We start from the raw sequence: 72,089 nt of genomic DNA on the forward strand, positions 1-72,089 counted from the left end.
ATACTAAAATCAGGATTTGTTTTTCAAACAGAGGTCAAAATATGAAATTGAGTGCATGTGCTAATTCCACCAATCCTTCAAGTAGTCACTACCATCTTACACCATTGGGATTAAAAAGAGCGATAAGCCAGCCCTCTTTCTTGAGCAAAAACTGAGAAGCATAAAATTGTTGGAAGTCAATAATTACATGTATCTTTAAAATGTGTAGCCTTTTGGGATAGAAAGTATCTTCAATATTAGGAATAATCAAATCTCGTTTCATTCGTTTGTTTACTGTTTATTCACATATCGGGGAATTTAAACTCGATTTTGCATATCCGTACGTACAGTCCAATAATTTCGGCTTTGTTGATATCAGGTCTACAAAAATAACTGTTTGGTCCCGGTTACCCCACCCCACCTAACTTTTTTTATTGTCGACCCTAAACGTATTCGAGAAAAAATAATAAAATTGGAAAAATTGTTAAGTCTCACGAGAAATAACGGGACCGGTGCGGACACTGCCATAAACTTAAAAAAGACACTCTAAAACTGTTCTTCCACTCTGTAATGGCTGTACATCTGATAGAAGAAATAAACAACACAGATACCATTTGGAAAACAAGGAAAACCTGAACTAGACACTCACACAGAAAAAAAAATAAATAAAAAATCTGTCTACCCCCACCTATTCAAAAATTGAGCGTAACCGGAACCACAGAATTTTTTTTAAATTAGGCCTTGAGTTGCCTTGTCAGGAAGGCTGGATTATGAAAGCTTGTACGTGACGTGAGTTCTACGACTGCGCACCTGATGACAGTAGCGCTTTAATACATATTTATTGACTTCAACTACAACAATTTCCTGTAAGTTGTTAGACATAATATATCAATTACCAATTTCCTTATGAAGGAAAGTTAAAGCTGCACTGGCTGTAACTTGAGCACTGATTTTTTCGAGCAGACAAACAACATTATAACATGCATGAGCCAGGTTCAACAAAAAATATGGATATACACTCAGGTCGTTCTACGTCACGACAACGCGTGTCTACACACTGGTTCTACTGTATTTGAAATATGAGTAAAAACGTTCAAAATTGTTATTGTTTTCCCATTTGTTTGCTTTGATATTACTGGCGCTGGTATAATTATGTTATTTTCCAATGTATTTCTTCATTTAGTCTCATGCACTAAAGGTTGTCACTACGAGTCACTAGACGAGAAGTGACAAAGACCCCTTAGGTCACTCATATTTTCCTTGGCTGAACGAAGAAAAATATTGGGGGATAACATCTAAATATATTCCAGTTAAGATTATTCAAATATCAATAGTTAATCATTTTACATGTTAATTAGATTATGATTTCATCTCAAGTAATACAGTAACAGGTTAAAATCGTGATCACTTTGGGGTGCTTTTTGTTTTAATTTTTAGAGTGTATGCGGACCCAAACATCAATTTGATTGGAGAAAGTATAGTATGTGCAAAGCTGCGCAATACAATTGCCAACAGGTGATTCAATACTGTTCAGAGAGTACAATATCACAAGTACATCACAAGTATATCACAAGTACAATATCACATTATACATAGCTATAATTTTTTTTTTAGAAAAAATATAGTTTCAAAAAAGTTTTAGTTGTAGCTAGTACACCCCTCCTCTACGTACATTATCTTTCGTAGAAACTGATTATAGAGTAGAAATGATTTCATTTATTGTTTTACTGTTAATACTACTACTAATATATAGATTGAGCGCTGACAATCGAATGTCCGCTGGTATAACCTGCCACATCAGTATATCGAGTCTGCAAATCCAGGTCCATTTATGAGTTTGTAACTGTGAAGTCAAACGGATTCGGGTTGTTTGGCTGTTGAATGAAACACAATACAAAGAATAGTTAAACATACATTGCGTTACAATAACTTTACGAAATACAAAAGTGTTTTAAATACTATAATTATGATACCTGCATTAGCTTGATAGTAACAATTTACACTAGGCAATTGCAAGTTTAAAGTGGCCATATGGATGAGAATTTGGTATTTATTTTGGATTTTTATTTCATAAAACAGCTTCACTATGTTTTTCTATTTGAAAAAATAATGTGAAAGAACATTGACCAAGTACGTGTTCATAACTCAATATATTGCAAAAAGATGCAAAAAGTGTAAAAAGTTTGTCATTGTACGTACAATAACACACATTTTACACATTGTTTAATGTTTTGCAGTTTATTGAGTTGCGAACATGAACTTGGTATATGTTATTTCACATTATTTGTTCAAGTAGAAAAACATAGTGAAGCTGTTTTATCAAATAAAAATCCAAAATAAATACCAAATTCCCATCCATATGGCCACTTTCAAAAAATCTGGTTCATGTACGTGCAGTGTATTAAATAACATATATATTTTGATACATGCCCTTATTGGTTAGCTAACATACATTCTTAGTGGGGTCAAATGAGGGCGCACAACTATCTACAATACAAACTTACAATAACTAGATCAGCAAGATCATGAAAATATTAAAAGGGAACGGTATCTCAAAATATCTTGCACCTGAAAACAAGTGACTACATATTGGCTAAAACACAGACAAGTAAGAAACAGTGAGGATCTAGCATCTTTCACAGACTCGCTGCTTTCACTAAATTGTTAGATTACTTTGACCATTTGTTGTACGTGAATCCAATTCCAGTCTCCTTGTGTGGAACGCTCTCCACGGTAAATGGTGACATGCAACCCAGTCACTGCGATACACATGCACACAGTGATTGCTGATATGGCAATGACATTGTCGCTAGCGCTGTGTGTAGGGTTTCGCATTGAGCAAACTATTAGTCTTAATTAACCATTGAGGGCGCACAATACAAAGAGAGTGGACTTGAGAACATAGCAAATGATCAAAGCTTGGAAGAATTGAAGCTGCTGTTACATTAAACACTAACACTAACGGACAATTTAGTTAAAGCAGTAAAACTTTCTTTCTTTCTTTATATTTCTTTATTCATTTATAAGCCATCCAAAAGCCATATTGCCCAATAACAGGAGGAAACCGTAGTACTTGGTACAGTCAAACTGAACGACGCACTTCTTACTTACAACATAGTAAATTTAATCAAACCGTGGTGATTATGATACTGTCTGCATTAGCTTGATAATTAATCATTGTCATCGAACACCGCGGCGGCAGTGGTAAGAGGCAATATATTGTTTATGAATATAAAAACTTACAGTATCCTTTGTTTTAGCAGGAGCTGTATCGACATCAAACTCAAAATGCTGTGAATATCTTGAAGATCGAAGGATTGTTGCCATCTCAGTTGTCACAGCAACCACTTCATCTTTCTGTTAGAATAGATATGAGCATATATTAAGGTATTATATTAGAGGTCAACAGAAATAGTGTTAATATATGTTTTTGACAATTATAAATGGCGATGTGATTACGCTGCCACTCTCTTTATAACTACCGATCGTGTCGTTCTCGACGTTTACACGGTAGGAGTCCAAGTCTTCAGTAATTACAGAGGGGGAGGAAGGGGGAATGAGGGGAGAGGTCATATTTTGTAAATCGGTTCTTGGGGAGGGCCACATTTAAGCACTTGCATCTTCATCATTTGATCGAATGTCTGAACGAATAAAAGTATAATATCGAGGACTAAAAGTACAACTTCTGTTTTAAAGTTATTTGCTTGTACAAACCTTAAAGCTGTTGTTAGCATCTATGACAAGTGATTCGCTGTTATCAAGGATAGTTCCTTTGTAAACTACGCTTGATCCAGTAGTCATCTTTTCAGGCAACTTGAAAAGGCGATAGGTTCCGGATGCGTATTGGGTCTCTCCTGGATTAAGAAGATTACTTTGTATTTGGGAAAATAACGGGACAGAGGACTGGTGAGTGAATTATAACATCATGAATCAACAAGTCAGGTTTTGTTTCAAATTTATTGATCGACCCAATTCACCATTAAGCAAATCAAACACCATCAATGCAACCAACAGTTTCTTTAATCAATCAATCAATCAATCAATCAATCAATCAATCAATCAATCAATCAATCAATCAATCAGTCAGTCAGTCAGTCAGTCAGTCAGTCAAGCAAGCAATCGATCAATAGCCAACCAGCCAGCCAGCCATCTAACCAATCAAGCAATATATTACTCAACCAACAAACCAACCAACCAACCAACCAACCAATCAATCAACCAATCAATCAATCAATCAATCAATCAATCAATCAATCAGGCACTTATAAGGTAAATCAAATTTATATTTTACATATATAAGCTGAGCTGCTGTACAAATAAAATCGCAATTGAAGGAGGTACGTTGTTCTATCGAGTCATATATAGCCTTGAGGGCACCCAGGTAAAGATTCAATAGTCGTACTTTTACTAACCTACTATTTTACGCAATTCCTCATTTACTTTTACAACTGCGGACGTCACAAGGCGTGGAGGACTGAAACCAACTTCTTTTGCAATTACCGCCAAGTCTTTCCAATACAAAGCACCAGACAAACCTTCTCCTTTAGTTATAAAAAAGAAGTTAAACGGTTAACTCGAAATCCCATGGCCAAGGAATAATATATGTAACTAGAATTGACGAAACGAATGGAACCGTCCGTGGATTATCGAAATAGATACATGGAAGGATAGATAATATAACAGCTGGCCAGTTTTACAACAAGTGTACGTGGTCGTCATTTTGCAGGGGTCGCGAAATCCAACAACATGCATATTCACCGTGGTGTCTGGTATTTGTGCCAGATTTAGTTGAAATTGAGTTGCGGCCATGGGTGTATAATTATGGCTGTCAATTGATGGACGGGAAGTATAGACAGACATTTTTGACAGAAATGTTTTATGAAATATTGTTGAATTTTGACAAAAATTAAAATGAGCTTGTTTAACTTTGCACATATGTATAATGCACCAGTGCCTCTTCATAATTATACAACAAAAATCATTGTGTGTATGCTAACGTTAAAATGCCAGTAAAAAATGGGACACCACCCCCCACCCCATCAAAAGCTAACCTGATGACCTTTTCATCATGTACGAGTTAAAACGTATGTATGAAGATGTACACGAACGTCCCGTTCGAAATATTCCTGATAAACCTGACTTTATCACGGTTACTACAAAAGATTTTGTAGTAATCGTAACTTTATCGATCAGAGCTGACTGCGCCCTCAGCCTACCTCAGAGCGGAAGAATATTTGCTCAGAGCAAAGTAGTGCGCTATATTTATGCTTATTACATTTACTTGTGACCACGTCTACGTAATTCCCTACTGAAAACGTATTTACAAATACATTTTAGACTTATTAGCACATCATGTATATTTAAGTTTGTTAAACAAGACAGACGACGACAGAGTTTGACTTGCAGTGATACATTCAAAAAAGAGTGTTCGGTCTTGCCATCATGTGGGACGACATAGTTGAGTGTGTACGCAGTAATGATGGCGAGTTGCGGACTATTTTCATGGATACAACGTAGCATCCTAGTTCCTACGCATGCTACAAATCTTCTAGCAGTTATACGGGGATGCCAGTGCTTTACCTACTTTATAAATATAAGAGTCACTTGGTGTCTGTGTTTAAAGACAGGTCGTTTGTCGTTTATTTGTTTCAGTATTAGCGTAACCTTGAATTGTCCGCCATTTTCGGCATTGCATATCTGTATGTGCACTTCACACAGAGATATGTTTAATATCTGACTACATGTTCACTAAGAATGAAATACCATCAAGATTGCGATCGGTTCAGATTGTAAAATGAAACATTTGGGTGAAATCATCTGAGGTAGTATCTGAGCGCTGTGCGCGACCTCTGTAACAGAGGCCTCTGACCTCTGTCTGAGAAGTCAACTCTACCAGATCAGTACTACTATACATGTTGATCCACTGAACAAAGCATGCAGTATACGTACCTCGCCACATGATAAATGGCACTGCACGCACTGTGAGGCCTAAAAGCTATGCTACTAGATGTTTTTATTGATTGTAGGTACAATAATAGAACCCCTCATTGAAATCGTATAATGATACCATGAATACTTCTTTCATGGGGAGACAATGTAGATAGTTTTTATACAACTTGTATAATTTATTGCAATTTGGCAGGACGCTACTATACTGATACAGGGATGTATAATGGCCGGGGGTTCCATTGGGAATGAATACATGTGTCGGAAACTCCTAGACCCCTAGTCGATAGTCCTGCTTGCAAATTGTGCACCATTTTGCTCGCATATGGCAACAATGTGTATCATGCAAACCAGTGAATTCGAAGGCAAAAGGGGTTCATATCCCAAGCTGAAAGATGGTGATATTGAATAACAGAACCTTTGAAAAGGTCTTCCGTGACATACCGAGCACTAAAGGAAAAAATAGCGGAGTATGGTGATATTACCAAAGATGTTTCTATCGGTACATTCGGATGAATGTTGAGAACTTGATTATAAGGTATACTAGGAGGTGGTATGTCGTACGGTCATGTCCCATTGAAGAAGTATTTTTTTCACTGTCTATTGTCCACGACCAGTCGCACAATCACGGCCCAGTGAAGAAGAAGTATTTTTTTTCACTGTCGATTCTTCACAACTGGTCATAAGTTTGTAGCCCCATTTTTAAATACGAGAAGTAGCTTTTTCACTTTTTCCCCCCACGATCGGTCGTACGGTTTGTAGTAAGTATCATTGTTGTTTTTCTTGTATTATAAATGCCAAAAATGGTTGAGCATCGATGAGCAAATGATTGACCTAGTGCTTTGACCCCATCAATCACCCTCTAGCTCTGGTGACACTGCTGACCTATCGAGTGATATGCTTCCAAAACGACATAGAATCAATTTGTACAGCAGATATGGTTACCATAGTAACAAAGCAAAAACCCAAACAAAGTACTTCATTTAATGGCCATAGTTTTGAAATAGTGCAATTAAAGTTTCCAAGTGTCATGTCAGTTTGATTTCGAGCAGTCGAAATCAAAGCAACTTAGGAGAAAATGAAAGAAATTATTTTTGCTTGTTTGTGCGTGTGTGTGGGGGGGGGGGGAGGGGCGGGCGTATTCAACTTGGATGATTTGTGTAGAAGCAGACATTTATGACCCGGGGGTATCTCAGGTAGAAAGTCGTGGATGTATTCAGACGTTACGGTTAATCGTGCAATAGTTCGCAAACTCGTGTATTCGGCCTTTTTTATGGCCTCGATGTAGTTTAGAAGTTTCGAATCAATGTTTTAAAAGGTTTTTCCCTTGTTGGTGTTCTATTCTGGTAACTCCTTAGAATCGCCACCATGCACCATGCTACCTCAATCCGCCTTAAACGATGACATTTACTAGACTGAGAGATGAAATTCTAGCTTCAGACACTAGGCGTGTTGTTATCTTTTTGATATGGCCGACTCCAACTTTTCTGTTTCACACGTCAATGTTTTTGCTTGACCAGCAATATAGGGAGTGTGGTTGTTGATACATTTCATCAAGTCTAAAATTTATAAGACAGTTCATGGTAGTAAAGCTAATTTTCTTCGCAAGGACGAAATTATCTTCCGTTCACCCTAAATATCCAATTCAAGAGTATGTACAGCGATCGAAAAACATAACACTTCACTTCACTTCACTTCACTTCCAAACACGGGTTTGTTTCGCGTTCGAATGTTGACAAGAGCGTTTCAGTCTGCGCCGACAGTTGTGTCATTGACGTAATTTGAATTTGACACCTCCTACCTAAATGAAACAGGACATGGAATGGAGTAGAATTGGCTGCCGAGGGACACTGATACATGTATGGGCAGACAGTGTCCCCTTCCACCCTCCCTGGCGTGTCCCTTTCAAAATGTGTGATCTTACACACCAGTATAAAGTACAAGACATTTCTAGTAGGTTTATATCCACTGAGTTTTGGACTTTTCTCTTAACACAAAGAGAAGAATTGCATACCCCACAGGACTTCATCTTCTGAGTTTCTTATTTCATCAGGTAGAGGTCGGTCTGCATACATATCACTGAAGTAAAGTTCACCACCAGGCTTCAAAACACGATAGGCTTCACGTAGTACAGCTGGTTTATCAAAAGACAGGCAAATGGCACAGTTTGAGCTGTAAGAAAGCAGGAAAGGACATTCTAAGTGAAGTTTAATTAGTTCTTTAATGCTTATCTAATTTTCCTTTCAGCTTCAGGACTGAAATAGCAATACAGTATTACACCAAGGGAAGATAATTCAAATGAACACACAAACACACACACACACACACACACACACATACACACACATATGCCTATATATATATATATACATACATACATACATACATACATACACACACACACACACACACACTACTTGCTTACTAATACTTACTTCAAGCTATCTGCAGATACTTACTATGTACAAAAGAATTTGAATCACTATGATTTGTAGAGATATACAATCTAGAATTTGTTGATCAACTATAAAATATAACTAAGATATACTTATACATACATGACTATATATGTCATATCTGCTGTCGCTGATGCCAGCATCCTTCAGTTTTTCCATTTTCCCAAGAACGAAGTCAATATTGCTTTCCTCATGTCCAAACTTTTCTCTGTGGTATTCCTTGTACTTGTTGGAAAATGTAATCTTTAAAGAAAGCAAAAACACTAAGGTGTATGTAGAGAAATGGTAAATAACGTGGGTGTACTAGATTACTTGAGTTTATCTAAACTCTTCCTTTGATATGAGTGTTTCACCAAAATGGTCAATTCTGCAGTCAATGCAATATTGGACATTGGGACACTTGGTTCTTTTACATGATAGCATCCCTAAAGTGACGAAATTAGTGTTCAAATTTGAATCGTATGCATGAATCAAGAGATCGCCATAAACTATACAATAAATATATGATTACCTGTTCTTCTGTGATGTCAATTCCGGTTATATTACCATTTGGACCCACTAGCTTACTTGCAATAAAGCAATCTCTTCCGGCTCCGCTGCCGAGATCAAGAATACTACAGCCTTCCAGACAACTTGGAATGCACAAACCACATCCGTAGTTCCTGCACAAAGTAAATCTCTTGTAAGTTGTTGTCTATTAAATATGAATGTATGTTCTAGTCTTCTGTTTGTTGAGATTATTCCCTGAGTTACTCATTGCATATCAGTCGCTTTCTCTGAAAGGTATTGTCGAGTTACATATGACACCTGGCCTTTTTTTAAATGGCTGAAAAACTTGGCTCACACTTGAAGGGTCCCCACACCAGTTTCTCTATGTCAGCGCTCTTACACTTTTCATCTCCCGGCAAGTTTTAGTGAAAATCCATTGTTTTAAATTTCACATGATCATTGGTTGACGTTATTTATACTATCTTGTTGACATTCAGACCTGTGATGAATTAAAGCAGTTAGGGGATTTCGGGGGGGGGGGGGGTTTCGAGAAAAAAAATTGTCGCCGTCCCAAAGTAGGAAAAAAAATATGCTGACCAACTCAAAACAGAAAAAAAAAATTGTTACCAGGGTATGAACTTAACAAGAAAATTGTGTTGTGTTGACACTAGTTACAACTGTCAAATTCCAAGGAACATGTGTTTCTGGCGCCACCACGTACCGTGGCACCTAAACACTCAAAATTTCTTGTCAAAGGTTTATGTTAACTGTTAGCAAACTGTGTGAAATAAATAAAACGAGGCGGTTCAACTGGTCTCCGATCTTCAATCTGATCTTTATTTCTATTTAAAACACCAATGTTTCGGCGACGCACAAGTCGCCTTCCTCAAGGTAAGCACTTAGAAGGAGCAGGCGAAAGACGCTCTGTCTGGGCTGAAGTGCTGAGTTGGAGTCAAACCCTGAAACAAACCAAAACACTACCATAAATCAAATTACTACGAATACTGACCTGATTTAGTACCTTGAATTAATCTTGTAATTTTTCATAATAATACATTTTTAAAAATAATATGGCATTCAACAATATACTTTGGGATTTTTCTTAGTGTTAGTTTTCTGAATTCATATTTTAATCGTGATCAGGAAAGGGTATTCTTATCACCTTGACATGTTGAAATAACACCAGATAGCACTTTTTTAGTCCTTAATTTCAAAACCTTCTAGCTAGGGGAGGGGGAACCACACTCCTGTACCTTCCCCACTTGGCTCCCTCAGATTTCTATTCAGTTTTACTGCCTACTTCCTGTACCCACCCCCACTCTGCTCTATTGTATTTTGATTAAAAAAAGTGTTGTTTCCAACTTGACATGTTAGCCTCACAAAGCATTCTTTTAGTTCTTCAATTTCAAAAGTTTCTAGGGGTACCCATTCCCACACTGCTCCCGTGTATTGTGATTCAAATTTTAACTCGAGTCATATTGATACAACCTCAACATGTTAAAATAATACCAAAAAGCATTCTTTCTTTTAGAACTTGAATTTCAAAAATCTCCAGGGTCAAGAGGGGAACCCCTCTTCCGTACTCTCCCCCACTTGGCTCCCTCAAACTTCTATTCTCTCTCTCTATATATATATATAGTTTTGTTTTGGGGCTTGGGGGGGGGGGGGAGTAATTGCTGTACCCCTACTTGGCAAAACAAAAAATTGCTGTGTAGTTGCTCTCGGAAAAAATATTTGCTTTCATATGGTGGTTGAAAAAATAATTTGTTGTTGGTCCAAATCCCCCAGCCCCTCTCCCCGAAATCAAATAGTTTACCCCTTATATGAGATAAAAACCTGCCTCGAGTTGTACGTAGTGTAGATTAGGCGTTTCCTGTCAAGGTAATGCATGAATCAGCAGAATTACCACTTTACAGGGTCAGCACAGTGATGACCCCCCAGATAGTATCCACAGTGCCAGCATAGTATTGCGTCCCAAATAGTATCCACCGGGTCACCGGGTCGCTCACCACAGTGATGACCCTCTGACAGTATATACACGTTCATCGCTATGATGGCCCTCTACTGTATTTACAATGTCTTCACAGCGATTGCCTTCTACAATATTTACAGGCTCATAACAGTAATGAGATCCTGACATTGTGTAGAGGATATACCAGAGATGATACTACAGTAATAATTTATAGTTAGTATTTGCAGTATAGATAGTGAAAAAGTTCACTGTCATTATATAGTTAGTATTTACAGTATATATATGTTGAAAAAAGTTCACTTTCACTGTCATTATAGTTAGTATTTGCACTAGATAGTGTAGAAGTTCACTGTCATTATATAGTTAATATTTGCAGTATAGATAGTGTAGAAGTTTACTTTCACTCATAATTTATAGTTAGTATTTGCAGTATATATAGTGAAAAAATTCATTTTCACTATCATTATAGTCAGTATTTGCACTAGATAGCGTAGAAGTTCACTTTCACTGTCACATTTAAGATACTGGTATTTTTGGACCAAAACAACAAGTGCATTTCAACTCTTACGTTGATGTATTATTTCATATGTGCAATTTGAAGGATTTTGAAAATCAGACAATTGTTTGTTACATGTGTTAATTTGTTAACAACTTTGGTGTTTTTGTTGTTGTTATTGTTGAAAAAGGCTGACCAACTATTAAAAGGTTAATGTTCCCATGTATGAGGAGTCATGAAATCAATTTATTTTTCAGGTACCCCTCCTCCATGACTCACATAATTTTTTCAGATACCACCCACACTATGCATATTTTTTCGAGTACCCCTCAAATCCCCCCCCCTACAATATTTTGTGAAAGTAGCCTTATTCTAGATGTTTCACCATTGTGGGTTGATACAAGTCATTTTTCTCCCTTCTTGACCTCAATTCAATCCTTCTCTTCTGTCCCTTCTTCTTAGCAAGCCATGTAATGTATGTATTGTTGTCATGTACTGTTTTCCTTTGTAAAATAATTTCTTTAATTTTAAAAACTACCGCCAATGTCATGGTAGCACAAGTGTAAAGTTTTTTAAAATGTTTATCCATATGCTAGTCCATGCTAACATTAGGTGTTCATTTGCTGAATGACTATCCAGTTACCTATCCAACAATGTTGCTATCTTTGTGATATACGAGATCATTTGGCTGTTGTTATGGGCGTGGTCCTGTTGCTAGGCACATTTGCATACATTTTTAATGTTTATTCATTTGTCTTTCAATTCCTGTTATCTTTGCAATATACATGATTATTTGGCTGTTACTATGGGTGTGGTTTTGTTGCTAGGCAAATTTACATACATTTTGGGAATGTTTACTCAATTGTCTATTAATCCCCGTTGTTATCTTTGCATGATTATTTGGCTGTTGCTGTGGGCATGGTCTTGTTGCTAAGCAAATTTAAATACATTTTTGAATGTTTATTCAATTGTCTATTAATCCTGTTGTTATCTTTGAAGAAAATGTGATCATTTGGCTGGTGCTATGGGCGTGGTCTTGTTGCTAGGGATATTTGCATACATTTTTGAATGTTTACTCACTTGCCTACCAGACGATGTTGTTATTTGAGCAAAATATACTGCCATTCGGTTGTTGCTAAGGGCGTGGTCATGGTTGCTAGTACGAATTGTCCCAAAGTATTTTGAAAAAAATCTGCAGAATAAGACTTCTAGAAACATCTCACCAAGTTTCAGTCTCATTGACCAAGTACTTTTTGAGAAATAAATTTTTGACCCAAATTCACATTTTTACACCTAATTTGCATATTATTGTTGAGATCATTATATTCTTAATATTCCTTCATCTATACACCCACAGATGCATCCCTGTTAAATTTCAGCTCAACCTGCTGAGTAGTCGTGGAATTATAGGTTTTTGACCAAAAAGACACATTTTAGCCCTAATTTACTAAGGAAATCATCATGTCATGAACAAATCTTAATTTACTCACATCTAAGAATATTCCCATCAAATTTCTTGCTAATCTGCCCAGTAATTTTGGAGTTTAAGTTTTTTGACCAAAAGTCACATTTTTTTTACCCAAAACCCATATCTCTGATGCAATCATTTGAACAATTTCCCAACTAGACACCAAAGGTAACATGACCACCAAATATCAAAGCAATCGGTCCTACAGTTTTTGACTTTTAAACACTGTCAATTTGAACCGGTTCTTTATCTGCGCAGAATCGGCCATAAATCCCTGGTCTTGCGGCTGTTCATGAAACATATAGATAATAAGTACTTAACATGATACATATACAAAACGAGACCTATCAGTTAATGATTGAAGGCATACAGATCTTTATCGTAAGACCACACTAAATATAGTGGTCTGAGCTCTACAGTATAGTTAAGTCATTTGAAATATGACATGTTTAACTGCACTTACTTGGCGGTGACATCAGCATGGATTTCTGTCATAGCTTTGCGGATAGACGGTGTTGTCTTTGTTGTTGGTCTTGGACATGTTAAACTTGTTTTGAAATCTTCTATAGATGTGATTCTCTTGCCATAGTAATCTTGTACATTGCGGATGACTGTCTCCTCACAGTTGCTGCTCTCCATTGCCATGATTGAAATGTATCATGTGATATAGTATGCTTCCACGGTAAAGTGTGTAACATACGCCGCGTCGGGCGCCCTCAGCCGTAGGTTACCCAGACTCACGTCGTTAATCGGGCTAAACACTCGATTGTAGGAGTTAAGCAAGGCTGTAATCTTTGCCCTACACTACTCAATATTTTCATTAGTGAGAACATTTTAGATTAACTTCTTGTATAAACTATCTATGAAGATTACCATAACGAAACCTTCAAGTTCACTTTTGCCCCAAAGTGCAATACAAGTGAAGCACTGATTGTGAAACAGCAAAGCATTTACACGACATGTTCTGTAACTAGTGTGGTAGCTCGATAATAAATGTATATGTATATGTATAGCTATGTTTGAACTAATAAGTAATATTAAAGAATTCATGTAAGAAACAGGGATAAGAACAAATATTTACATGTACCACATTTCAGACAAGGCTATAAGTTATTGTAGAAAAGGATCTTTTTCTTCCATCACAATAAAAAACACATTGACCCCCTATCCACAATTTTCAAAACAGCATGACCCCCTGCCAATTTCAAAAACAGGGTGACCCCCCCCCACTACAAATCCACTGCCCCCCCCCCCCCCGGCCGAAGAAACTGCAAAATTATATACTTTAAATTTGCTAAATCGTTATAATACCATTTACCCTCCCCTCAGCAATTGTATCAATTTCTTATGTCGATGCATGTTTACCTACTCATCTCTCTCTCTCTCTCTCTCTCTCTCTCTCTCTCTCTCTCTCTCTCTCTCTCTCTCTCTCTCTCTCTCTCTCTCTCTCTCTCTCTCTCTCTCTCTGTTTTATACTTCAACTTTGAGCACTGTTTTCACTTTGGATTAATATGTTGGGCTGGAAATATTACTAAACAAGACAAAGACAGACTTGACAAAATCATCAGAAAAGCAGCTGGGGTGGTTGGTAAAAAACAGACTAACACTGACAACATATACCACAGACAAATTACAGACAGACTGGGAACAATATTAGCTGACGACACACATCCACTTAGGCCAGAACTTGACAGTCGACGTATAGAAAGAAGCGACAGACTCAGACTACCACGCACCAGAACAACACGCTATAAGCAATCATTCATTCCTGCAGCAATTAAATTACACAACCAACATACAGACAGACCTCGACTCTAGCCCTACATTCTCACATGTCTAGCTGTGGCCACTCTTTTTTAACGCCTACGACTCTTTTGGAGTTATCGTCGTTCTTTTATCCTGGTTATGTACGTGTTTTGATGGTGAAAGTCTTGTATTTATGTACTCGTTTTATTGTACACTGAAGTCTTGTAAGTCGACGTATAGATAGAAGCGGCAGACTCAGACTACCACGCACCAGAACAACACGCTATAAGCAATCATTCATTCCTGCAGCAATTAAATTACACAACCAACATACAGACAGACCTCGACTCTAGCCCTACATTCTCACATGTCTAGCTGTGGCCACTCTTTTTTAACGCCTACGACTCTTTTGGAGTTATCGTCGTTCTTTTATCCTGGTTATGTACGTGTTTTGATGGTGAAAGTCTTGTATTTATGTACTCGTTTTATTGTACACTGAAGTCTTGTAAGTCGACGTATAGATAGAAGCGGCAGACTCAGACTACCACGCACCAGAACAACACGCTATAAGCAACCATTCATTCCTGCAGCAATTAAATTACACAACCAACAGACATACATACATACATACATACATACATACATACATACATACATACATACAGACAGACAGACAGACAGACAGACAGACAGACATACCTCGACTCTAGCCCTACATTCTCACATGTCTAGCTGTGGCCACTCTATTTTAACGCCTATTCTTTTTGAGTTATCGTCGTTCTTTTATCCTGGTTATGTACGTGTTTTGACTGTGAAAGTCTTTTATTTATGTACTCGTATTATTAAACACTGTCAATTTGAACCGGCTCTTTATCTGCGCAGAATCGGCCATAACTCCCTGGTCTGGCGGCTGTTCATGAAACGTAATTTATTAAATAATAAGTACTTAACATGATACATATACAAAACGAGACCTAACATGAATGATTGAAAACATACTCTAAATATTGGTCTGAGCTCTAAAGTATAGTTTTAAGTCATTTGAACTGTGGACATGTTTAACTGCACTTACTTGGCGGTGACATCAGCATGGATTTCTGTCATTGCTTTGCAGATAGACGGTGTTGTCTTTGTTGTTGGTCTTGGACATGTTGCACTTGTTTTGAAATCTTCTGTAGATGTGATTCTCTTTCCATAGTAATCTTGTACATTGCGGATGACTGTCTCCTCACAGTTGCTGCTCTCCATTGCCATGATTGAAATGTACCATGTGATATATTGTGCAGACACAGACAACTCTCAATTGTCTGTGGTGTAACATACGCCGCGCCAGGCGCCCTCACCCAAAGGTTAACGAGACTCACTACACGTCGTTAATACATTATAGGGCTAAACACTCGATTGTAGGGCAAGGCTGTAACCTTATCGTCTATAAGCCCTACACTATTCAATATTTTCATTTGTGACTTGCCACAAATTTTAGACTCAAACCTTTGTGACGCTCCTAATATCAATAATAAGTCAGTCAGCTGCCTACTTTATGCTGATGACATCAAAGCAAGGTTTACAAGTGTCTTGACAAACTATCAAGCTACACACAAAAATGAAAACTCAAAGTTAACACTATGAAAACAAAAATTATAATATTCAATAAACCACAGGCTTAAAATTGAAAAAGGCCGTTACAATAAAATACCAGCAAAAAGTAGATTATTTTATGCAATTTCACACAAATAGAAGACGAAAAACACTTTGTTCTACAATGTCCCATTTATGATTTACACAGGCAAGACCTATTTAATGAAGCTGATATATATATTGGTAATTATAGAAACTTACCAGAAGAACAAAAATTTAAAGAAACAATATGAACAACACAAATCTGACTATTGCACTTGGCAAAGATAGCAAATAATATACAAAGAGACCACCATCTACAAAATAATTGTAATACGTAATAGAATATACATCTCCATAAATCTGTCTAATTACCATACATCATTTTTCTCTTTCTTTACACTGAATAGCTTTTGTAGTTCATTAGTTTTATTATGTAATGTAATGGTTCTTTGAAATAGTTTATTAGTTTTGTTATTATTTTCCTTTTATGTTTTGTACCATTAACAACTCCCCAGGGTTTTGTTATGTGTACTCAAATAAACGAGTAAATGATATACACCTACTTGCTTAGGTAGGGCGGAGATGCTGGTTAACCAAGAGTACTTTCAGGATAATCGACACAATGTATTATGTCTTACAGGTACCTGCGACTGTATACAGATGGTCACTGATGACAAGGTCAATATCACGCCTATTTCCTCGACGGACTTTGTGTCACCCCAAAACAAGGTGAACACAGACTATTTACCTTGGGATTGCACTGTTTCCCCGAGGGCTAGCCAAAGGTAAAATAGCCTGTGTTAATAATGTGTTGTGAGTGATACACATGGCGCGAAATGATTCATAAAACTGCATGTTACATAATTTCATAAACAAGTTTTTCATGACATGTGTGCTTTGTTTTGTTTGTACCAAATCATATTCAATTTGAAACTTGCATTCTTAAGATATAGCCTAGTTACTGAAAATCATTAATATAATATGTAAATAATTCATTGAAACATTAAAGCTATATTATCAACTTTATATGACACGTGCATTTTGTTATCATCAATGTATGTACCAAATTACTTAATTTTGAAGCATGCCTTCCTAAGATATAGCCTAATTACCTAAAACCATTAATTATGCAAATATATCATTAATATTCATTGTATTTACAAAACTTGGTCAGTTCTAGCAAGTACCCTAAAGAACATGTGCCCCAAATTTCGTTTGAATTGAGGCAGCCGTTTTTTAAGAAAACGGTGACATGGACAGACGGACGGACAGACACACACACACACATCCAGAAACACCTAAATTATAAGGGCCTTCCTTTACGGAAGATAAAAAGGGGGTCAAAACATTGGTACATATGTGTATACCCCTTACTGTGTGAATATCCCCTCCTCCGGGGGAGGGGCGCATTGATCGTATGACAGTGCAAGAAACTGAATAAATTATTCCAAACCCTGCTTTGCATCCAGGGACATCACAGTGGTGGTTAGGCATATTTTAAATTTGATTAATGGTATTCGCAACAACAATAGTAAAGCGTGAACAACGCGGAAACTTGGGGGTAACTTCAAGTTCGTGTCTGCTGTCTTTATGCAATTATTCAGGTACTCTTTTGGGACTACATAACGACCTACGAACAGCACTCCTAGCGGTCAATCCATAAAATCGGAATAAGCAATGATATACCAAAAACAAAAGACGATTCCACTACTCATCCAAACTTCTAGGAGGCGCAAATTGGAAGTCAAACTGGATATTCAATATAACTAATGAGGACGGGCGCTTAAGTTGCATGTATATTTCAATCAAGTGACATATATGATGTATACACGTTCGTCACATAGAACTTGAATTCGCGTCGATAAATTGTAATCATGTCATATCGTGTAACATATCAGTCACACTGTTTTCAGCGCCGATTATCAATTATTAATTTATTGACATTGAAATAAAATGTTATATCCATACATGTTATAAAATTCTAAATGTACCATCTGTTGATAATCACAACCTGCTTCATGTTAGTGTTCACTCGCTCTGATTGATATCATGTAGAAAGAATGAAATAAACAATTTAAAGGCAGTGCAACCAGACTGTAGACACAGACACGCAGAACCAATGTTTTGACGTCTATATTTGATTTGTGCATGGTGGCGTGACGAGGTAAATACATACATTCATTATAGTTCATTTCATTTAGATAAAATGTAGCAAGAAAAATGTATACATTCGACCTTGCTATTATAAATGTGCCGTTTCTTATCGGGTATATCAAACAGGGCCAATGCCAGCGAACACTAACATGAAACGGGCAGTTGATATCTAAAATTTAGTGTTACGGTATACAGACATTGATAGCGAGGCTCTCGTCTTACGGCTTCACAGTTTCATGTATTTTTCATGGAAACTCCGCATGATATTCGTAACCTCTATCAAATATAAATATGAATTTCTATTTCACGGGTGTTTGTTTAACCTCTAAATTTCGATGATCCGTGGTATTATTTTGATCAAAATGTGTTCGAAGAAATTATGTAGGACTGCTACACTACCATTGGAGAACATAGGAATTGATATATTATGCTGTATATCTAACGCTATTCACTCCCAAAGAAAAAAATATATATCCTATTCGTAATTAATGCGTGTGTAGGTTTCAGTCTCTGATATATTTTATATCACCAGATCAGAAATACTTGATGTGGGGAAAATTGGCCAGAAAACTACATCTGCTCGATTCCAACTATATTAAACCTCACAGGCCTATCTGCCGTTTATAAATATGAACAGCCACGTACGGTGCTTTTGTTTGCAGGGAAGCCAAACACAAGGTCTCAGTCTGTTAATACCCGTAGACAAGCTAAATCTCGTTCTCTATCTCACTTTTGACCTTCGCGACCTGCTTTGTTCAATCATAGATGTTGCATTCTAACCTCTTGGCATGCACATTTCATGCATATAAACTTTGTAAGTAGGTGTCATTTCTACACTTTTCGACACCTACATGTCTGTGTTGTCATGAATAAATAATGATTTTAACTCAGCCGCCAGGAAAGAAACTCGGACGCTCATTGGTTCATTTTGGGATGATACTTTTTAGGGATATCTGTGTTCGATAATAACACTGACTATTTTTAATGTTAACATATAATTCCATTGTGTGGTGACATCAAACTACTAATCTTCGAAGATTATGATTAAGATTAATGTTAATTAATGTATTACATGTATTTACTATATTAATCTTTTCCTGGACCTCGTATTCGAAAAATGTGAAATAACAACTTTCTATGTCGAAAGATTTACAATTTTACATCGATATTGTTCCCTTGTTCATATTTTACATAAGGCACGATCAGCTAGCTCGTATCCCCCCACCCCCATAAAGCGTTTATCAGACGTATACAGGATACATGCACGTGTAATTGCTGATTACGTCATTCCTTAGAGTAACAGTGACGTCATCGAACCACAGCACACATAACCAAAGAACAAGTCACGTGATTGTGCCAATGTTACACGTTTTTATTTATATTTACAAAATAATCAGACAGTAGCGGGAACTCTCTAAAAAAACAAATAAACAAAAGGAGACTAAACAAACAAAAAAAACTAAGAACATTAAAACTGTGGGGACATTACCTAGATCTTAACATTCGGCATCATGTGTAATCATCCCAATAACCATGATATTTTTATAGCAATTTACTATTACAAAGGTAAATCGAACAAATGAGTCGACGTCATAATTTTGGGTGTTTCAAAAAAAGTGCATCAACATCATAATTGCTGAGAAAATGCACATGCGCATGAAACTGTCAATTCTATATATAAATTTTATGCTCATTCATCAATATACTCGTAGACATAATACGAAGCGTTGCACGAGTCTAATGTATTTAACATTCAGAAAAACCCCAGACCACAAAACTGAGGACAAACATAGTGTCTCGAGATGACCAATGTTATTTTAACGTTTGAAATTATCTCCCATTGTAGATGAATACATATTTAGACTGTCACTTTAATACATTAGCATTCCCTCTCACCCTTAGGCTAATCGAGAAAAATTTAAATTGCTTCCGATAACCCGACCGACCCTAGTTTAGGCCACCGACCCTAAATTAAACATTTATTTTCTTTCAAAAAGCGTAAAGTTCATGCCATAGTATTTTTGGACTTGTTGTTGTTGTTGTTGTTGTTGTTGTTGTTGTTGTTGTTAGAAATGCATTCAACAGAAACCAGGTCTTTTCAGAATATTACGCAGTACAACCTGAATATTACGTTCGTAATAATTCGCATGGAAGCAGGAACGACTCCCCCCCCCCCCCCTCTCCCCGTCCTTTTACCTTCCGGCCCGTTGCCCCCTGGTCATTTTACCCCCATCACATATACTTGCCTTTATTCACTTCGTTTACATCTCATGATCATCAAACCATCATAGAAAGTTATATTATGAGCAATGAGTATCTTGTGTTAGGGTTGGAGCATAGACCCTCCACCCACCAACAAAAACTAGAAAAAAAATAAAATCCTGATCTACCTACCCTAATTTCAGAAGATATATTATCGAAAACAAACATTCTTTTTAATTTTTGCCTTATATGGCCATATGGATGAGGAAAAGATGCAATGCAATTTGAAACAACGAACACAACAAGTCCATGTTTGTATAAACACAAATATTTGGCAAAGAACTAAAGCAATGTATAAACCGTTTTTAAATTATAAATCACTTCCTGTATGTACAATAATAAACTTTATTCACATAATATTTAAAAATTATAGTTGTTTGCCTTTGCTTTGGTCTCGTATGTTGTTTCACATTGTATTTGCAAGTAGAAAAAATTAAAAATTCTTTCATGGATTAAAAATCCGTAATAAATTGCCATTTCTCATCCATATGACCATTTTAAACGTGGAATACAAATCCACCATGATTATCTAAATGAACTTATAAAATCAAAGTATTAGCTGTTGTTCGCAGTCATGTGCAGTACATGTGTGATGAACGAGATGCAAAGCTGAAAAAATCAACTGTGCTTATCAATTCATATTATCATGATATCGGAATTCGAAATAAATTCTTAACGTGCTCATTAACGTACTCAAGTAATATTTCTTCATATATAAACGCATGCGTATAAATTTAATTACTATGGGGCGCTAACTGTCGCGCTGTAATGCGGAAACAACAACGTAATGTATATGTTTTAATTAAATAATTGAATCGTTTCTGTTATAGAACACAAAACGTTTCAATATTGTTGGAATGATAAGCGACGTGCCATCTGGAGAAGACATTTCATTTTAATTCAGTTTTATGGAGAATGTCAAAGGGTTACTGCAGTTCAAGAATTCCTGATCACGTGTTATTCGCAGAATCGCGGCGCTACACCTGTTTGCTGAGGCAGCTTCGTTCGTGACTCTACGTACAGCGTATACTCTTAGCTATCAACGTTTCCTAGTACAGGGACTAGAAGACGTTGGCAATATTTGACCCGACTGAGGGTTAATATTAGTGATTAAGAAGCATTTGGCGGGATATTAGTCGTCGAGAACACAGATCTGATAGCCATGGCTCGTCAAACGTCAGAGTCGTAGCGTTTCGCGGTGATCGTAGTAGCACTGTGTACCGTAGCACTGATTATACATGTATCAAGCACATGTAAAATTCAAATCCGACGTTATTCTGCATGACACCTTCCAGGCACCTGGAACGCCGTTTCTGTGAAGGAAAATGCATAAAAGCTATTCAAAGGAGCTGAAGGAGAAGAAGTTGAGGTTGAAATACGGAGTTGATTCACCGCACACACGTACAGACCACACGTCAACATCGAGCGAACATTCGGGTATGTATGTTTTTTTTATAACAATGCTTATCATTGCACTGATAACACGACTGCAATATCGCACACACACACAACGGCGGGAATCCAGCTGACGAACTGTTATTACAAATAGGGCGGGATTTGTGCTGCGATTTTACACTTTCGTGGCCTTACTATTGAAACGAGTTAATACAGCGATTATATACCTTTTAAAATGTCGAGTTAGCCGACACAGATTTTATCTTCGAGGGAAACTACAACTGACAACACAGAACGGCATTTGTGTGCGAGCGTCAATTTGCCACGTCATGACAACACGCTTGGCACGTTGAGACCTTTAAGCGTAATTCATTGTAGCGATCACATAATATGTTTGCTATTAAAGTGAATCAGCTGATAGGCTTGTGTCATTTACAAATCTTTCAAATGTCGTGGTCAATTCTTTGCAAAGAAGAAGGCTCACCCAGTAAGCGGGATGTCTCCTCGAGAGATGTTTGTTAGTTCATCAGGGAGTCGTTTATTACTTCCTATACTAAACATTACACCGTAGACATAAAACCAGCATCGATTAAACCCAACCTCAGCGTCAGCCGAAACTATCATTGTGAAATCGTCTCTATATAATACCCACAAAATAGTAATTACTTGTCATATGTTATACCTAATTATGCACTTTTTGATGAATATATATAAACAACGGTTATTTTTGTCAGAATCATTACCGAGGCTGTAGTTTAGTGTACCGTGTACTTTTGGAGACCCTATAACGTATATCAGGGACAATCTGAATAACAAGAATTAATTTGTTTCATGCAAATGTAATATCGGGAAAGGTCATCAGCGAGCGTTTTCTGCTCTAAGCTAGTGAATGGTACAAATCTATTACCAATTCTTCCGTTGACATTTTCAAGTTACCCCTGAGCAGGGCTTATGTGAAAATCGACTTTTCCTATCATCATATCAGTTTCTTCCAGCATTGCTGATTACATCTGAAAAAAAAATCGAGGCAATAATTTCCAACCGCAAAATATTATTCCCTTCCTGCTTAAAAAATCATTTACGTTTGCTAATAAACTTAATTAAAATCACAATAGCTGCTTTCTCAGAAATTGATTAGTCGGTATTGACGAATGTTTCAGTGACGGTGCTTTTTGTTCGTTCGATAAAAAAGGGCGGGAAACCACCTTTGGTGGCCTCATGATAGTGATTTGTACGATACATGAGCGAGTGACTTTGTCCGTTAGATGTAATCACAAAGTGGGAAGGCCACCAACCTGATCTGCATTCATCTTGCTTCCGTCTTTATTCAGCGCAATAGTTCGAGTCATCCACGGTGTTTATCCAACCGCTATTCAAAAATTCTTGTCAAAATAAACGACCGTCTGTTGGTTCAATGCCAATAAAAACGGCTGTATATATTTGAAAACCTCTCCTCTCGTGAGTAGAATTCACTATTTCACCTAACCTTCGATAAATCCCTGATAGATCTCGGCAAATTTAAATGGCTCTAGAAGATTTATCTCTGACGTGTATTTACTGTATCAATTGTTCCCTTCACTACCTTTAGTATGTTCATCGCTTCATTTATATCATGCTAATAACATTACATTTATCAAATGACAAAACTATGATTCTACTCGAAGGATATAGAGTTTATATTTTAGGTTCCTTAAAATTCTGATTTTATGATTACATTAAATACGGGTAAATAGCGAATAAATGGGGGACTGACATCAAATTGAAAAAAAAAATGGTTGACGAAAAAAGTACAGGAGTTGATCAGGAAAGTGAAAGAAATAGTTTGGTATCCATATTTTCTTGTAATCCAATACATGATGAAATATTAGATATACTATCAAATTTTTTACTTATGCATACCTGTATATATAGTGTAACAATTGTACACACACACACACACATACATACACATGCATACACGCATGCATGCACATATATGATATGCATAAGCATACACGCGTACGTACGTGTGTACATACATACATACATGTATTACATATACATACATACATGCATACACACGGATATATATGTATATACATGTATATACATATATATATATATATATATATATATATATATATATATATATATATATATATATATATATATATATATATATATATATATACCCACACATCGACACTAGATATAACATGATACGAAATTGGTAGATGACCTGAGAGCATTTTAGTATGGCAATCGTTATACCAGTAGTAATTGAAAATATCAAATACTTTCATGCTATCCATGTAAATAGTGTAGCTATAAAAATGGGTTGTTATCTTAAAATGGATATGTAGTTATTATTCCTGTCTTAACCCATTAGCTGCAGCAGTTGAATGTTTCATGAGTGTCTCCCATCTGAATATGGTGGGCATTCTTGCAAGTATATTATTTCGATTGTTCGCTCGCCTGTGTATTCTAGTGCAAATAAAGACAGTGTTGTTATGAAATGTATTGCTTGATAGTGTTAATAAGCCCAGCACATAAATTTACTCTTTAAGTAGTAATTGAAGTGGGAGCACTCTACAACCCCACTAATTCATTGACATAGCAAGCGAACGCACGACATTCATTACGGGCTAGCCTCGTTCGAGGATGTGACTGATGTATTGTCGTCGACTCCAAGCAACGGTTAGCATAACCTACAGAGAGGGAGCATAGGCCTAGCTAGGGTCAAGGTTAAACGTCATAATGATAATAAAATCATACTTAGTTTATCACTCTAACGTTATACAAACGATCGGTCGAGTAAGCATCACATCCGAACAGGGCCTGCCAAACAAAAATAAATGCTGGTGTGTTTCCGGTAACCAAAGCAACCCTAGATTAAACCACCGACCCGAAATATTGTTTTACTAAACTAAACTATCTTTAGTATTATTTTAAAATCCCATTCCAGAGGTATCAGGTCTTTTTAGCCCCAACAGACACCGTCCGCAGGAGACTTATAGATTGGGTTCCATCCATGAGTGTGTGCGTGCATGCGTTCATCCTCATATCTCTGACATGTATTGACTGATGATTTCAATCACACTTTGAACAAAAGGTAACATTCTATGTGAGACATTTGGTAGTTACTTCGTTTTGGGACTGAATCACCCAATGGTACAATATGCATCATGGAGGTATACTCCGTAGTGACTCCATTCAGGCGCCTATGCTCATTATGTAAAATATGAGCTTTCTTTTAAGACCTTCACCCTTGACCTGTCAAATAGCCAAATGTAGGTTATTTTTGTACCTTTGTGAGTCAAACATTTCAAGTGATTGGGTTTTTGTGTAGCACAATGGCGGGCATATTTGTGATAAAAAACCAACACATTTTGCTGATACATATGCCCACCATTCAAGTGTCTACCCTAATATCAATGATGAACTTTCTAGTGAGACATTGACCTCTGACCTTGGCAATCATTTTCATGGTGAAATGACCGAAATATTTCATTCTAAGTTAACTCAAGAAGTCACATCATGAAAAGTCCATTTACATGTCTTTACCCCAAAGATAACCTTTCTGTTTGTACCTTGACCTATGACTTTGTCCTCCATATTCAAGGTCAAATAGCAAGTTGTTCAATAAATTATGAAATTTTGTATCTAGAGACTAGGCACCTTTCAAATTTGCAAAATAACTTTGCCATACAACACAGGAGTTGGCAGGTTGTATGTCTTCAATGAAGGCTTGTTTGACTGTAGTGTAAGCTGAATGTATGAATGTATATAGTAGTCTGCTGTGTTTGTCTACTTCACATATGATTGTTTTGATTTACTTCTTTACACTTCAGCAAACTATTGATCACATAAGTATTGTGGCCAACGAGTTTGTGTCTTTTCCTCGATTTTCTCAAATAAATAAATAAATAAATAAATAAATAAATAAATATAACCCCGACTTAACTTATGTTCTAGTCATGCTATTATAAAACAAACAAGTTTTTTTTATCTATGCCGTACCAACCTTAGATATTTAAATCCTGTGTTTTGTTTGTTTTTTCAATTGACCAATTAAATCATCAATATCTTCATATATTCAGAATAAATGCAACCCAGATATCCTAAAAAAGTCACTGGATGTTTTACACTCAATGGTAAGTGTCGGGATTGTGTACAAATCTCACAAGAGATAACAAGCCTTCTATCTTGGAGCATAAATAACTCTGAATTTCTATTTTTAAAAGGGAAAAAAATGCTGTCAGATACATTTGAAGTACGTTCGTAATCAACTGAAATATTAATGTGATAAATATACTTAAATGAGACTAATGTAAAGTGAACAAGTGAAACGTATATATACACTGATATGACAATCATGTAATATTCATGAACTGTACATCTTATTCCATTAACACTTATTTTCAGTTATCACAATTCAAATTGAGGTAATTTACTCACAGTGACACATTCTATGGCATAATAACTGAATATATATATATATATATATATATATATATATATATATATATATATATATATATATATGCAATTATACCTAACTGAATGAACATTTATATATACAATAGATTTTTGTCGAGATTGTGTTCTGTTTCGTTGTTACAATTTATCGTCTGACGCTATAACAAAACTGGCAATTTGAAAATATATCTAACCTCATGAACATTTATTTGTAGAATATATTTATGTCAAGCCAGACTGCGTTCTGTTTCGTTGTTACATTTTATCGTCTGACGCTATTACACAATTTGTTACATTTTAATTCTTTGGGGTGCAGATTAACTAAAGGTATGTCTCCCAGGAAAAGTGTAACAAGGTTGGTAAGATTTTTGTCATACCATATGATGAAATGTAGTAGTATTTAGCTTAGGAATTTTGTCAAACCAGACAACGGCAACCATACTGTCAGAAAAAAATTTACAAGTCAAACGACTTTCCACCGGGCTTCTGTTTCACGTTAACTGGTTTCATTTGTAAAGATAAAATTAGATAATTTAAATTTCTAACAAATTGAAATGAAATAATGAAATAATGCGATGAAATATTATCTATGTATCCAGATCTTGCAAATATAGATGACGAAATAAACACTGCAGTGATGCCTGGTATGGACAAAAACCGTTGCCCCAGCAACTGAACAGATCCTTTTAGAATTTATTGAGGTAAGAGACAATGCATAAATGTAAACTGAAAATACAGCTCACACGAGTGTACTCAACAAGGGTCAACTGTTCTATAAAATTGGAAGTGTTTTATCATTGCACGAACTCCCACTGTTTACTCTTCAAGTTATACAATTGTAAATCCCCCTTCAGGTTAAAATAGGGGCATGTTCTGCGGGATTAAAAAAAATACCAAATGAAAAAAAGTTTGACGACTTCAGGGAAAAAAAATCACAATTTGTACGATTCTAAATGGTAACGAGCCCGTCAATAGTGTTTTAAATCCTATATGCAAAATAGAAATGCATTTATAACATTTACTCGCTGCAGATCGGTTTTCAAACGATTAAGACGAAGTTCAGAAATGAATCAAATTCATTACTCCTTTGGGAAATAATACATTTTGGCGACAAGAAGTATATTAAAAGAGTTTGTGACCTTTAATTGATGGAACTGCAGAAGTTCATAGATTCACTGTTCTGCCTTTTAAGGAATCACGTGAAATACAGATCAATCCATTTGAAGGAGGTAACATCACGCAAACTTTTGTGGTTGTATTCAGTCCTTTTCCTCCCGCCAGCTGCGCAGAGACAAACAAATTGAATAGAGCTCGAGTATGTCGGGGTCATGTGACTGGGCAGCGAAATCGTCGTATCATATTATTAAACATGTTGACTGTTGCGATCGATTTTGTAATGGCGAGTCCAAGCCGCTGGAAATTTCATGTGTGTGCTGAATATTGTGAGCTGCCGTGACTATTGTGGAATGTGGTCATTTCAGTGGCTCGTGTTTTCGGGATAAATATTTCAATGTCGGAGTTTCAGTAGGTGTTATAGTTGAAGTAAATAAAATCATTCCAACCCATTAACCTCGTTCACTCGACGTAGGTACGCAAACATATGGAACGGCTGTTTTCAGGGAAAATGATATCCGAATATGTAACCATTAAATATTTAACATTTTCACCAATCCTGGAATAGGGTCAATCTGATGAGCCCGCTACAAAATAATACTAGAAAGTGATTTGATTCTTTAAAAAAATTTAACTATTCACTCATTTGTGACGTGAACCCATGTTTTTAACGAAGAAAATATCCAACAACTTAAATTTTTAATTGTTCACTAATTTTGTATTAACGGAATTACTATCCCAAATGTAACCTATAATATATATATATATATATATATATATATATATATATATATATATATATATATATATATATATATATATTAATATATATATATATATATATATATATATATATTAATATATATATATATATATATATATATATATATATATATATATATATATATATATATATATATATATATATATATATATATATACACATACACACACACACACACATAATCGGGAATGGTACAACTGATTATCTTATTCCAAAGTAAAAGAACAATGTGTGATGTTCATATAGTTTTGATATTAACCCAGAAAAGAATGGTAGCAAGGAAGAGATCTAGAGCAGATAATATTGACCTTTCACGATCCTAAACGTACCACCAATTGAATTAAAGATGAAATTTCTTAAATACAGTTATTTGAGCACCCAGTTCAAAATTGATGAATTATCACGTCATCCACTTTTGTTTGACATTGAACTTAAAATAATAACATAATTTGATCAGATTCAGTTCTTTACTACATGTTATAACCTTAGAAACAATCAATTTTCCGAAGACTCTTAATCGAATTGAAGAATCAGTAGCCGAGAGAGTACCCTGGTTACGGCAACAATGTAATCAACATCAAAGTGTGCTCTACTCAGATGTAATCTGATTAGACACTGTCTCTGATCATCGTATTATCCCACACAGAAAAATACGTTCTCTACAGGAAACAGCGTTTCTGTTCAGTAAAAGTTAAAGAAAAGCGACGCATGCGTAACGTGCAATGCTTGGGAGGATTTTGAAGGTCGCACAGTAAAATCCCAAAATGTCGTCACATAAACATTGGTCTCATTTTAAACATTTCACTGTGCGGCTCAAAATCCCTTCAAATATTAGACTAAAATTGATTTCATATTTAATGAGATCATATTATCATGAGTTGCGCTTACCCAGTTTGTTTACAAATTAGTAGGACTTCCTGTACGTATACTAACGACATGAGTTTTCAATTGTTGGATTACAAATTTAAACACAGGCTTGGTCAAGATCTATTTTATAATATAACGGTTATTTTATCACAAGCAGGAAAAGTTGCCTTTTCCAAAAATTTCGCCTAGCCTCGATTGACTTCACCTGGTGTTAATGGCATCACGCGATTATTGACCAGTGCATGACCTTTATATATATATATATATATATATATATATATATATATATATATATATATATATATATATATATATATATATATATATATATATATATATATATATATATATATATATACAAAAAAAAATATGTCTATATTGGAGCAAAACAGTGCTCAATACATATACATGTAGAGCGGTATAACTAATAATAATAGTACAGTATCAAGTAAGATACACGGGAGCCGTTACACGACGATGTCGTTCGATGATTGCGTAAGCATTAAACACTGTGTAACGGATCCTGTGTATCTTACTTGATACTGTACTATTATTAGTAGTTATATATATATATATATATATATATATATATATATATATATATATATATATATATATATATATATATATATATATATATATATATATATATATATATAGAATGAAACCAAGCTGATGAATCTCTTTGGATATGGTCTATGTTGTTTCAATTTTTTACTAGAAAAAAATGTTTCTTCATATCAGTAAAACTCCTAAATAAATGCCCATTTCTCATTCATATGGTAGTCTCTATTACCGAGACTCTCGTCGTTGGGGTGTGGTTGGGGGTTGAGGGGTTGGGATGGGGGCTCTCGGTTAATGGCTACCGCCGCCGAGAGAATCTCGGGGACATAGTAAACAAAATGTATGTGATTTCCATTTCTGTTAGGGTAAATACAGCATGGTAAAGTGCGCTGCCAGGGATGGGACGCCCAGTGTAATCCCAGGCACTGCTTTCAAGCTTCTGTGTCACATGTTTGACAGTCTACAGCAACATATACCAGCTAATTTCAAATAATGTAATTTTACAAATTTAATCTATTCATATTTTTATACTCACATTTGCATGATTAGTGCGTACTAACCGAAAGCGGAAGTCACAGCAATTTTGTTTACTATTTATTCAAACTCTTTGAAATGGTAGCCATTATGCGAGAGCCCCAACAACGAGTCTGGGTAAACGAGGCTAATCCATGTGGCATAATTACCGAACATAAGTAATTATGCAAATAACTCATTAAAATTAAGAGTTACACCAACAAGCTTTGCACTACGTGTAGGCTGTGGTGTTACAAATGTAGTTTTTTGGAATTTGAAACGAGCATCCTGAAGATATAGCCTAACTACTGAAAAGCGTTAATTATGCAAATAACTTATTAATATGCATAGGATATGTTTACCAAAAGCAAACCAGTTCTTGTCTAAACCACAAGGAAGACGTGTAGCTCATTTCACTATAATTAATGCAGTAGCTTTAGAGATATCGTGTCCACAGACAGACCCGGACATACACACAGACAGGCAAAAGCACAACATAACCTACCCTGACGGAAGGTCAAAACAAATTCGATAATATTGACTGTACTGACGTCGGGGTAAATGTAAATCAGTCGGGTAATTTACAATATTCCATTAGAGGACAATCATTTCATAACAATAGTCTGGACAAGTCCAATAATCAGATAATCTACGTTATATAAGTCGAAATTGAAACCTGGCTTGGTTAATGTATGGATTACAAATAGAGTATGCCAATACAGTAATACAAAGCCCATGACATATAGAAAGGTAACCGGATGACGACACTGCTAGAATTTACAGTACTTGTTTGACGTGTATTATGACTATGTATGTATGTATGTTTGTATGTCTGTATGTATGTATGTATGTATGTATGTATGTATGTATGTATGTATGTATGTATGTATGTATGTATGTATGTGTGTATGTGTGTGTGTGTATGTATGTATGTATGTATGTATGTATGTATGTGTGTTTGTGTGTGTATGTATGTCTGTCTGTCTGTCTGTCTGTCTGTGTCTGTGTCTGTGTCTGTCTGCCTGCCTGCCCGCCCGTCTTCCTGCCCTCCCGCCCGTCCGTCTGTCTGTCTTTTCCCCAGAGAAACTATGATGTTAAAATTTTATCAACCTAATTTCATTTTTGATGTTTATTGAAACATCTCTTCGCAGTGTTGACTGAACTATTTCATTAAATCTCATCAGATTCACAATGTTGACCAAACATTTTCATCTTTGTACCTAAATCAACGTCTATGTAAAAATGGCTGGGCGTTTGTCAGATCAAAAGAAATTGTTCAAACGAAGCGGTCGATGCAGAGGAGAAATGCAGGCCGTTTGTACTGTAAAATTTATAGTTCACTGCTTGCATCACACATGACAAGATTATAGCACAGGCGGAGCAGTACATCACGCACGTGAACAGCCTACTATGAGAACTCTCCACTTCCGTAGACGTTCATTTTTACGACGTCGATTGAAACGGTCTCGATCACCACAATTCATATTCTACTAGTGCTTCTGTAGTGCTCCTACTAGACAGCCAAGTGATGGTTGTGCGTTTTAATTTCTGAAATTCACAGAACCAGTTCACATAAATATCTGCCTTGCATGTAATGCCGATATGTATAAGCAGATTTGAAGAATTCAATGTGAGGTTCTCAGTACAAAACACCTACACACACATACATACATACATACACATACATACATACATACATACATACATACATACATACATACATACATACACACACACACACATACATACATACATACATACACACACATACATACATACACATACATACATACATACATACATACATACATACATGCATACATGCATACATACATATGCCAGTCCTTTCCGTTGGCTATGCATATAATAAAGTAATGAATATCAAAAATATAATTATATCTTTGCTTGCAATATTTTAAATAGTTCCCCAAACGAATATACAGATTTCAAATATCTGATACAGTTTCTAGGATAAAGCTATGTAGATCACAGAAGCAAGCACTATCGAACACTGCACAGAGATTATGACTGTGTTACAAACTGTGATTGGTTTAAAGGTCAGGGGTCAAACAGATAAGCATTTTCGATTGAAAGCGATGCATGTTCGGATATATTTACATGATATTTAATTATAATGTATTCGAAGACTATACTATGTGATCGATATCAATATTTACACAATTCAACTGGGTATTGATTTAAGCACGTGACGGGGCGCATCATGGATGTGCATATACACATTTTTAATAGTAAAAATATGTATTGTTCATTTTATGGTGACAAATATAAAAAAAACATGTCATTGTATCAAATAGTACTGTATTGTGCCACCAGATGTGTAGCCAAACCAGAAGGTAAATGAGAAATAAGGTAAATGAGAAATACGGCAGATAAAGCAAATCGAGCCCGTTCCCTGATTACATTTTACAGTAATGGTTTATTCTGTACAATTAGGCCACCACTTGTACAATATGAAAATAAATACAAAAATTAAATATACAATCGGAAAACAATCGGAATAAAACGTTTTAAGCTTTATAAACATCACAGGAGGTGCACTAAATGTTTTTGACGAGCCTGTCCCTTCATTTAAAACTATATACAACAAATTTGGCTAGATTCTGGATTGTGTTGTCAGAAGTACATATATGACATTAGGATTGAAATTTCTAAAGGTGAATGGTAACGACAATAATAGGGAGCAATAAATTAACATATAATATATGCAGGACAAACTAGACAGAAATTCATCTTCGACAGGATTAAAATCGCAATGTTGACCTATAAATTTCGTTTCTTGGTGACTTTAAATTTCGTCTGCTCTCAACACGGAGATTGTGGTCAGAGACACAACGTTTCCCATTATCATAACGCTTGGACATTAATGAAATATTAGGCGGGTTATCAAAACCGCGAGGAATTAAAATCGACTACGAGAGCGGAAGAAGGAAGGACAAAAAGTAACGCCTAAAAATACACCACGGTTATGAAATTGCCGGCGTTGTTGGACACTTTGCAAAGACTAATCAGTTAGACAACCCTTTAACATCATCCTGCCGTAACCATAATCCCCTACATGGAATTGATCTGAAGAGGGTTAACAAAACCGAAATTGAAATTTTACAATTTAGAAAAATTGTGTTTGTTATAATGTCTTGTTACATTTGTTTATGGGCCCAGGACACATTTCTTTGACATACTAGTTTCGCCTGACAGCCAATACAATTTAAACCGGAATGGCGTATATAAAAGGCCACCTAACTTCGTGGGGGTTATTGTCAAAATTTGAATGCAGACGGATCCATTATTATTAGCTACTGAAATAATTCCGTAGTATGGGATGACCATTCAAAGTTGTGATATTGGAGAGTGGAAATATATACAATAATGTACATAATTGCATTACAATATAATGCAAGAAAGTATACAATAATGTAACAAATATAGCGATTTATACAAATATTCAGGAAAAGTGAAAGTATATACTCTGAGATTCCAATCATATAGTTTTTTTTAAACAAATAATTTTAAAAGAAGTAGATACCAATACCCTATAAAGTTATTTAATACTGTCTTTTAGAAGTAAAGCAAAACTGTAAATTTGGTTGGAAAATAAACAGATGGTTCAGTTGCGAGATAAGATTCGATGAATCAACACGTGGTTTAATGGCGAGATATGATTGGTCAGATAGCCATTATGAATCAACAGGTGTTTCACTGGCGAGATGTGATTTGTCGGTTAGCCATGATAACGTATCAACAGGTGACTCACTGGCGAAACATTATTGAACAAGTCACGTGACCGTCTGTGTGACATATCAATTTCGTGTTACTATTGATTTAATGTAGAAAAAAATGATTATAATTGTTTACAATTCTTTTGTTATTTGACAAATTTTCTGTGTCTTGCGATAAGGATTCGATGTAGGATAACATCTAATTCTGAAAAATGTTGTGACAGGAAGAGATAAAGAATTTTGATCGTAAAATTTGAAATCAGCTAAAAAGAGCAAAATTGTGTATGTATGATTTATAGTATATAAAAAATTGAAAGTGCGTCCTTGCTAATATATTCATTTATGACTGAATGTATTGGGTTTAACACAATCATTTGAATGTAGAGTACACTTATCAGCCTAGCCACGGGAAGAAATAAATCTTTCTAAGTAATTGAGAACTGTGACATTGTACCTGTTTCCAGATCGTACTGGCTATGAGGACAATGATAAGGCCTAAACTATCATTTGGTTCCGGTTACCCGACCCTAAATTCTGTTTACATACTTGAGAAAAAAGTAATAAAATTGCGAAAATTGTGAAGTCGATCGCACGAAATAGTGATGCGGAAACTGACATCAAATTAAAAAGACAATATTAAACTTCTTCTTCCGATCTGTAATGGCTGTACATCTAATGAAATGAAACCAATAACACAGAGACCATATGAAAAACAACGGAAAATATAATTACCTGTACTAGACACTCGTATATGGAAAAAAATATAAATATAAAATAAAAAAAATCTACCTACCCCACCTATTCTAAAATTGCACGTAAACGGAACCGCACAATTCTTTTGTTAGGCCTAACAATAATCGAATCAGCACTATCTTTAAAGTGGTCATATGGATGAGGAATTGATATTTATTTTTATTATTTATTTTAATAGAAAATATGTAAAACGCTTGTTTATCTCACATACAATAACAAACATTTTACACATTTGGTAATGTTTTTTGCAATTTATTGAGTTTCAAACAGACTTGGTATATATGTCGTTTCACATTGATTTATCAAGTAGGAAGCCATGATAAAGTTGTTTTATAAATCAAAAATCTAAACTAAATACCAAATCGTCATCCATATGGCCACTGTAAATTTTGTAACCAATTTCATGTAGCTCAATGTAATCATAGTTCTTCAAAGCTTAGGTCACTGTGCAAGATAAGAAGCTTGTGTAACTGCGAGTAAGATAATTTCCTGGAATAGCTTCAATTTACCATGTACATGCATCTACACATATCTTAAGTATCTACTCATGATATTACCTATGATATAGTTTCTGTCAAGATACTGGTTAGGCTGTATCAATCAAAGCAGATATTGCTTCTACTCATTAGAGTGAACACATTAACAAGGCGTTGTGTCCATGTAGAGGCGTTAGAAGAATTCCTGGAATATATTGAGTTCTGTAAAGTGCGTTTTTACAAGAAAAGAGATGAATGGCCTCAATCTAACCATATGTAGAGGCGTTAGAAGAATTCCTGGAATATATTGAGTTCTGTAAAGTGCGTTTTTACAAGAAAAGAGATGAATGGCCTCAATCTACCCATATGTCAAGATCACCTTCATTGTTTATTCATGGGCAACTCGTTCTCACGTAACTAGAGTTTATTAGCCTACACGTATGATACAAGGCGTTAAATGACGTCATCAGTTGTTTCTAAGAAACGAAACAGATATTTCTAAAAGATATGGTGTGACCTATTTCGATATTGTGATTGTTATATTAGCCGATAGCGATTGATAGATACATAGATATATCAATGGATGTACCACATGGTTCTATATATTGTAAACGGACAAAAATCGGTTACTAAGAAACATAGCGAGACACATTTCTAAAGGATATCGTGTGACCCATTTACTTGTAATGGTTGATTGGTATGTCAGCTGATTGATAGGTACTATGATCGAGAGATGTACCATATTTCTATTGAGAAACCAAAAATGGTAGATGTTGGTGATTAACAACGAGACAATGTTACAGGTATAATTCTTGCGTTGTTACTTTGCCCATTATGCCTCACGTAAGCCAAGTTTAACGCATTTTGACAAGAAAATACGGAAGATCATGTACCCAGGTCGTTCTACATCACGACAACGCACCCCTACGCCATTGGTACATCGGTGCTCGAATTATGATTCAAAACGTCCAAATGTTCATGACTTATAACCTATGATATATGACTACTATTTCCCAATATTAGTACTCTTTCAAAAGGGAAATGCTCGTCACGTCGTCGTTTGACTCGTAGCGACAGGACCCCTTAGCTAAATCGTATTTCCTTGGCTGAATGAAGAATGGAATTAGTGGATAACATCTAAACACTCCTTTTTAGTCGCACAATGAATCATTCTACCTCAGGAATATCTTTAAACTGTTGGAGAATAATATAATTATACCTCCTCAAGCATAATTTATGACAATTTAGGAAATTTAATGCTGATTTGGAACGTCTTGACTCATAACGTAAACACCGTATAACCAGTGACGTCGATATTGGTTGTCGTGGCGTAGAACGACCAGGGTATACAAACAATATTTTCTGTTCTAAGACAAAAACTTGGCTTGTATATTTAAATGCGTATTATATTAATTTTCAGAGTTTCAGATTTCGGATCGGATATTACCAAGCTAAGACAAAAACTTGGCTTGCAAACTGATCGTATACTGTTTTATTATAGTAACGTTTGCAATTTTTCAGATTTCAGATATAAATTTATTTCCAAGTCTACTGGCCTGAATAATAAAGTAGAATAATTTGTCTTCTGAAAGGGAAAGAGGACGCGACGTTTAAGAACTCCCACTGCTTTCTTGTCACGTCACATTCGAAAGTAACAGGATGTTTTCAAGGGCACTAAGGCTAAATAAATAAATAGTGTGTTTCCGATAACTCAACCGACCCTAGTTTAAGCCACTGACCCTAAACATTAACATTTTACATGCAAAAAGGTAACAATTATGACATTTTACTTCTATTTCCTGAAGATTTTCTCGCCAAGGTATCTTTGATTATTTAAAAAATCGCATTCCAGAGACAAACTATGTCTTTTCAGCGTATAAGAACACAGACTGTATATTGTGTTTGTCTACTTCTGAATCACATAATTGTCTTCATTTACTTCTTTCATTCTTCACTATTGTGACCAACGAGTATCATATCTTTGGGTATAAGTAATTTAAAAAAAAAAACAATGTAAAATTGAATAAAACCCCGACCTACCTACCCTATTTTCTGAGGTCATGTTATCGCAAACAAAAACATTTTTTATGCTTGCCAAATTAATGAAATGGTCGTTGATACGTGAGTCAACATCAACTGGCTATTGTCAGCAACAAAGAGAATAGTGAGTGAGCTTTGACCGAGAAAAATATTTTCTTGAAGATGAATAGGAGTGAAGAGATTTCCTTCATGAATACACGGTTTGGTTTGCAAGCACACCCATTGGTAATTATATATATATATTGTATGGAAACTGGTACTTCGGTTACACTTATGTAATCGAATACAATAATGGCGATAACATCCCGGGGGTCTAGAATTTGGTATATTTTAATAACTTGTTTGTGATTAATAGTCATGAATGTATAGTGAGTACAGCTATAAAGGCATAAATACCAACATATCGCACACGTTCAGTAAAATTGTCTCTATTCAGAGTTTCCTCTCTTTAATATTTTGTGAACGTTCACTAATTTTCTATGCACGATCTTGATTCTAGTAGGACTTAGAAAAGACAAACACGTGATGAATCATAGAGGTAGTCTAATCAAATGTAGGCAGTTGATTTTGAAGTTGGCCGATTAGAAAATAAACTGGTGACTAACTAATATACATTGTTCCGATATAATACCTTACCATCGTGCTTCCAAAATAAATCAGCAATCTTTTATTTTCCGAATTTTACCACAAACAAGAGAAATGATTTCTTGTCAGTTATTTTACTAAAAGTAAAAGTGTTCTCCAAATTTTGAATTGCTATGTGGAAGTTTGCTTCTGGATCTCTAAAATAATATAAGAAATTTGGGGTCTACCGTTTGCTTACAAGGAAATCAACAAATAATATCTTTTATTTTCCCGGTAACACTGTGCAGTATTTGGCGGCCATATTGGATTCTAAAATGTCTTAATTTTGGTAACATTTGAGCTCTATCTCAGGAATGTATACGGTGATCCTTGTTCAACTTGATTTTAACTGAGAATGTAATGGGTGTTTTTTGAACAAATCATCCCCACCGGCTTATTTCCGAAGTGCATTTCACAGTATTCAGCGCGTCTAATATGGCTTATATACTATTTGACTTCCTGATGCAAATATGTGAAGGGACCTATAATTTTTGGTCTCAATGTAACTTAATATATTTGTGTTTTCCTGAACAAAATAACAACATAAGTATAAGATTGTTTACTTGCAAAGCAATACTACATTAACACGTTACAATATCATCATATATATTTGTCGCTAGGGCACTGGAAGTTAATACGTCATCTTATTTGACCATTCAGGTTTCTAATCGTCACCTCATCTTTTAGGAATGCCAAATATGATAGTTTATTTCACTGAGATATTAAAATAATGAACATACAAATATATGCCAGGTGATTTTACTTTAGGCAAAAGCAATACAAGCTTGGAACATGCCAAAAAAATGTTTGGTTCCAGTAACCCGACCCAACCTAGTTTTTACTGCCACTCTAATCTTATTTTTGGATAATATTGAAAAATCGAAAAATTTGCGACGTCGGGCGAGAAAGTGAGATGTGAAGACGTTATTGCCTCGTGTGATCAAAACAACATGGTGGAATACAGCGTACCACGTGCACATGATGTCTTCTGTGTATAGTACAGAAAGTGCAATTATATGGATTAGAAATCTGTGTTGAACTTTGTAAATATGAAGAGAACATTTGAACAGATTCTCGAAGATAAAAAAAGAGGAAATTAAAAAAATCCTACCTAACCACCCCATTTTGAAATTGGGCGTATTCGGAACCCTACAATTATTTTGGCCTGACAAGTAAACTAAATTATATCATGCACATGCCTAGTTATTGTATTTGAACAGAAAATATGGAATATATACCCTGGTCGTTCTAATTCAGGCTAGGACAACCCTTGTCAATGTCACTGGTTTTGCAGTGCTCGGAATATAAGTGAAAACACCTCGAATTGCCACTATTTTTCCCAATTTATTCACAAATTATGCTTGAGGGGGTATAATAATTATTATATTATTCCCCAAAGTTGTTCCTCATTTAGTCGTGACCTTGGGTTTTATCACTACTCGTCTAATATAAGACTCGTAGTGACAATGCCTCTTAGGTTACTTTTGGCTGAACGACGAAAAATGTTGGCGAGTAATTATCTAATTACCGTACAATGTAATGCTACCTGGTGTAAAGAACATTGGAATTAAAAGTGGGGGGATTTTAGCTCCGAATGAAATGTGATTTCCGAAACGTCACCTTTTATTTGTACTTTCTTTTGGACATATTATTTCACCACGTTTGGGAGCGCAATAGTCGTAACCTTAATCCATGTACCTAATAACTTATATAGTTTGTCGATATCGACCGCTTTCATTTTCGCAAATTAGACCGAGTCTAACTTCTTAGGGGTGGTAGCATGTTATATACATCTTTGTTGAAATGCCTAATGGCGTTATTTCCTATGGAGTAACATGATAGCCAATAAATTTTCATCCGTTGCTAAAATCTCTCATTAATCAAGATGCCAAGCAGAAACAAGATCTCATCAACTTTGTGTCTCAAATTGGAATCTTCCACCAAATCCAGAGCTGTATGTGTACTTTAAAGTCGCATGTACAGGGGTAATGACTCTTGAAATGAGTTAATTCACCGCAAACGACACAGTTGACCTGTACATTTGTGGGATTGAATAATTGCCAACCGATGTTACCAGAGTTGTTTAGTGGAGACTTTATCCATTTACATATTGCCTGTGATAATCTTAACGCAGATTTCAGTCAATATGGCTATAAGAAATTGAAAAGAATAAAATCTCCTACGACGACGGCAAGTCTACTACCGGGAAATTAACACAGCTAATGTTGTTGATATAAGCTAACAACATACCTTGTTCTTATTACACTCACAGAAGGGTGGTGTCTGAACAAGTTTTCGTCAACCAAGTAGCCGCACATTCAACCTCATTCAGATTGGTTATATTCATATAACTACCTTATAAGACACGTGACCGTGTAATCACACTGAACAACTATGTAAATAATACGTTTTGTTGTTCGTTTTATTTGTTGTATTTTTCTACATGTATTGTGGACCTTTATGTAATGTAATTGCATTTAAGAATCTTGCAAGTAGACATTTATGTATGTCAGACCTCAAGTAAATAGATAAATGGATGGACAGACAGACAGACAGACAGACAGACAGACAGACAGACAGACAGACAGACAGACGGATGAAGTTTTAGTTTGTGCTTGCCTTTAGCTAACCTGATTATCATGTAGTCAGTCACTAGCACTCAATCGGCGAGTTAGCAAGATAGCCAGTCAGTCAGTCAGTCATGAGTCAGTCGGCCTGTCAGCCAGCCAGCCAACCAAGTTCTTAGGTCAGTCAGTCAGACAGCCATACAGATGTGATAATAAATTACAGAGTTACCATGATATTGCACTCAGTCAAGCATACATTCATCTAACCGTTAATAATCGATAAATCGATTAATTGCACTATACCAACCTATGAATAAAAATGTGTAGACAGTTGAAAAAAACCCACCGGGAATAAACGCTAGGCGTAAAAAATTGTTTGGTTCAGGTTACCAGAACCAAGCGCCGACCCTAAACTTTTTCTTACGCATTCGAGAAAAAATAATAAAATGGCGAAAATTGTCTCGCAAGAAATAGTAGATGCGGAAACAGACATCAGACAATATAAAAACTGTTCTTCCAATCTGCAATGGTTGTACTTCTGGTGAGAAGAAACCAATAACATAGAGACCATACAACGGAAAACATAACTACCTGAATTATACACCCACATACAGAAAAAAATATACAAAAAAAAATAAAATAAAAATCTACCTACCCAACCTATTCTAAAATTGAGCGTAATCGGAACCACACGATTTTTTTTATTAGACCTTGCGTATGCGCATGCACTAAGATTTTTGTACAATAGCAGACAAATCACCTATTGTATCAAGTTGCCATGCTGGAATCTATACAGTGGATTTGCTCTAATGTCTATGTTTATAAGAAACTGACCAGGAACACGGATGATTGACGTGACACATTGTCAGTTGTATTAATTTATTAGTCGGTCACAATAGAAGCTTAAGGTCAGAGTTAGCCATCAATTAAAAACACCCAAGGTTTATTTTTCAATCAAAAACTACAATCATCTTGATTACACGGAAGTATATGACCCCATAGACCATGTATCTCATACATTGTACATGCGAAGTCAACATAACTGGAATAGCTAATGTAATTGTAGTATTGATCAGACGTTTGATAGTTACTGAAACACTTAGGAGTGCGCATTGATGACGGATGAGACGACTCGTGCAGTATCTTGACCTTGAATTTGTCTGATTCAATTACAGAAATGTCATTACATGATTTCTACAATCACATGATGTATATGGAAAACAACGGAAAACATAACTCCCTGAACTAGACACTCACACTGACAAAGAAATTTACCTACACCATGCACCTATTCTAAAATTGAACGTAATCGGAACCACAGAGGCCTTATCAGTAACAGGAGTTTTGTTTTGTGGAGTATCCGCTTATTTTCAGATGATCCAGAAACATCGATTTGCTGATTTGCTGAGGTCAAACTGATGATTATGTAATTCTCAACAATATTGTCTAAATATTAAAAGAGCAAAATATGTTTGACAAGCGAAAGCTCTCGCTACATTTTCCGACCCACGTTTCCCGCGTGCCAAAATGACAAAACAAACCGAGAAAGAACAACAACATGATGCCATTCATCCGATACTCATAGGAATCAATAACAGGGAATAGCCGTAACCTGATGTACCTCTTTACGACTGTATTAACAACGTTGTAATCTATAATACCACTTTACGACAATATTAACTACGTTGTAATTTACAATACCACTTTACGGCAGTACTAACTACGTTGTAATTTAAAATACCACTTTACGTCAATACTTACTTTACGAGAGTGACAACATTCCATAGGTTGGTGCAATTCAGGTAAAATAAAGAAGCTTACAGTTACAAACGATATCCGGGAATTTTCAATTCTCAACTGTGTGTTATTTTAGGTCGTGTGTGTTAAATAAAATTTCTTTTCAATCTCTTCGGTGTGATCAATAGTGAGAAAATGTGTAAATATTAGTTGGATCTTCTGACAATTATCCTTGTTGGCTCACCGTAAACAGAACTGAGGAATAATAGATTCAATATTAACCTTTTGGATGTCAATGTGTAATTGTAAATATATAGGATGGGTAATACTATGGCTGTTCTAAATTGGGAGAGGTCGAGGTAACAGCAAACCATCACGCCATCAGGAAAATGGCTATTCCAGATGGATGGAGAGAAATACTATTCCAGATGGAAGGAGGGAATACTATTCGAAATGGATGGACGAAACTACTATTTGGGATGGAGGGAGGAAGATGCCATTCCAGGCGGAGGGAGAGTAACTATTCCAGATGGATTGAGACAAAACTTCCCGATGGTGGGAAGTATATGCTATTTCAAATGGAGAGGAAAATGCTATTCCTGATGGCTGGAGAAAAATACTTTTCGAAATGGGGAGCTGGGAATATATTCGAGATGAAGGAGGAAATGCTATTCCAGGTGTAGTGGATACCATTTCAGATGGAGGGACGAAAATACCATTTAAGATGGAGGGGGAATGCTATTCCACTCGTCCAGATGGAGGGATAGAAATACTTTTCCAGGAGGAGGGAAATATCATTCTATAGAAGGCACGCATTCAATCCGTTTACGTTATGCTCTTTGGCTACGTGTCTGATTTCTAGCCGCATAAATTACGTAAAGGTGGCATTAGTTTGTTAATAGTTTCATCACACATGAACGTTTTTCTTAAGTGGATGACATCATTAGATGCATGGATGTCTAAGGTTATACAATCTCAACTTACTATGTGCCTCGGAAACAAACAACCCAAACGTTTGCTGTTACTTTGTTAAAATAAACTCAAACCTAATCTCAGTTAAAATTAAAGAAATACATCAGTGGTGATCATCATTCAAGTTTTGTATATAGAGGGCAAAAAAGGATAAAATTAAACCATTTTATAATTTGAGATGACCGCTGAATATTGTTTTAGCTGTGAAGGAAAATAAAAGATTTACGATTTTCGTATAAACACCCTCCCCCAATTCATTTGAATACTTCAAATTAGCGCAAACGGCTTTGTAGCAGTACTGTAGTGTTCAGGGAATCATAGATATAATTTCCAGAGGTTCGATTAGGATGATATTAGTTTGTCTTAACGTGATTCATACTCATCCTTGTTGCTATTCTTACACGAGATACTATTGATGTTGCTACTGGCTTAGTCTTGTCGCTAGGCATATACACATTTTTTGTCCATCTTTATCTACTTTCCCATCCAGCCCTGTAATTACCTAAACGGTGCTATATACGCCACCATTTCACTGTTGCTATTGTTGCTTCACGTTTGAGTCAATGTTTTGAATGTTTAATCCTCTTTTCTAGCCATCCCATTTGTTATCCATGAAATATAAACCATCACCTGGTTGTTGCTATGAGCGTCGCCGTGCTGCTATGCATACACGTGTTCATTGTTTTAATGTTTATCCACTTGCTTATATCCCTGTTTTTACCTCTGTAATGTATACAGTGATTTTGTGTGTTGTTATGGGCGTGTTTCTGTTTCTAGGCGTACACGCATTCATTTGATAAATGTCCACTCTCTTCTCTGTCCACGACTGTGGTTACATTTGCAATGTACACCATCATTTGGACTGTTACTATGGGTGTGGTCTTGTTTTAGGCACATTAACATACATTTTTGAATGTGTATCCATGCCACTTACTTACCCATCCCTGTTAGCCATATACACAGTCATTTGACTGTTGCTGGTCATGGCTCAATATGTCTTGTACAACATCTGCAGATTGACACCTCTAGAAACATCCCATCAAATGCCCAGTCCTATCTATCCATCTAATACTTTTCGACAACATGTAATTGTCTGATCAAAAATAAAGTGCGCTGCTACAAATATAATTTTAGCTCATTTCTAGCTGTAATTGAGGCCTAGCCGTGTGGGTATCATATCTTGTACTCCCTCATGTCGATTTGTCAATAACAAGATAAGGAAGCAAGAATGCCTATTCACATCTTATACATTGAACATTCTATACATGGATTTCTCATTTTAAAGCCTAAGAGCAAAAGGCTTCTACTGTAACAGATATTGTTTGACTATTTGAGATATCTTGTTTCTTTCTTTTTTGATATTTGAGATAGCTTATTTCATGACCAGGACAGCAAATGTTCACATACATCAATTATGATTAGCCACGATTACTACACTGCTCATGTACTGGCGTAAAACAATTCAGAGCCATAAAAACCACTCGGATAATCTATTTTCATCTTTAGAGGCCCCAGAACTACTAAAATCGCATTGTCTCGTGAGAATGTCATACAATTTTGATACATTTGTGTTTCTCCTCAACGATTTCTATCGTAAAATCATGCCATTTTACATCAATCATATCACAATATCCTGTAGGTATATCGCAGAAAACAATAGATTACTGTAGATAAGAAGAAAAAGTACATGCATTTGTTTGTCTGTCTATAGAGCTTTTCCACCTTTCGTAAAAGAAACCATATAATTTACGTCATACACAATAATAGAATGTTACCTTGTGCTATGGAGTCGAGTCAAAGATTTGTGACTTTGTATCTTGGGAAATACTTTACCTTATGCTAAGGAGTCTAAGATTTGTGACTCTGTATCTTGGGAAATACTTTACCTTATGCTAAGGAGTCTAATCATAAAATATCAAGCGCGCTGCGTCTTGGTTACAAAGTCAACCTATGACTTTGCGTGGGATGTTTTCAGTCATTATGTACACTCATTTCTGTACTAGACTATAACATATTGGTACATTTTACCGAGACTTATTTACGTTCTCCAAACTTTATAACACTGCCAATAAGACAAAACATCCATCCCCTGGACTCCAATTGGTTATATTTTTACAATTCATCATGATTAAGAGAGGAAAGAAAATTCTAGCCAATATCATGTAAAATTTACAAAGTAAGACTGAGATTGATTTTGTCTTAAACTTTGAACTTTATATATCACTAAATATGTCAAGATGTTCTGCCGGTCTTACGTTAGTTAAATATTGTACATTAAGACTTAATACTCTGCTACTAATATTACATCGAGCACTGTTCTCTCCAGTGACACCCTTATGCACACACACAAATATATATATATATATATATATATATATATATATATATATATATATATATATATATATATAAGACAGTGCTCTATACCGCAGTGGCAGAGCGTAATATATATATATATATATATATATATATATATATATATATATATATATATATATATATATACTAGAGCAGTTACACTATGTTTCATGCTGTTGCGATCATCAGACGTACAATGATCGCAACATCGTAAAACAGTGTAAAGGCTCCTGTGTATCTTACGTGATACTGTGTTATTTATACTGCTCTATATGTATTGAGAACTTTTTACTCTAGTATAGACATATTATATATACTGAGTTTACACACACACACACACACACACACACACACACATATATATATATATATATATATATATATATATATATATATATATATATATATATATATATATATATATATATATATATATATATATATTACAAATGAAAACTGAATGGTCTGAACAAAACTCAACTCAAAGGGTTTCCAAAACTTCTATCTTTAGACCTGTTGGCATCTAGTATCATTAGGTCCCATTCAATGTTTATGAATGACGAGCTGATGAATTCGTTCAGTAAATACTAACTAGCATTTGGTACTTAATCTAACATGCAAATCATGTCTCTAAAAGCTATTAAACCTATCCAAAGAAAATCCTTACAAGTCCCAAAACATTTAGATTTATAGTTGAGTTCTTATTTGCACGTCTTTAAGCCAAATAATTAATACATTTAGCAGTACGACTGACGTGTGCTATGAATATTGTACACTACGTTAAACGAATATATTATCATTACGTCCCTATAGATGACTTATACTAATACAAGATATTGTATTTGTATTTGCAAAGATCTATTGTTGCATATCTGTAAACATTATCAAGGGCATAATCAAGAAATGAAGAATATTGAAACAGAATTTCCAGTAAATGTGTAGTTGTTGTTGGTGTTGTTGTTGTTGTTGTTGTTGTTGTTGTTGTTGTTGTTGTTGTTGTTGTTGTTGTTGTTTACCTTATTATACCCTCTTAGGTATAGTTGAGTAATAGAGTTCTTTGCTTCCAGTATCAAATAAGTACTGAAGAGGAGGATATTTTCTTTGCATAATCAGTCAACATGCGAGGTGTTATTATTCTTTCTATGTGACAGCTTGGTGACCTGCCAGTAAATTGTATTTTGTTTGGATGTGAATCATAGTATACAGAGGTTTCATCAAACCTTTCAGGCTATCCTGTTCGATCACGAGTTTTGAGAATCCAGAAAACATCAGATATCCAATTTGTACATAATTGAAGGTTAGAGACCTATGATTCAAAAACACCAACATGTTAATTGGTTTGTGGAGTTATTCGGTTGATTTTTTTCTAGTCTTTCTGTTGAACGATGATCACAATACCTTGCCTTTGGTCTTTTGTCAATTAACTTGTGATACCTTTTTCAGGTCAAGGTTATGATATAACAAACAAATGACGAACTTTTAATCCACGACGCACACGATTTCGCAGACATCTAGAATTCATACAGAAACCATAACCATCTTGTAATTCGTACTTGTGCAATTTTCTCTGTTTGATATTGAGGTATTATATTACATTATCAATTCGTTGGATGCTGAACAACATTAAAAATATGAACAGTTAACTTTTAAGTTAAATCTGTTTTTGGAGGAAAAAATCAAATAACCCAGAAATAAGTATTGATTATTTCACGTTACGTTTTACCAACATTGCTTAGGCCTAAAAAAATAATTGTTTGGTTCCGGTTACCCGCCCCTACCTAGCTTTTCACTGCCGACCCTAAACTTTTTTTACGTATTCGACAGAATAATTATAAAATCGCAAAATTGTTTAAGCCTCACGAGAAATATTGGATGCGGAAACGGACATTTACTTAAGAAGATAAAATTAAACTTTACTTCCAATCTGTAACGGCTGTACATCTTATAGGAAGAAGTGAACCACAGAATGACCATTTTGAAAACAATGGAAACCTGAACTAGACACTCACACAGAAAATAAAATGAATAAAAAAAATCTAACTGCTCCACCTATTCTGAAATTGAGTGTAATCGGAAGCAGACAATTTTTTTTATTAAGCCTTAGCCGTAAATTCTGCACACGCAATTTAAATACACTGTTTTAACCATATCATACATTGATACCTTTACAGATTCAAGCCCGTCACATTCACCAACCTATATAAGCTCATCGGCGCCATCATCGCCAACCTACTCTTATCGAAGTCCACACTATACGTCACATCCGGAACACCATGGTAGCAGGTCACGGCTATACTCGGCGGGAAACAAAGAACCCAAGGAGCACAACCCAAGAGAATTATACGGACTCCAAGGGAAGAGCTCCAGCTCAGGAAGTCTACTCAAAGACTTGGAACGAACGAGAAGGGTACTGCTCATTCGATATTCATGTATTTGTTACGCCATTTTGTTTTACTGTGGCACCTGTTCTCATGTTGTATTTAGCATTCATCTAAACAAGGGAATTATGTATAAGTTTATGCACTTATTAATCTTATTTGTAGTGAGTGCAGTGGTACTTTATATTTAACATTTACCGGTAGTGATGTCGGCAAATTTCACTTACAGCGTGAAATCTAGAGCAATAGATTATGTTCAAAGTCGTGTCACATGTCCATAACATAAATGAGTGTTCAACTGACATGACATCGTGTAACAGGTTTTGTCAAGGAAGGTCGCACAACGTGGGGTCTTTCCTCACTCAGGAAACTCTGGACATAAAAGAATCACAGTTTATTAGATTATTATGATTTCAAATTTAAATAAAATTCATTAAACACATTATACTAAGGTAAATTCTAGCATAAAATACCCTCCCACACTATGATAGACTAATCATTATGATAGACTATGCCCGTTGGTGTAAGCTAAGAGGTCATCATTAATATTCCCGTTCAATATTTTATGTTTGTGTAGTTTTTCGTTTTCGATGACACCAATTCCTAAAAGTGCCCGTAGCTAGCCTTACGACTGTCATCCACATAATCTGTTGAGGTTTAATGGAAATTGAAATTTGTTGAACATAGTTGTTTTTTGATAATTTATTTAAATGTTATTTCTTGGAATAGAGAGTATGTATACGAGCAATATAACGTAGGGAACTGATACATTCCAGTGGGACGTTACCTGCATTTGCTGGTTAGTCTGTCGCATCATGACACAGACAATTGTACCCCACGAAAGCCCAAGTTGAACGCGTCAGAACAAATGCTACATATGCTACGTGAAATGTACCATGGTAGTTCTACTACGTCACGATAACTCGCATCTACGTCATTAATTGTGCGGTGCTCGAAATATGAATTAAAACTCGCCATTATTTTTCCCTGATCTATGCTTGCGAAGGTATAATTATATCATTCATTAATATTCCTGTTCAGTCATCCAGGAAATACTCATGACCTAAGGATATACACTATACGAAAAGTCAAATTTACCCACCTTTACCCAACCTGTGACCCACCTAATCACCATCTCTGTCCAGGGGTAGTACGAGACACAATACCACTTTTGACTGTCTACAGCCCCCAGGTGAGAGATCACCAGGGTAAGTTAAGTCAAAGGTGGAACTTCGTCTCATACTCACCACATTTACACATCCTCTGCCCAGGATTTACCCCGATGGAAATACATGGTCAAATGTGACTTTTGGTATAGTGCGATTGTATGCTATTCTGTTCGTCTTTCGTTTAAAGTTATAATGATAAAGCAACTTAGGACACTCACCTTCTCTTTCGCTGAACGAAGAAAAATGTCTGGGAATAATATGAAATGATTGCAAACCTATGAACATGATGCTCTCGAGTTGAAATCATTATTGGTGGAGACTTGATTCTTGGATTATATGCTATTGTCTTCTATTGTCTTCTTGACGTACTTAATTCCGTGTTTCTCATCGTACCACCTTAACAATGATGGGTCGGTCGGTCACTTAAAGTTAAAAATTAAAAATATGCATGAGTAGATTCTGGTGAAACTTTCAATTTATAATTATACTTTAACACTCTGAATGACTTAAAATGAACTTTGAACAATTTGTTTATTGAACTCCTCATATTACACCAATGAACGATAAGTTGCGCTCGGATACGTGTTCATGGGGTCGCCATCCTACAACAAGTGATACTACTTTATTTATAATCCTGTCGTAGAGGGCGTTAATTTTTCATTAGGTCTCCAGATTGAAGAAACGTAGGGTCATGAGAAACAAAGCCCTGAGTAAGGCCTTCCTTACATAACCTCAGCAAAATCAATCTATCGTCTGCTGTGATGCATGTCACGTTCGAGTACGATTGTTAATCTTGTTCGTATAGATATTTGCATCTGTCCTTGATTGGTGTAGCTTATTACAGTGAATTTCATAATACCGACCGTGCAGCTTTTCTGTTTCATACAACCCACACAGAAACCAACAAGAAACTGTATATGCCACACTTCAATAGCAAGATCGGGGGTTTTTTTTGCTACATTCAGAAATAAACCATTCATGTATTGCAACTCCATGCAGACATTTGGGCGCCAAAGTTTTTCTTAGTATCAAACACCCGATGAAGGGCGCGTAAAATGTCCTTTGCGGTGTTCGTTTAAATTTGATGTTTCTGTGCTGGCATGAATAGTTCATTTCACTTATAGACAAAATGTAACAAGAAACTGTACTCATTCAATCTTGCTATCTTGTAGACTTTTGTTTCACTGACCTGTTTCTTATTGGTTTCTGCGTGGTTGCATCAAACAGAATAGCTGCACGGTATTGTGAAATTCGGTGTAGTTGTATTTCGATTTGACCAATCGTTTGGCTTGTATGCTTTTATACGAATAATTAACAGTAAATTGTAGAACTTACCTGGACAGATATGGATTAGTCTTGATTGTTGAGATCGTCCTCGTCTGTAAATAGACTTGTCTACAATAACCATTGTAATGTTTAAAAAAAGTTATGAGGAAATGAGTCAGACGCTAGCTATTGCGTGCTTACTTTTTTCCTTCAATATATCACATCTCAAAATGCATTGTACAGTGTCAGTCACTTACCTTGAGTAGCAAGTGTAAAGTTAGCTTACCATATACCTACCATAACTAATCTGTATATGATTCACATTACTCCATAAACATACCGTGGATTTTTTTTTTCGTTAACAGTTATCTTTCTCTTCATCAGCTACAAAGGGAACGAGGAGAGAAGCTTGGAAAAGTCGAGGACCAAACTTTAGAGATGAGAAACACAGCCTCAGTGTTTTCAAGAACTACAAAAGCTTTGGAGAAGAAACATCGGGAAAAAGCCAAGTCGTGGTGGCCTTTTTGATATTAATGAAGACATGAAGGTGTGACTTGACTAACTGAAAATTTGAAATCTATGAAATCTATAAAATCTTCCAATACTATCTTTTAGCCTGGAAAATAATGTGTACAAGGCTGACACACGTTCGTTGCTTTATTGTTGGAAATCAACCCTTAGAAGTATTATCTCATCGCGCCCTCAACGTCAGAAATAAAAGATTTCGTCCGTAGTGTATTGGTTGACGTAGGTGGCGCAATAGGCCTGCATCGTTCCATTGACTAGATAGTATGAAATAACGCTCGGTGCTTTTTTTTTTAGCACAACTGAACTGATAAGGTTCAATAGTGCTAAAGGCATGGCAAAGTGTCTGTCTGTCTGTGTGTGTGTGTGTGTGTGTGTGTGAACAACTTAAAGTCAAAAACCACCGGACAGATTGCCATGACTTTTGGTTGGCATATTACCTTTGGTGTCAAGGAAAATTGTTCAAATCAAAATGATCCTACCACCGGTGTGTGATTTGGGGGAAAATGTGATTTTTGGTAATAAAAAAGCCTTTCTTCATAATATGATGATCCCATCAGTGATATGCAAATTAGGTTTTAAAATGTGTCCTAAAAATGTGTCTTTTTTGTAAAAAAATAAAACACATACTTCCAAAACTACAGAGTAGATTAGGCTGAAATTTGGTTGGAACGTTCTTCATGGTGTTTATATTTAGAATTGTTCATGACATTATGATCTCAACAGTGATAGGCACATTAGGGCTAAAAATGTGTCTTTTTGTCAAAAACATATAGTTTCAAAACTGGGAGGGGTTGGCAAGTTACTGAAGATTCCAAAAGTGTATACAAATATGCGTAGCAACAAGACCATGTCCATAGCAACAGCCAAATACAGTTGTGCTACAATGCCATTGGCGCTAGTTTTTCGACTTACGTGACACGTTATACTCAGGGGTGAGGATAGGGTATCAACTGTAGATCAAAGCTTATATATCTTAGTCTGAACTGCCTGCTGACAAGGAAACTTTCATGTTTAAATTTTGAGACTGGAAAGAGGCAGGCCGCAGCGCTAGGCGCCTACGCGTTTCAGACTTCTGAACGTGTGCAGTGTTCACCTAAATATCTATTTGTGGAAAATTGTACGTCATGGTTGTATCAAATTTAACGAGTAAAGTATTTGACACATGCTCGTCTGTTACAACTTAACCCATTCCCCAGTGAGAAAAAGTAACATTTTTATTGGCGTGAGGAGGGGAAGGGCTTTGTTTAAAAAACATTCTCGGTGGGGCAACAATGTGAATGTACGCCGTATCATAGTGCTTTAACCAGAAATTCAAAACTCGCAGATCAATACACAACTTTATGAAATAGCAAAGCTTTCAAAAGAAAGTGTTTTAAACCATGCAAACTTTTACGCACATTAACCATGACATTGATTTCCTTTTTCCGTAATGTTACAAACAACTGCCATACTCTATCGGAGGGCTTTCATTCGATCAGGTGAATATATAGAAGAATCACGGTAAACTATATGTTGTATAACTTGTGATGGAGTTGATTCGTCCTGTTGGAACATGTGTCATTCTCTTTGTTGTCACGTATATACTGTTGGTTGTAAATCATGGCTGTCTATGATGTGTGAACAGTCTGATTTGCCGTATTTCCCAAAATATTGCACCCTTGCGTACGATAAGTTTGTTTGGTTCGGTCAATTAGCTGTCTTTCAGTTTGTCCAATAAGTACACGACTTATGCGCAAGCGCGATGTATGTGATGCTTTCCTTACATACATTGCTGCAGTACGAAATACAACAATGAACAGATTAATCTTATACTATTACTTCGTGTGTAGTAAGACCTCGAAGTGATGTGAGGCAATGTATACATGTAACAGAATTTTGTCAAAATATACTGTATTGTAGACCTTTTCTGAATTGTCAGTGACAATAATGTCATTGCAGATTTTGTTGACGCTTTTGTGCATTCAAGGCTTGTCCATTATGACATAAAGGCAAAACGTAGATACGTCAGAGTTTGTGTACAAAGTATGTATTCAACTGACACATTGTCAGTGCGCGACGTCCCAACACATAATATAAAAGTTCAGTTTCCTGTTTACTTTTGGCTATTTAAAAGTGGCCATATGGATGAGGATTTGATATTAATTTTGGATTTTTAATTTACAAAACAGTTTAATCATGGCTTCCTACTTGAAAAAATCAATGTGAAAGAACATTGATAAAGTCTTTGTTTGTAACTCAATACATTGGAAAGAGCTAAAAATGCAAAAAGCATTGTTATTGTACGTACAATGACAAACATTCTGCACATTTATTAATCTTTTGCAGTTTAGCTAGTTGCAAAAAATGGCTTGGCATATACTGTTTCACATTGATTTTTCAAGTAGGAAACCATGATAATTTTTTTTATAAATGCCCAAATCCAAAATAACTACCAAATCCTCATCCATGTGGCAACTTTAATTAGCCAATATTATCATACAAAGGGTTATACAGGGCTTTGTGCAAGTTTGTTTATTACTGTCATTTGGTAACGGTAAGTGTCAGTGTATACGCAACCAGGCTGTCAGAATTTTATTGAAATATAGTATCATGGCTGTCTTAAATATATTTTTACTCGTAAGCTTACAATTCCTCGTCATTTGACTTATGGTCAATTGTATTTTCTTGTAAGTTGAATCTGAAAATAGCTAAATCCAGCTCCAAAATGTTTTGATCAACACGAGTTTAAGATAATTAACTTCAAGTGCTCTTGTAAAGTGATAACTGAATATAATTTACATCATTAAGGGTTGCCGTAACTGATTGCATTTTGTAAGAATTGTATGTACGGAAAAATGTTCAGTGGTACTTTTAAGGTTTAGGGTGCTGGACATCCGTAAATTACATCAACCTAAGTAGCCTTCTATTTACGTTGGCGGTAACTGTTAATCATACATGTGTAGTCAACTGATCGTACCCCCACTGTAATGTCATACTATTACTGATTAAGTTACACTATGGGCAAACTAAGAGACCGAAGCTAAAAAAACACTATTGCTGCGTTATGTTGATATAAGCTATCAATGGACGTTGTTGTTATTAACCCACCTAGGGTGGCGTCTCTTTGATAGCAAGGTCTCCTCAAGTAAGTGGCCGCATATTCAACCCCATTCGGTGCTTATACTATATTTTGATTTTAGGGTGATTATATCCACATAAACATGTCGACTCTATCTTCCACTACCTACCACATTACAAGCAACAAGATATGTGTTAGTTTGCGTATAGTGTGATTTCCGCAGTAGTAACAATTGGACAATGTACGTTAAAGGGCAAGATCAGTCGTTCAATGTAGAACAAAAAAACGAAATTAATTCTTTTACTGGAGGGGTGGGGTAGCCATTTTAGTTCTCATTCGACAAAATAAATTGTTAATGTTAATGGCACTCTTTTGTACCCCTAAAGACAAATATTTCTATTAAAAATGTCACCAAATTGAGAAATTGAACAATGTTCGCCATAGTATATGTGTGGCACTAAAATACAGTAAAGTGTCGCTAAAAGAATTGAACTATTTTTTCCTCACTGTATACTGGCTTTTCATTCGTAGCACTCCATAATACCACATGAATGTACTAATTTGACATTGATTGTGCTGTCTGAAACAATTTTCAGTTTTAGCAAATTTAGCTGGGAAGGGGGGGGGGCGGGGTCTGAAGCCTAACTAAGCGAATTGCTTGTTATCCTACACTGAACTATTGCCCTTGCTCTAATTAATGTCACTCAATTTTAATGTATATAATATGACTATTATGTAAGGGTTTACATACTATAATAGCAGTTTTTATCCCAAAAGCCTAATGGATATGGAATGCTTTTAGGGCACTGTTAGCCTGATATCACTTGATGTTGTATTTAAGTGTATTGTATTGCCTGGTTGGAAAGAATGTATGTTGCTACTACGATGTGCATTAGACACTGGCATTATTAATTTGAAGTGTGGAAAGTCTTGACTTGTGGTACCCACGTCACATCCCCTATCTGGACCTAGCTTTCACAAGTCGTGTGCTGCATGCAAAAATGTTTTGATATAACCAATCAAAATTTAATGGCTTAATTAACCACAAATTGTCGTTGTTGATGATGATGATGATGATGATGATGATGATGATGATGATGATGATGATGGTGACGACGACGACGACGATGCCAACGACTATAATGTTGGCAACAAAATTGACATTGAAACTAACAATACGACAATAACGATGAATGAATAATTGATTGGCGGAAGTAATGTCGGAATGTAAGGCACCTTTCTTACATAATGGACTTGGAACTTTCAGACAAACTGAGTTTTAATGTGGTGACTATGTACTACTCATATCTTTACCCACCAAATTACCAGTTTTTATAACATACTCAACACATCACACATACGCTTATTTGGAAGCATTTATTTTTGAATTATTTATAGTACGCACTGTGTCATTGTTAATCCGCGTGGAGTAAAAATAGATGTAGCTTGATATTATTGCAGTGAGTGGGTACTTGATGAGTATACCTGAATCAAAGTATGTCTTTGTTAATTGTCCTCTCTATTTGGATACTTGGTGAATAAAATCGATGCGATTCGAACCAGATTGAGCAAACAACACGCCTTATTTAAATATATGGTTTAATGTAGTTTCCAGGTTGTTGTTTTTTTACATCATTTGAATATTTTTGCAATACGTTTCCCCTTTAAAATAGTCAGCATTGCAGATATCAACACTATGAGAAGCCGTGGTGTGTATGGTGATTCTGACGTTAAAAAGTAGTTTACTGTTTATGACGCATTCAGTAATGTGTATTTCCTTACACCAGCCAATACCTGAGTGCGTACGATATGCACTTATAAAGCTGTCAGTATTTTCAACGTCAGAATTTAACTGGTCGAAACAGTACTTTGTGTATGTTCCTTGTATTATTTCCATAGAAAAAGCCAGTACATTTTGCTTGGTCAGCACAGTCCCTTTTTCATGCATTTTCCATTGTTTTTATCAAATAAGGTTTTCAAACAAATTAATAGTGAGAATCATTGTTCACCATGGCTGTGATCGTCCTGAGATGTTACCTGTTCATAATTTTGAATTTACAGTGCACATTTACCGTACTGAGCTGCCTTACGCCCTTTGAGTGTAACCCATCCCAAGAAAGGGGTGAGCTCTAACCCGCGTAGCCTACTTTTGAAATTGTCGCAAACTTTAATAGGCGTTTTGTATAACTGATACTAATGGATAGAGTACATGCCTACTTGGGTGCGTCTATTCTAGTGTGTCTAGTATGTATTTACACAATCACACTTTTTTCTTTATATTTTTGAGAAATATTTCGAGTACTTAAGTTTATGAATATTATCGTATTCTTTTTACATTATATACATCTTTTGGTTAGTATTCTAACAATATTTTTCAAAATATTATTTGTTCAGTTTTTAGGGATATTTTGAAGGGATTTCACTGAAATAATATTCTTGTTGTAGTTGTTATTAATTAACTTATATGCCAATGTTGTTGTTTATACAATTGCGAATTCTTGCTTATCATTTGACCAAAAGCAAGGAAAGCACTTCAAATTGGTTTACTTTTACAGGACACAGTTATGTTCATGAACACTACTACTAAGGAGGTCAAACTACAACCAAACTCATATAGGTGCAAACTATATTTTGTAACACATTGATATAAGCAAATAGTGGACAACGATGTTCTTACACTCACAAGGGGTGGCGTTTTTCTCAACCCCAATCAGTGTTTACACCGTCTTTATTACTGGTTGATAATATCCACATGGCTGAGAGGCACCGCTATTATCCACTGTGATTTGAGTAATTTGCCACATGCAACAACAATACATCTAGTGTGCATCTATCACAATATGCCTATTGTTTGGTCTCCATTGTAGTAGTCATTCCAATCTGATTATCTTCTGAAGGTGAAGGCTAGCTTTTGTACCGTCTGTCACATCTACTGTGATAAGTTGGCATTCACCTGTGATACACAGAGTATCAAGCCAATAACATGTGGCCAATACCGGATGTATATACAAAATACAACGTAATTCTTTTATATTATTCCCCAATATTTTTTTCAATCGGTCGGAAAATAGTCATGATTTAAGGGTTTTAGATCTATCGACTCGTGGTGAGAAAGCCTCTTAAGTCAAACGCAATTTCCCTGGCTGAACGATATAGCAAAATAATTGGTGAATGTTAATCACAGTAATATATTAGTTGATGTGAGATACGGTAAATACTATGATCTGAGCCTTTCCTTTCTTCAGATTGTAAACAGAGTGACTAGACACATTGATATTAATAGCTGGCATCTACAGGAATATTTTTGCTAATTCAAAAATGTGATGATAAACTTTAAAATTATTTGATGCGCTACAATCAATTGTTGGGTATGAAGTCATTGAATACTTACATCACGTGACTCAGTCCCAGATCATTATGTTCAATGTATGCTCGATGGAATGGGATTCTAATAACGTATTTTCATAACTTATTTATACCCGTATCGTCCTTATTTATTGTTACGTTTCCTGACGTGTTTGTGGTATTGCAGTTATAAACTTTGCATTATAAGCTCAGATAGTTATATGAATATTTTGTTAACGATTAAGCACGAACAGGAATACTAGACATCAAAGAGTTACTTTTGTTGAGGAACTACATAGTAATATATTTCGTTTTATTTTTTTGATTTTTTTCGATATACCTATATATAATTTATTCTGTATCTGTCACTATTGAAATTAATTAGTGCAATGGCTCATTTATGTAAATTGGATCATTATTATACAACTAATTTTTTAGAAAAGAGTTCTGATTCATATTATTGTTCATTTCGTCTGACATAAATACGGCCGTTGGTATAATATTGAAGGTTTATTCAATTTCAAATTATTGAAAACAGTTCACACTTATCTTTGTCTTGTGTAGCTTATCAGGATATCCTTACTATTTGAATCATTGAATGTAATTGAAGAACTAGAAAACAATTTGTAATCCCTTATCTATGTTTATTGTCATGTAGCGAATAGTCATGTATATTTCATGTAAATTAATAAGTGTTTGAGATTATATGGATTATATTTCAAGCTCTGAATTGAGAAGATAATAAATATAAGTAAAAAAATGATGATTTCGTTTTTAACCTCGAAAGGAGGTAATGTTATGGTCATGTCTGGTTTGTCTGTAGGTGTGTGTGTGTGTGTGTGTGTGTGTGTGTATGTGTGTATGTGTGTGTGTGTATGTATGTAGATTCCCTTCTTTGTTGGCACAATATTGCACAGACTGTTGCCTCATAATTGAAATACAATTTGATACACACTTTATATGGTAATGTTAGTGCTGTATTATAGTGTAGCGTACACATAGTGTGTGGCCTAAAGTCACGTCTGGTATACCATTGTGAAATGGACCTGTACCATGTGAATTTAACATACGATCGTAAATTGGGTATGTATGTTTTCGTCAAAACTTTCCTTTTTTGGACAAGTTTCAGTTTTGTGGTTATGCACAATAACATCATTGTCGAACATTGACAACTATTTATGTTTGTTTATGTTAGGAATCGCCATCTCTTGTCAAATCAAAAATCTCTTTTTATGACGTTTAACGCGAATATCATGATTTTTAAGTCCCATATCAGAAGTGATATTTCGATTTAAACGTCATCAGGACTGATTACTCTAGGTATGCAGCATAGGTATGTGATAATGTCAAGTATTTCTCTTCTTGTAATACAATGTCATCGACTTCATTCTCTCTATATATGTATTTTCGTTGCCTTCACTATTATGGCAGTTTTTACAATAACATTCTGGCCCACATTTAAGACCCTTTAAACACATTCACCACATTGTTTATATTTGCACCTTCCTTTACATTTACAACCCTTTGTTTATTTCTCAAAGGTATTTTCAACCATTGCCATATTTTCTTCGTACGATTTAAATTATTACCAGTAGCAACAATACTGACTATTATAATCTGGGGTACTTTGATGTGACTGATCCCATGTTTTAGATACTAAGCAAGACGTCAACCAATGATATTGTAATGGTAATTTGGCAGGGTTTGGCATATTTTCCTTCTCAAATCGTGTTTTTATTTGTATCCAAGACCTTATTGTTTCAAACCACAATAAAAGTATATCCATCATATCTGTCAATTAAATTCTATTTTACTTTAAGGTTTTCAACAGATCCTCTGGTCTGGTGTATTCTTTTCAAAATTCGGCATTGTGTTTTTCATAGTATAGAGTCCCAAGCAACATGATCTGTAAAATGATTGCCAGTCCCTTTCACTATCAGTGTCTGCCAAATTTTGTGAGATCGGAATTTGAAATAAAAGGTGTGATGATAAAATGCGACCCATATTACAAAGAAAATTCATACTTAATCTGATAAAATGTCACAATCTCAGAAAATACAATTTACTTCTCTTCCCAAAGATAGTGTATGGTAAAGAAAAACAGCGAGTTTTTGGACTTTTAGGTACAATAAAGTTACCATGATATAAAATGATAAACATCATTAAAAGAAAAAAAACCTGCTTTTCCCATGTCAGAATAAAATGAAGTACATACAGCTAGTCAGTTTTGTGTGATCTGTAAAATATTAGTCAATGTCTTTCCCGTCAAATTGTGTACATCCATAACACTTTAAATAGAGAATGCTGTCAAGCCCATTGACAGTCTCACATTCAAGCAGACATACAGACAGACAGACAGACAGACAGACAGACTAAGTGTTCCTTTCAAGTTTCAACAGTCTTTGTGTGCCTTTAAATCTCTGGCAAGCACGTTCATCTCGATCACTTGCCTGCCAACAAACTTCCTCGAAATTTCATTTTCTTTGCTCTCAGTAAAAACTGACATTAATGGACACATGGTTTATTATGATCTCCCTCTCCATTAATTAGTACTTTACTCTTGGTTTTTCCATGCCCACATTGGTCAAAGTCTCTTGAATTTATATCACTCTTGATTCCATTTTCTCTTTTGATTTGTCTAGGCCTTCAGATAAAAATAGAGTGATATCGCCAAAAATGATAAACAAATGTACGATCAAGTCTAGAGTACTGTAGCATAGGTATCCTCGTCAGTTTGACTGTTAATTTGTTATTTAAACATTTACTCCCTATTCGCTTAAATTACAGTATTTCTCGGCAATCACGCGTAATGTAAGGCCTAAAAAATTGTTTGTTTCCGGTTACCCGACTCCATCTAAACATCTTTTTATATATTCGAGAGCAAAAATAATAAAATCGCGAAAATTATGTGAAGTTTCGCTAGAATAAAGTGGATGCGGAAACTCACATCAACTTCAAAAGACAATATAACTCTGTACTTCCAATCTACAATGGCTGTACATCTGATGGGAAGAAACCAATAACACAGAGACCATATGGAAAACAACGGAAAACCTGAACTGAGACACTTACACATGAAAAGAATATATATAATAAAATAAAATTATAAAATACCTACCCCACCTATTCTAAAATTGACCACACAATTTTTTAGGCCTTAGTGATGTAAAATAATAAAATGACTGTCTACAACGCAATTTTACAACATATGCATTGCCTTCATTCCTGTAGTGGCTTTCCCCTTCAACTCTCTTCTATTGTTACATAGTATTTGCACAAACCCGTTCTGACGTCACGTAAAGTATATGGTAACATACACTAATGGAACCGTCACAATTCCAATTCATCTTTATTACCATGATTGAACGCTTGCAGTCACTGTGTTTAATCGTGTTAACACCACAGGGAAAATCAGGCATGAAATCGATTGATTGATTGATTGATTGATTGATTGATTGATTGATTGATTGATTGATTGATTGATTGATTGATTGATTGATTGATTGAAATCAAATAAACAATCAATCAATAAATCGATCGATCGATCGATGAATCAATTATACGCCTGCTTTTCCTGTGGTAATACTTGTATCGGCATTTGGTAGGAAATAGGTTGTTTTATCGCGTAATAACATAGTGAATATGGAGTTTAGGGGTGATACACCTAAACTATTAACAACATCAATATTTCCGATGACGTCGTAATATTATACCAGATCGTCATACAAATAATTCATTACTTTAACTTTTATTGAGAGGCACAAGGACATTTCCATTCTGATGTTTAATATATTCAGGTAAATATAATAATAACGTTTATTCACCAATATGATAAAATTAACCTTTAAAAAGATACAAAAGGGACCAAGAAATAGCTGGTGAAGCTTGTATCCTTAGTGACTAATGAACATAGTTGACGTGTATATATATAACATTACAAATTGCAATAGGAACTATCACAAACAAGATTGAATCACAGCAAACAACAATGTAACAGTAACATTAATAAGACATACTATTTCCACAGTCAATGTACATCAAAGAAAAGAAAACGAAACAATGTAAAGTTGTACAAGATAATATGACTGCTGATCGCTGTGTAATGAATGAAGCATATGTCGTTGGTTCAACCCGTGGCGTGATTGTTGTCTGGTGTTTATATATTATGTCTCCAAACAATATGACATTTCATTGACTGGGTGAGCTTTGCTAGACTCAACAAAGATAGAAGAAACTAAAAACCAATAAAATATTTCATTACATGGTGCAATACACATCGGTTCGACGTAATAATTATTAGTAATGCTTAAAACCAAATAGTATTGACGTCATACATACAGCTTCCTCGCTTGATTACCACACGTGGCCTATCGGAATACATCCGTCGGAAGAAAGTCGGTGTGACGCGGCTCTTCACTTCAATAGGGTTTTCCCCAGTCCGTAGAGTTATTTTTAGACCACAGCCTGCATGGGGTAACCACTTGAAGGGCGAAGCTGACAAGTGACTCTCATTCCATAAACATGAGTTTGACAAACAAGGTATCAACACTATATGTGAGGTATGTCTTGCTGTGTTTGAACAGGCAGGTCGGAATGACGTCGACGTACTTGTGATTGAGGACATATGTACCCCCTAGGGGACAGAGATACAATTTTCTCATTTTTTTAAATATCTGATAACAAACTACTAAATCCAATACGTATATGTAATAATTTAAAAATATATTATTTAAAAAAAAACACTAAGTTTGGCAAACAAGGTATCAACACTAAAGTGAGGTATGTCGTGCTGTATTTGAACAGGCAGGTCGGAATGACGTCGACGTACTTGTGATTGAGGACATATGTACCTCCTCGGGGACAGAGATACAATTTTCTCAATTTTTTTTTTAAATATCTGATAACAAACTACTCAATCCAATACGTACATGTAATAATTTAAAAATATATTATTTAGCTTTTGGGGGAATCAGTCCACTTTGTGGTACTCATGTTATAAGATAAAATTATGGATAGTTTATATTCGCACAGTACTAGTTGAAGCCTAATAAAATCACGATGATCATGCGATCACACACCAAAAATGTGTTCAACCGTTACGTTATGATGTACTAAATAACAGATGACTCATTCAAAAAAGACAATATTTATCCAATCCTGATCAGGACACGTAGTGGGCCCAAGCCTCAGTGATCAGGACATGTCGTGTGGGCCAAGCCTGTGGGGTTTTCCTGAAGAAATCATTCTAAATGTATATCTGTTTTACCGAGGAACGATGAAAATTTGCTGTTTCCTTGCCAAAGTTGGTAAATAATGATTTGTAGGATTGTCGTAGAGGTATTTAAAACACATATCATACGTGCAATTATTTGGTATTTATTCGTTTGGCAAGTACACTAGAGTGATATTTATTATAACGAACAATTCACTCAATATAGGATTCAACAAAAGCAAATATTTGTACACTTTCACTCGACTTTTCACTAATCCGTCATTTGCGATAAGTTGTTTACACAATAAGAACCGTGGCACGCATATACACACCTGTACATCTGTCTTTATGGAGTTTACAGTGAATATATCGATCTAGCCGCACTAAAAAGACAATCTTCAAGAGACTGTGAATGGATATACTTACATAGAGATCTTATGAGTAATTCATTAAAACAATAGAAAACTTGGGTTTTTGCATTGCCTTTCGCATCGCACCTCAATATCAAAATCGGGTCAATGAACCAATTCACAGTATAAGAATTCAAAAATTAAGGGTAACTATATTACTAGTATGTAAAATCCACAGTCACGTGTGAGCTGACGTCAGTGAGGATCGATTACGTCGTATAAAATATATTAATAATGTTTTAAGTGAAAGTTTGTATTCATGATAGATTTTACCGTACAATGACATTATACCATGTACCTCGTTGTCGTTGTTGTTGTTGTTGTTGTTGTTGTTGTTGTTGTTGTTGTTGTTGTTGTTGTTGCTGCTGCTGCTGCTGCTGCTGCTGCTGTTGTTGTTGTTGTTGTTGTGTATGATGTTTGTAATCCTACGACATTATTCTGTAATACCATTTATAATTGACTCAGAATTTCAGTTACATTCCTACTACAAAGCTACGCAAAAACCGCAAAAGGGAATGGGGTGAAACATTTAATGTTTTAATAAATGTACATGCATATTTCAGCCGAATCCTGCTTAGGCTGAGGTTAGAATTTACAGCGGGGGTGGAGGGCTGAGGAGAAATGATTTTGGTCAAACCCCCTTCCAAAATGAACCCAAGAATGTTCATAGCCCCCCTCTCGGCTACACATATTTTAATGTGTAATTATACAGTGCCCCCCCCCCCCTCCACTTCAGAGATGTAGAGTATGGTACACTACTGTAACATTGAGGTAATAGTGGACATCAACTTCAGCATCCATACATAACAATATATGTGGGCTTTGGGAGAAAAGGTCTCACATCGGGCTGTACTTGGAGATACTTGGTCAGCAGGGTGTAATCTTTCAATCTTGATTCTGGACAGAAACAGCATCTACAATATGATAGGCAGTGGGGAGGGTGTGGGAGGGGTGTAAATTGTGAGATCTAGACAGAGACAGATAGACAGAGACTAGAGACTGCCAGACAGACAGACAGACAGACAGACAGACACATAGACAGAGACAGACATCTAGAGACACAGTCACAGACAGAAAGACAGAAAGACAGACAGACAGACAGGGGAAGGCATACACAGATACATTCGCATGGCTGTCAGGATTTAGAAGGTATTGCGACAAAGACGCGAGAAATTTCTTAATTCGATCATGAGATTTAATTTGGTTCTAATCATGAGCAAAATATTTCGTGAGTCCCCCTCCCCCCCCCCCCCAGGGGTTTCAGACCATCAGAATGTTCATGCCCCCTTTGAACCCTAAATTTTTTTCATGGCCCCCAATTTCTCCCCCCCCCCCATGCCGTAAGTTCTGGCCCCAGCCTTACAGCTGGAGCAAGTCGCAAGAGTACATTGACAATGTCAGAGTCGACGGTCCCGATCGACTTGTCCGTCTGCAAGCAGTGCCAAGTTTAGCTAACCGTACCGATATGTTTTAACCCACGACAAAAGACAACGCAAGGTGTCACGACCTACATACGTCCATGGATATATCCATGATACGTCACACACGTTTCTCTCGATTACGAGCGTTCATTAGGTCATGTCCCAATTGATTACGCAGTATATTATCATGTCCCACTTTCAGTGCAGTGTCTAGTCTGTCGGATGTAACTTTATATACCGGTTCTAAATATAGGTGGCTAGCTCGGCGTGGTTATTAAGTAATTCCCCAGAACTACACTTTGGGCGTCTCGAAGGATCCGCCGGACGAACGACGGCCATCGCGGCATCGACACACAGTGACGTCAATCGTCGAAAAGTACACAATGAATTTACACAGGATAGGGTCCATCGTCGAAAAGTACACAATGAATTTACACAGGATAGGGTCACCATATATGGAAAGCGAGTATGCAAATGAACCGTTCCTGGAGCCGTGGTTCTAAGAACTTGAGGGTTGAGCGTGTCCTGTGTATGAGCTGTTTTTCGGCGGCTATTTTAGTTTCCAGTGGGGAATCCCTCTTCCCTGCCAGAGATTTTGGCATAGCGACGGGAAGTAGAGCTGTGTATAAAAGGGGACGGATAGCTATCGAGGGTCAGAAAGTGATCGTACACCAACAAGTGAACAAGAAGTAAAATTTTGATTCAACTTTACTAACAACTTCAAAAATCATTTAGAAGCATCTGAAAATAATGGCAACATCAAGAAGAACTTCCCCAAACTTTTCAATGGTATACGAAGCAGGTAAGCATGTGTAAATTAATACATTTTCTCAATTTTAAGCAAAAACAATTTCCGAACTCTATTAGAACATGATCAAACTTTTGGGCATGTTTATAACATTTTTCTGTATTTGTTTCTCCCAACAGCAATTGTACTATTTACAGTTTTTGTAGCATTTACTCAGGGAGCACCTGTCTCAACACTATCTCCACAAGATACGCAAGCGATCAGAGACGAATACAAACTATTGTTCCAAGCGACGGCAAGTTTGCACACCGACAACAAAGACATATACGATAACTTTGTAAGTATTGCTATTCTTCAGCTAATTCTTGTACACAATAGTATGCACGTTTACGTAATCGAAATGATTCGTCGCTGTTTCCCGGATGTAACCATCGTCACAAGCTCGGTTACACACACGGAAAGAATGACAGATCTTAATGTCAATAATACGTGTATTTTCCAAAACAAATATTGCCATAAACCGACTTTAAAATTGGGTAACGCGGTAAACAACCCCCCTACATAATGACTTTCGTTGACTTGCCGTGCCTGGCTGAACGTAGCCTTGGAGTGGCAGTTATAGCACTAGATATCGGATTGCACAAGCCACGGAAGTGCAACTTCCGGTCTACTTGTACGAGGCGCGGCGGAGCTGACTTGATTTCCACGACATATTTGTAATTTCATTTTCACCACCAAATACACAAGAACACTGCCAGCTGAACACTGCGTCATGCAACTGGGACAGTTGGGGAAATCCCATTTTATCTTGACTAATTTCTCCCCTCGTTTTCTTTTCATTCAGAAACAAGTTCGTTTTAACGACCCTGATATCAATGACGATTTGGCCAGTTTCACCATTGAAGGTCTTCCGGTACCACTGTCGAGAACTCTTTTACGCAACCCAGAGGTAAGACATTTTTTATGTATAGAGCATAGAACCACCATACTGTATATACAAAAACACACACAAAACAACAACAACAACAACAACAACAACAAACAAACAAACCAACCAACCAACCAACCAACCAACCAACCAAGCAACCAACCAACCAACCAACCAACCAACCAACCAACCAACCAGCCAACCAACCAAAAACAAATAAACAAACAAAACAATTAAAAAAACAAGCAGAAAATCCTGACAAAACGTTTACTTTGATATTTGAAGTATCTCGGCTACCCACCCAGTCTTGACAAACAGAAATAGTGGTAAATTTTACAGCAGTACGCCATCAAACAAACATACAGCATTTACTTTGTTTTTTACGATATGCCCTTTCAACAACTATGATGTAAAATGGATTTAACGTTTAACTTCTACTTCTTCCCTTTTCTCCAGGAAAGAGATCTATTAGTTTTGCACAGAGACAACTTCAAAGTATTCCAATCATTCCTTGAAGCCATGCATATGGACGAATTAGAACTTGAGGCAGACAACCCATTTCATGAAGACTTTGAAACAATCCACACACAGCTCGGCACCCTTGTCGTTAAAGTAAATTTATTGGTGAGTAATAGTCGGTTGACTTTTGTATGCAGTTTGTTATTTAAAACAAAACAGATAGTCTGCTACAGTTTTCTGAATTGCAGTTTGTTTTTGGTTTTCTAAACACACAAAATTAGTGAAAGTATACCTTTGTATTGATTATCATATCACAAATAGTGGCATTAATTACATTGGAAGGCTGTTTATTGAGTGTCTATAACATATATTGTTTGTTAGAAATATTGTTTAAAGTGTGCTAAAAAAAACTGAGGTTCATGGAAACTGAGGTTCATCCAAGAGCCCGTTTAGCATAAATGTGATATCTAATATTTGACATCTTTTCAAATATTTCAGCTCCATCTCTTGGGTCATACGGATAGCATTGATACTTCAGATGATACGACAGGCATTGGTTTCATGAACAGTGCACAAGTACGTGACTTACGACACGTTCTAGTCTTGGAACAACTCCATCACTACCTACCAAATGCAAGATTATTCTTCGATTATCTTCGTCGCCTTGTCTAGATGTAACACATTTAAAGTTAAGTTAAAGTTTGTGTTGACAAAGTCACTACAGACCACACTAATATGGTGTTGTGCACCGTTTTCTTTTCTTACTCGCCGGTAATGGCCAAAGTTTATTTCACAGTAAAAAAAATCAGTCCCCACCATTTTGTCATTATAATGGAGCTGATTGGTTAATTATGTCACATGACTATCATGTGATGGTCATGTGTCGTATGATATGGCATGGCAATATTTGCTAAGCTGCCATATACTTGTCACAATGACATTAAATGTAGGGATTCTGAATCCCAACTAGATATAGAAATATCAAGATTTTTTATAGAATATTACCTTGAGATAATTTGTGCAATTTAAAAACTACATTATTGATTACTTATAAATTGATTAAAATGAAATATAGACTAGACAGAGAGAGAGAGACAGACATATCAATCGAGGTAGATAGATAGACAGACAGATCAATAAATATAGACATATCAGGAAGAGGGGTGTACGCAAGGAATGGTGTTTGACATCAGTTCAATCAGTACTTTTATATTTGATACAATTTTTGTTTGTTGAACAAAGAAACCTGTAAGAGTACATTTCCACATAGTTAAATTATAGTAACTTATTTTTCCATCGAACGTACACATTTAGAAATACTTTATTTATTATTAGGACCTATAGAATTAGTTTGAAACATATGTTATAAATAAGTATACAATTTCAACTTTGAAACGTGAAGAGTAATTTATTGTGTTTCATCTGAACTTATCATTGCTTTATTCAATCTATAAAATATTATAAATAATTACAATTTCAAGTTTGAAATGTGAAGGTTTATTTATAGTAATTTATTGTGTTTCATCTGGACTTATCAGCGCCTTATTATATTTAAAGAAATGTTATTTATAAGTAATTTTGAAATATACAAAGGTCTTTTCATATTAAGTTGTATTTTTTCTATCATATTAGCATAGAATTGTTATAAGTGAGCTCTGCATTTAACAACTACTTTGTAAAGGTGTTTGTGTTCTTGTGAGCTAATCATTTACAAAATAACAAGTTCTGGTAACTTGTTTATTTTTTAATATTTATTTTCCTAAAAGGTGCAATCATGTTGGTGACTTGTATATTTATTTATTTATTTACATAAATATGTATTTTGTGTGATATTTCTATAATTTATGATGCTGAAATTGATTGGAATAAAACTGTTTGAGAATTATATTTCATTGTTCAATCTTATTTTATCTTTCCTTGTATGTGTATGCTACAAGTGAGATACTGCTTCAGTCCTAAAATGGATTTGTCAGTCAACCATAGTGGAAGTAAACACAGGTGACCCTTGCCCACACAAAGCTGAGGCTGTTGTGAGAGATCTGAAGCTCCTATCTTTGCTTTACAAATGCCTCATCTCACTCTATGACTGGCCGGTTAAAAAATTGCCATATGAGTGAAAACTTGTTATTTATCTGGGAATTGTAATTGATAAAATAACTCCACTACATCTTTGTATTCGGAAATACAATGTGAGAGAACATATATCAAGTCCTTGTTTGTAACTCAATAAATTGCAAAACATTGACAATAGTGTAAAACATTTGCGATTGTATGTACAAAACTTTTTTAAACACATTTTAGTTCTTTATACTTTATTGAGTTACACACAATTTCATATTGTATTTCCAAGTAGAAAAATATAGTACGGTTGTTTTATTAATTAAAAATCCAAAATAAATGGAAAGTCATTTCTCATCCATATGGCCAAATTTGCTAATTTTAATAACTCTAGTTTATTAGAGTGGTAACTTGATACAGGGTTGGTGGAAATGCCCTTCCAGGGTCCCCTATGCCGTAAAGAAATGTAGCTGCAATTAAATCACCCTTACCTGTATTCCCCTTTAAAGGGGTTCTATGTGTAGCTCTCTAATGTATATCTTTGTATGGTGTATGCTACAAGTGATATATTGTTTTCACGCCATAAAAGGGTTCATCAGTCAACTACAGTGGAATACTATTCAACCACTTAAAGGGGAACGAAGGTGCCAACTGGCCAACAATGCGAAGACATTTTAAACTCATGATCAACATGCCTGGCATGAATATAAACTCACCAAATAAGACCCCCTCTCCCAACGTACTAAGTTCCACAGTATCCGTGTGCATGATTTGAAGGTTGCTTTCCTGTTATGGTTTCCTCTGACTATTAAAATCCTAGTCAGCTTACACCATGTGCGTATATTTCATTACCAGTGTGTATACATTTCACAGTAACTCTTGGTATGATAGTGATTGTGAAAGGTTCAAACGTACAGTGAATTGTAAGTTAAATACCTATAGAAATAACAGATCATACATTAATTTAGATGAACTAAAGAAATGTAAACGTGAGTATAGAGAATTGATTAAGCAAAAGAAAGTTGAATATTACTCATGTAATTTGGAAAAGTTAGTTACTGCCGCCGAGCAACCAAACTCAAACTCTTTTTGGTCTATGGTAAAGGCGAAGTCGTCTCCCATTTCTAGTAATATATCTAATGATAACTGGTTTGATTATTTTTCAAATTTATTGAATACCCCAGGTATGAGTAGTGATGGTAATGCCGAGTTCTATGAAGAAATCAAGTGTTTTGTTGACAGTGTAGACGTTGAGGGAGGTAATTTCACTGATGACCAAGATGTTCTGGATGCCCCAATTGTCATTGAGGAAGTTGATCGCTGTATTAGTAAGCTTAAATTGGGTAAGGCCCCAGGTATTGATGGAATTACACCCGATGTCTTTAAAAATTGTCCACGTATTGTTAAAGAAATGATGTGTAAGCTCTTCAATGAAGTTTTTAACGTTGGGATCTTTCCAGTTGATTGGGCAAAGGGTGTCATCTCTCCAATCCACAAGAAAGGCGACTTAGATTGTGTTGGTAACTATAGAGGAATTACACTTTTGCCAATAGTTGGCAAAATTTTCTGTAATATTTTAGATAATCGACTGCATACCTGGCTTGATAGCAATAGCCCAATTGTTGATGAACAGGCTGGGTTTCGTAAGAAGTACTGCACGTCAGACAACATTTTCATCTTAAGTACAGCTATTTCTAATTACCTAGCTCAAAGCAAAGGGAGGTTGTACATTGCATTCATAGACTTTGAGAAAGCGTTTGATCGCATTGATCATTATAGCTTGTTTTATAAATTAATTAACTGTGGAGTCAAGGGTAAATTATATCGTGTAATACGTTCTATGTATCAGAATGTTAGGGCATGTGTTAGGTCAGCCGGAGGTATAACTGACTTCTTTACATGTAGCTTCGGTGTCCAACAAGGCTCTGTACTATCTCCACTCTTATTCAGTATCTATGTAAACGACTTAGGGGAGTACCTAAGCAATACACATCAATTCTCTGGTGCGCAAATAGGCCTAATTAAGCTTACTTACCTCCTTTTTGCCGATGATCTCACATTTGTTAGTACTTCTAAGATAGGTTTACAACGTTCTTTAAACAATTTGCATGAATATTGTTGTAAATGGAAACTAACGGTTAATATCGATAAAACCAAAATTATTGTATTTAGAAGGGGTGGAAGTCTAAGAAAATATGAAAAGTGGTTGTACAATGGTCAACGAGTAAAGGTAGTCTCTTTCCAAAGCTATCTTGGTATAATGTTTTCGTGGACTGGCAAATGGTTCCAAGCCCAAAAGGCTTTAAGTGAACAAGCAAATAGAGCTATATACAGTTTGATACGTAACCTACATAGATATGGAACTATACCCGCGAATGTCGCATTGAAAATTTTTGATTGTAAAATTCTGCCAATTCTCCTTTATGGCTCTGAAGTGTGGGGTTTCCATCCTGCTGAAGATACTGAAAAGACTCACAACAAAATGTTACGTTACATCCTGCAATTGTACAACAACACCCCCATCGTTGCCATAAGAGGAGAATTGGGAAGAGTTACCTTAAAGGTTTATAGATACTGTAGAATTGTTAAATATTGGTTGAGGATTTTGAAAATGGATGAGGAAAGACTTGTTCGTAGATGTTACAAATTTCATTTAAGTAAAATTGACATAGTTAAATATAATTTTTGGGCTAGAGATGTTAGACATTTACTCCAAAGCCTTGGCTTTGGGGAGGTATGGGATCAACAAGGTGTTGGTGATGAATTGAGATTCCTAAAAATATTTAAACAGAGATGTATTGATATTGATACACAATTATGGTCTGAAAGTGTTAATACGTCTAGAAAACTTGATTGTTATGCTTCATTTAAAAGGGAATTGTCTCTGGAACCTTATTTAACCTCTCTTGATAAACCAATATTCAAACTGATGCTTTGTAGATTTAGAACCTCAACACATAATTTGAAAATCGAAACTGGTCGTTGGAATGATACTCCAAGAGTAGAGAGACTTTGTGAAATGTGTAATTTAAACCAAGTAGAGGATGAATTCCACTTTTTACTTGTATGCCCATTTTATACTTGTATAAGGTCAAAATATATTGCCAATTACTTTTATAATCCCCCACTGCACCACAAATTTGTATTACTTATGTCATCTCGAAAGGTTGACACTCTCAGAAAACTTAGTAGATATATATTTTATGCCACTAAACTTAGAAAAGATAATACTAGAATCTCTGAAACTCAAACGGCCTGATGTTGTCTGGTGATCCGTTCATTTTTGTATATTTACAGTTTGTATTTTTTGGCCGGTGGCCAACAATACTGAATAAACCATTGATTGATTGATTGATGATTGATTGATATACATTTCACAGGGCCTACAGAAAAGTGTGAGTATTTTGGAGTGTGCATTTCACATTTTGTTCATGTGGCATAAACTGTAACAGGTTGTTGATCATAGAGTGAACCAGCAGTTAGTATTATAAAGTTGATATTTTTGTGATTTCAAAGTATAAAGTTATTATAGTGTAGATTAATTAAATACAATTTTGTTTTTA

General features: G+C 35.6%; 3 protein-coding genes across 3 annotated transcripts; 2 read left to right on the forward strand and 1 right to left on the reverse strand.

Moving 5' to 3' along the window:
* Positions 1–1,406: 1,406 nt before the first annotated feature.
* LOC144450840 (arsenite methyltransferase-like) lies at positions 1,407–15,880 on the reverse strand. The gene is made up of 9 exons (XM_078141579.1): positions 15,625–15,880; positions 8,893–9,043; positions 8,489–8,624; positions 8,338–8,341; positions 7,940–8,097; positions 4,392–4,520; positions 3,694–3,833; positions 3,223–3,336; positions 1,407–1,853 (listed from the first exon to the last, which is right to left on the reverse strand). The coding sequence occupies exons 1-9, from the start codon at positions 15,804–15,806 to the stop codon at positions 1,809–1,811; spliced, it is 1,059 nt and encodes a 352-aa protein (XP_077997705.1). The 5' UTR covers positions 15,807–15,880; the 3' UTR covers positions 1,407–1,808.
* A 5,745-nt stretch (positions 15,881–21,625) lies between these two features.
* Positions 21,626–51,439, forward strand: LOC144450839 (uncharacterized). Its single transcript, XM_078141578.1, has 3 exons — positions 21,626–22,025; positions 47,718–47,953; positions 50,744–51,439. The coding sequence occupies exons 1-3, from the start codon at positions 21,914–21,916 to the stop codon at positions 50,885–50,887; spliced, it is 492 nt and encodes a 163-aa protein (XP_077997704.1). The 5' UTR covers positions 21,626–21,913; the 3' UTR covers positions 50,888–51,439.
* A 13,471-nt stretch (positions 51,440–64,910) lies between these two features.
* On the forward strand, positions 64,911–68,312 carry LOC144450721 (uncharacterized). The gene is made up of 5 exons (XM_078141393.1): positions 64,911–65,135; positions 65,261–65,418; positions 65,926–66,030; positions 66,466–66,633; positions 66,967–68,312. Exons 1-5 carry the CDS (start codon positions 65,084–65,086, stop codon positions 67,138–67,140), a joined length of 657 nt encoding a protein of 218 aa, XP_077997519.1. The 5' UTR covers positions 64,911–65,083; the 3' UTR covers positions 67,141–68,312.
* The last annotated feature ends 3,777 nt before the right edge of the window (positions 68,313–72,089 follow it).

The sequence above is a fragment of the Glandiceps talaboti genome, chromosome 20, assembly GCF_964340395.1.
Source record: "Glandiceps talaboti chromosome 20, keGlaTala1.1, whole genome shotgun sequence".
NCBI lineage: Eukaryota > Metazoa > Hemichordata > Enteropneusta > Spengelidae > Glandiceps > Glandiceps talaboti.

Excerpts from the sequence above, each read along its gene's own strand:
- LOC144450840 (XM_078141579.1), bottom strand. The coding sequence starts at position 15,806 with ATGGCAATGGAGAGCAGCAACTGTGAGGAGACAGTCATCCGCAATGTA. Across the intron at positions 4,521-7,939 it reads AGAAGATGAAGTCCTGTGGG|GAGAAGGTTTGTCTGGTGCT; the intron begins GTATGCAATTCT and ends TTATAACTAAAG. Across the intron at positions 3,834-4,391 it reads GGAATTGCGTAAAATAGTAG|GAGAGACCCAATACGCATCC; the intron begins GTTAGTAAAAGT and ends TTCTTAATCCAG.
- LOC144450839 (XM_078141578.1), top strand. The coding sequence starts at position 21,914 with ATGCATAAAAGCTATTCAAAGGAGCTGAAGGAGAAGAAGTTGAGGTTG. Across the intron at positions 22,026-47,717 it reads AACATCGAGCGAACATTCGG|ATTCAAGCCCGTCACATTCA; the intron begins GTATGTATGTTT and ends ATACCTTTACAG. Across the intron at positions 47,954-50,743 it reads ACTTGGAACGAACGAGAAGG|CTACAAAGGGAACGAGGAGA; the intron begins GTACTGCTCATT and ends TCTCTTCATCAG.
- LOC144450721 (XM_078141393.1), top strand. The coding sequence starts at position 65,084 with ATGGCAACATCAAGAAGAACTTCCCCAAACTTTTCAATGGTATACGAA. Across the intron at positions 65,136-65,260 it reads TTCAATGGTATACGAAGCAG|CAATTGTACTATTTACAGTT; the intron begins GTAAGCATGTGT and ends TTCTCCCAACAG. Across the intron at positions 65,419-65,925 it reads AAGACATATACGATAACTTT|AAACAAGTTCGTTTTAACGA; the intron begins GTAAGTATTGCT and ends CTTTTCATTCAG.